Below are 72,089 nucleotides of genomic sequence, written 5' to 3'. Positions count from 1 at the left end.
CTCAGAACCTCTGAGCCATCTCTCCAGCCCGGATTTTTAAATCTTGACTTGACAGGACATATGGACATCTTTTCCAACTATTTGTCAAGACAGAAAAGGTATTCTCACCACTCCCTAAGGAAGCTCGAACACCTGTGACGATACGGGACTCAAACCCGTGCAGTGCTTACCTATTCAGCTTGAATCACAGCGTTTCTAACTTATGTTTTAGGGTGAACTACCCCCTAATTTATAACAACATCTAAGATTATTAGTCAGGTATCTACAAAACACATCTCGCTAACATAATATTTACTTGGAAAATAAGTAACACGTTGTCTTCATCGCGTGTTATTATCTCTTTTCTGATTCAAGTGAGCTGAAGATGGGTGTTGCACATTTTCTTCTCAGCTTCTCTGCTGCATGACCAACCTCTTAGGCGCCTCATGTTCCACAGCTTCAATTATCTCTCTTGCTCCCACACTACGTGATTATCATGAAAACATGCAATTTTATTCAACTTCATTTTTTTTAAGGTTGGGAGCTTCGCAACCATTATTTTAGGATCTCTAAGGATAAAGAACCTCCTTATTTATGGATATACTTGTAGGATCTAGCACACACATGCTAAGTGAGTTTTTGCCTTACACCTTACTGTATTCTCAGTCTGGTCACGGCATTTGGAATATGATACTTAGTAAATGTTGATAAAACAGATTTATGGATAATGACTTAATCCCCATGGTAGAAGTAAACTTTTATAACTTCATATTATATTAATTAGCTGGAGAACAGTTTTGGTTGTAAGACTTAACAATGATTTCTCATAATATTACACATTTAATTCAGACACTGTTCACTTTGCTTTAACTTATTTGACATGGAATACTTATTAAAATCTAAGTAGCATCATTACAAACATTTGAAAAAGAACTTGCTAAGATAAAAGCATTGTTATTTCCCACAAATCACTTAGTAATAACAAAAGGAAAAGCTAATAAGCATGCAGGGGGAAGGGCTGAACGATCCCTTAGGATAGCATTTCTCAACCTGTGGGTCATGACCCCCAGAGGGGTCACATGTTAGATATCCTGCACATCAGATATTTACATTACCATTCATAATAGCAGCAAAACTACAGCAGTAAAGTAGTAACTAAATAATTTTTTGGTTCCAGGTTACACCACGAGGAACTGTATTAAAGGATCACAGCATTAGGAAGGTTGAGACCCATTGCCTTAGAGACTGTGATCAAGATTTACTATCAAATAGATATTATATCACATCCTCATGTGACAACCTGATCAATCTTCTACTTTATTAAAAGTGCATAAGCTCTAGTCATGAAGAAAATCAGATGAATCCAAAGTTGTAGCAGGAATAGCAGGGCCGCCTCTGTGTAAATGCCAGGGGCCATGCAGAGGCAGAAACACCTCTGGTAGTAGGACCTAACTGAGGGCTACCAGAGAGACCAGGGATTACTGTAAACAATGCCAGCCAACCAGGAACTGCTGTTTAGAAGAGATGCTTTCTTGGGACCAATGGGGCGTGGGTGGAGGGTATAAGGAGCTTGCAGCAGTGTTCAGAGAGCTTGATCCGGTGTTTCTCACCTGCTCACCGACTGGTCCTTGACCGCACCACCTCACATCCAAACCTCCAAGGGCCGGTAGGGTCGTGGGGCGAGTAGTCCAGGGCACAGGCAACACAAAGTGACTCATTCTATAAGACAACTAGTTTGCTTCACGTCTTTCAAATGTCAGGAAGACCAAGAAAGGGCAAAGAACGGCTGTAGGCAAAAGGGGAGCAGAGCAGCATGCTCTAGATGGGTGCCACGTTCCATCACAAGCACAACAGCAAAGGACAGCAAACCCGGAGAAATGACGAGAGACAGCATGCAGGTTAAATAACATCTCTACATCAACGTCGTTTCTCATATTTGATGCTGATAACATCTGATATGAGCAAACGACATCCCTCCTTTCAGTAAAGACTCATGGAGATAAAGGATGGGAATACAATCTAGTTTTCCGAGGATGGGCAGAGAGTTGTTGTGTTTGATGTCCCGGTGGTGTGTGGTGAAGGGTCTATTGTCACTGTGGGTCTAGAGTCTAAAATCTCCAGGGATTCTGGCCCTATACTGAGGCAGAACACCAGCAATGAGAACTTGTGGCGGAGAGTATTTTCCGCAAGGCAGAGAGAAAGGAACAGGTTATGCTTCCAGCCACCACTGTCCTCCAACTAGACCCCACCTTTTTAAAATTTCTATTTTTCTTTTATCAAAAAATATTTTTTTATAAATTTTTTTCTGATTATGATTTCCCTTCCCCCAACTCTCCCAAATTCTCTCCACCTTCCCTCCCATCTGAATTCACACCTGTTCTTCCTCTTGTTAGGAAAAACAAACAAACAAACAAAAAAAACCCTAAAGAAACAGGTTATCTAAAAAAAAAAAAATAATAAAAGAAAAGGAAAAAAGCCAGAATAGGGCCAACAGACAAACAAATAAACAAAACCCTCCAAAACACAAAAAGCAAGAAAATCATGAGAAACACAGATGCAGAGACACACATGTTCACAGGAATTCCATAAAAACACATGGCTGGAAGTCATAATACATATGCAAAGAATCTGAAATGTAGAAGAAAGAAAGAAACCCTGACAAGAACTTATGAGATAAAGCAACTCCACAGATGCTGTTGCGCTGCTTCATCTACTTCTGGACATGGGGCCTGGCCTTAAAAGTCGTCTGAATACAATAAGACTAATTTTTCATTGCAAGCCATCATCAGTGGGAGATAGCTTCTGAGCTAGGGATGTAGGCTTGTTGCCACTTCCCCTATTAGAGCTGGGACCCATCTGGCACAGACCTGTGCAAGTCATGTGCTCGAGTGAGTCTGTGTAAGCTCCTATGTGCATTGATCCTGTTGATTTAGAGGGCCTTGTTTTCTTAGTGCCCTCCATCTCCTCTGGCTCCTAGAGTTTTCCCACCTCTTCTTTGGTAGGGTTGAGATCTGAGGGTAGGGAATCTGTTGGAAACATTTCATGTGGGACTGAGTGCTCCATCCCACACTCTGAACATTGTCTGGCCATGGGTCTCTGCATTTGTTCCTGTATACTGCAGGAGGATGCTTTTTTAAAAAATGAAAGCTTACTTAGACACTGGTCTACAAATATAGTAGAATGTCATTAGGACTTATTTCATGGCAGTGTTCCTTTAGCAGAACAGTAGTATTTGGTTTTCCCCTAGATCCCTGGTCTATCTGGCTTCAGATTCTTGGCCATCTCAGAAGTGTTAAGGATGGAATGGGCCTCATGGAATGGGCCTTAAATCTAAACAGATGGGCGTGGTTACTCCCATAAACCTTGTGCCACTATTGTGGTAGCATATCTTGAAGGCATGTTATCACTGTAGGCTGGATAGTTTGTAGCTGAGCTTGTGGTTGCCTTTGGTAGCACATAGAGTACCTTCCAATAGCATGAACACTAGTTTATAGGGATCAAGGCTCTATATAGTCACCAGCTTGACTTCTCTGAGTTCAGTGAGTTGTGTAAGTGTTGTATTCAGCAATAAGACCTTACTGTCAGTTTGTCATGCACAACTAATAGCCTTGGCAACACCTTCGGTTGTTTGGAGGTTCCCAAGGGACCCCCTTTGGCCAACAACCTTAGTTTTAACCCATCCCTAGCACTCAAGGTTTTATTTGGTGGTGAGACATTTCCAGTTAGGGCTTTATCTTTCCTGATATTTGGTAATGTCATCTAGATTCTTTTCATACATGTATATATTATAGGAATAATCTATAGTATTGTGTTTTTATATAACCCTTCAAATAGCCTTTAGTTTTAGCTGTTCCTTCCTGTATTACCATTCTCGCACCCTCTCCCTCTCCTCCCTGTCTGATACTCCTGTTCCTCTCCCAGTCTATCTATTACTATTTGATTTTCCCCTCCTAGGGAGATACACACCTCCTTCACATTCCCCTACCATACCTATCCTATGTGGTTATACAGATTGTAGCTTGTTTATGGAAGACTTAGCAGCTAATATCTACATATAAGCAAATACCATATTTGCCATTTTTACGTCTTGGTTATCCTCACGCAGGATAGACTAATATTTCATTTGCTCTATCCATATCTGTGAATTTCATTTTTAAACAGCTGAGTTATATTCCATAGTGTAAGCATACTGACCTTTCTTGGTCTATTCACCTGTTGATGGATATCTAGGTTGTTTTCAATTTCTGGCTATTATGAAGAGAGCAGCCATGATCACGGTTGAGCAAGTGTCTCTTGCTCTTTGGGTATTTGTCCAACAGTGGTTTAGATGAATCTTTGGGTAGATCTATTCCTAGAATCAGGTGGAACTGTGGATTCCCGCAGTGGCTATACCAGTTTGCACTCCCAACAGCAATGGATGAATGTCTTACTCCACTTCCTTGCCAGCATGGGTTCATTTGCTTTATTGATTTTGGCTATTCTGTCTGGCATAATATGAAATCTCAAAGTAGTTTTGATTTGTATTTCCCTGATGACTAAGGTTTCTTAGGTGCTTCTTATCCATTTTTCTTTTCTCTATTGAGAATTCTATTTATTTCTGTACCACATTTTCTAATTGAGTTGTTTTCTTAATGTCCATGTTTTTTTTAAAATTCTTTATATATTTTGGATATTAGCACTCTATCAGATATGTAATCAGTGAAACATCTTTTCTCCATTCCATGGCCTGCCACTTTGTTTGAATGATGGTGTTCTTTGCCATGCAGATTTTCAATGTCATGAAGTCCCATTAATTTATTGTTTAAATGTGCACATTAATTGAAAATTAATAGTACAATCTGGGCAGATGCACTCACATAATTAATACCTCTATCAATTATTTTGTCCTTTAAAATTCCCTACAACCCACTTTCTTTTCCTACCCACTTTAGCTTTTACCCTGAGTTCTTCAAAGGATAAGAAAGCTAGTGCATCAGGAGGCTGGAGCAGATGAAGCTGAGGGAGAACATGGTGAACCATCATTTAGACACTATACTGTAGTATGTCCTATGCTCTAGCTCTTTTGGGGCTTTTCTTTATTAACTGATTTCACATAACCTTAAAATTAGTGGGGGTTACTGGGGCTTACGAAAAGTTCTCACCTGCTTAGAATAATAAACAAACAAACAAACTCCACAATCATCTCAAAAACTTGTGGAGATGGAACGTCCAAGTTTTACTGCCTTTAAAACAATTACTGTTTTAAACTAATGCTTCCTTTCAAAATCCACCTTAAATATGTATGCTATTGGCAGTCAAAATGGATTTTGAAGCCAGGCGAAATTACAGCACTTGGGAGCCCAAGGCAAGAGGATTGTGAATTGGAATCTGCCCTGGGATACATTCTGAGATCCTGTCTTTAAGAACAAAACAAAACAAAACAAACAAACAAACACTGGGCAGTAACATAAGACTCCTTTTGGACTGTGGTTGTGTGTGTTACATGGTGAAGTATTACAGTGACTGGTGGTTACCAGACCAAAGATGTGATTATTTCAATGGCCTAGAAAGGAAGTTTGGGTAGAAAGAAATGATGGTGCATATTTGAACAGGAAACATACTGTTATAACCAAAAGCTTATGATTCTTTCTAGGTTAGATGTCAGGAGTTAGTAGAAGAGAGATCCTGTATCAGCAATATTGATTGCTTTGAAGCCTTTCAATGCTCCCTGGAGTCTAGATTCTGCCTTGAGTGTCTGACTGGATAATGGCACCGCTGTTAAAATATGGAAGGGGAAGAACAGGTTTGACAAGAAGATAAATTCAATTTTGGTTGTATTTATTTTGAGATGCTTGGGGAAGTCCACATAGTCTGTTTCATGGGCAGTTAGGAACACTCCTTATTGGCTCCAGGGGCAAGTCTGAGCTGTAGCTAAAATTTTAGGAACTGACAGATTACAGGAAACTTGATGCACATCCTCTGGACTTGGGATTTAATGCTAACTCTGACATGGTGTTTATTTGTCAAATGGATAACATCTAACTCAGTATCTTTGAGGGGTTCAGGAGGAAAAATGTAAAGTGCTTTGCATATTGTCTGAATTTGGTGATGGTTTTACATTACATATTATGAGTTAGATCTAATGGTAGATATACTCGTTTAAAATGCCATTGTAACAATTTTCAATTTTTAAAAAAAGTTTGTGAATTCCTTACATACATCTGATGGATTTTGATTAAGTCTATTCCCCGTTCGTCCTCTCCATCTCTCTTATAACCCACAACTAGAATTTCCTTTCCTAACTTTATGTATATATTTTTAGACCTCCCCTAAGTACACTTACTGTTATCAGTATGTCCACAGGTGCAGGAACACCTGCTGGACCAGGGATCGTGTTGACTTAGAGGGTCTTGTATTCTTGCTCTCCTCCATCCACTATGACTCTTGCACTCTTTCTGTCTCCTCTTCCACTGTGTTCCCTGACCCCTGAAGGAAGGGATTTAAAGGAGACATCTATCTCATTTAGGACTGAGTATTCCAAGATCTCTTCCTTTCCACATAATTTCTGGCTGAGAGCTTTGGTACTTGACTCATTTTCTGCAGGAGAAAGATTCTTTAATGATGGCTGAGCAGGAGCTGAGAACAAAGCTCCCCCCACCCCCACAGGCTAGATCTAGCCTGGGCAACCATGGCTGCGAGAGCACAGAGAGGGCTTCTACTAGAGATTAAATGGTGGAGGCTCTGTAAGTGAAGACCTTCTCCATGGCTCCCCACAGTGGATAAAAAGAGGCAGGCCATGGTTTTAAGACATTTATCATCATGGCAGAAAGTGGAGGAGTAAAACTGTACCCCACTTCTCAGGGTGGCCTGAGATTAAATACCCTTTGTAGGGAGGAATGTCTGGGAAAGAAAACTTATTGGCTAAGCCTCCAGACCTTTAGGTACTTCATTAAAATGAAGATCTGTCTTGAGCCTATGTGACCTGTGGTCCTGTCCTCTACATGTGGAGGGGCTTGGGGTGTTGCTCTCATGTGACTGATGGCCACAAATCTATGGAAGGCTGTGGCTAGTGATGCTCCCGCTTTCCCCGGAGTCAGGAGAAACACCCATTGTTCCTTGAGGGTCACTGGGGCTTTTTAGCTTTAGCTCAATCAGGAACCAGGCTTCTTGTCACGGTTCCACATATAGTGGCATCTGAGGCCCCTTGTTCTGGCCTTTGCTCTGCCTCCTCTAGGCCAGTGTGCAGGTGGTGTGTAGACACCCCTGGCAAAAAGGCAGAACAGTGACATGACACTTTCCCCAACACTAGATAGGACAGAGAGACTGACAGAGGAAAGAGAAAAACAAAAAAGATCCCTGAATCCAGCCTCCCTTACTTTGCTTCCTCCCTGACCAAGACAATTAAAAACTTGTGACCAACCAACCCCTTAAAGGACAATCATTTACCACCCACATATTGACTAAAACCCACCCACCCCATCTCGTGGGAATGGGGCGTTACTCTCTAAAATTTCTTCCTACTGTCTATGGCTGATGTCTTTTGGGGGAGTCTTAAGAAAATCTGGTCATTGGCCAGCCTTAAGAAAGCCAGCTGCAACACTTGCTGTCCAGTCTCTGTGCACTATGAAAACCCAAGGCACAAGTGAAAGCCTGACTGTAACAGTCTGAGGCTAGAATAAATGTGGTCAGCCATTTTGAAGCTGTCCTAGAAAGAAGTTTTAATGACACAGCCATTGAGGCAGCCTGAGGTTGGATCAGGCAAGATGATGGAATAAACATATCTCATCATCTCAGCATCCTCCTTAGCATCCTTGAGGGTGAGTCTTGTTGGGGTGCTTTAACTTATTGCTGTCTGGTTGTATTTCTCTGTGAACATATAAGCTTTCAAAGGTAATTTATGTCTCTGCATTAACACCTGTGTGGATGTGTGATGTTCACAGCTCAGCTAAAGATAATTCTCTGTTCTTTGAACAGGTAAGGCATTTGTCTTTCTTTGTAAGTTAGTTTGGACAACATAATCAAACTCTAATATAAATTTTAATCCACACCATATGAGGGGATGGCAGGATAAGTCTTTTTTTCCTTTTATTATATTTTGTAATTTTTTAAAGATATTTTCTTTATTTACATTTCAAATGTTATCCCCTTTCCCGGTTTCCTCTCTGTAATCTCCTCTATTCCCCACTACCCCAGGCCTCTATGAGAGTGTTCCCCTACCCATCCACCCACTCCCTCCCTGCCATGGCATTCCCCTACACTGGGGCATTGAGCTTTCACAGGGCCAAGGACCTCTTCTCTCACTGATGCCTGATAAGGCCAATCTCTGCTATACACGTGACTGGAGCCATGGGTCCATCCATGTGCATTTTTTGGTTGGTGGTTTAGTCCCTGGGAACTCCAGGGGAATCTGATTGGTCGATATTATTGTTCTTCCTATGGGGTTGAAAACCACTTCAGCTCCTTCAGTCCTTTCTGTAACTCCTCCATTGGGGACCCTATTCTCAGTCCAATGGTTGGTTGGGAGCATTAGACTCTATTTCTCTGGCTCTGGAAGAACCTCTCAAGAGACAGCTATTTTAGGTACCTGTCAGCATGCTCTTCTTGGCATCCACAATATTGTCTAGGTTGGGTGACTGTATATGAGATGGATCCCTAAGTGGGGAAGCCTCCGGATGGCCTTTCCTTCAATCTCTGCTCCACACATTGTATCTGTATAACTTCCTGTGAATATTTTGTTCCCAATTTTAAGAAGGACTGAAGCATCCATTCTTCAGTCTTCTGTCTTCATGAGCTTCATGTGGTCTGTTGATTGTAACCCGAGTATTCTGAGCTTTTGTACTAATATCCACTTATCAGTGGTTGCATACAATGTGTGTTCGTTTGTGATTGGGTTACCTCACTCAGGATGATATTTTCTACTTCCATCCAATTGCCTAAAACTTTCATAAAGCCATTGTTTTTAATAGCTGAGTAGTACTCCATTGTATAAATGTACCACAGTTTCTGTATCCATTCTTCTGTTGAAGGACATCTGTGTTCTTTCCAGCTTCTGGCTATTATAAATAAGGCTGCTATGAACACAGTGGAACGTGTGTCCTTGTTATATGTTGGAGCATCTTTTGGGTATATGCCCAGAAGTGTTATGGTTGGATCTTCATGTAGTATCTATGTCCAATTTTCTGAGGAACTACCAGACTGATTTCTAGAGTGGTTGTACCAGCTTGCAATCCCACCAACAATGGAGGAGTGTTCCACTTTCTCCACATCCTTACCAGCATGTGCTGTCACCTGAGTTTTTAAGTTATCCTGACTGGTGTGAGGTGGAATCTCAGGGCTGTTTTGATTTGCATTTCCCTGATGACTAATATGTTGAGCATTTCTTTAGGTGCTTCTCAGCCATTCAATATTCTTTAGTTGAGAATTCTCTTTGTTTAGCTTTGACCTCTTTTTAAAATCGGGTTATTTGACCCTCTGGAGTCTAGCTTCTAGAGTTCTTTGTATATATTGGATATTAGCCCTCTATCAGAAAAGTAGAATGGTTACCATTTTGTCCTCTTGATGTCCTTTTCCTTACAGAAGCTTTGTAATTTTATGAGGTCCCATATGTCAATTCTTGATCTTAGAGCATAAGCTATTGGTGTTCTATTCAGGAAAATTTTTACTGTGCCTAAGTGTTTTAAGCTCTTCCCCACTTTCTCTTCTATAACTTTCAGTGCATTGGATTTTATGTGGAGGTCCTTGATCCTTTGAACTTGAGCTTTGTACAAGGAGATAAGAATGGATTGATTTACATTCTTCTGCATGCTGACTGCCAGTTGAACCAGCACCATTTGTTGAAAATGCTGTCTTTTTTTCTACTGAATAGTTTTGGCTCTTTTGTCAAAGATCACGTGACCATAGGTGTGTGGGTTCATTTCTGGATCTTCAGTTCTATTTCATTAATCTGCCTGGCTCTCTGTACCAATACCATATAGTTTTTATGACAATTGATCTGTAATACAGGTTGAGGTCAGGGATTGTGATTCCCACAGCAGTTCTTTTATTGTTGAGAATAGTTTTTGCTATTTTGTTTTTTATATATTCCAAATGCATTTGCAAATTGCTCTTTCCAACTCTATAAAGAATTGAGTTGGAATTTTGATGGGGATTGCATTGAATCTGTAGATTGCTTTTGGCAAGATGGCCATTTTTACTATATTTTTCCTGCCATTCCATGAGCATGGGAGATCTTTCCATCTTCTGAGATCTTCTTGGATTTATTTCTTCAGAGACTTGAAGTTCTTGTCATACATATCTTTCACTTCCTTGGTTAGAGTCACATCAAGGTATTTTATATTGTTTGTGACTATTGTGAAGGGTATTGTTTCCTTAATTTCTTTCTCAGCCTGTTTATCCTTTGAGTAGAGGAAGGCTACTGATTTATTTGAGTTAATTTTATATCCAGCCACTTTGCTGAAGTTGTTTATCAGGTTTAGGAGTTCTATGGTGGAATTTTTGGGGTCACTTGATATTATCACATTGTCTGAAAATAGTGATATTTTGCCTTTTCCCTTTTCAATTTGTATCCATTTGACCTCATTTTGTTGTTCTAAATACTCTAGCTAGGAGCAAATAAAGTTCAAGTACTACTGTATTGAATAGGTAGGGGAAGAGTGAGCAGCTTTATCTAGTCCATGATTTTAGTAGGATTGCTTCAAGTTTCTCACCATTTAATTTAATGTTGGCTACTGGTTTGCTGTGTATTGCTTTTAATATGCTTAGGTATGAACACTGAATTTCTGATCTTTTAGCATGAAGGGTGTTGAATTTTGTTAAATGCTTTCTCAGCATCTAAAGAGATGATCATGTGTTTTTTTTCTCTGAGTTTGTTTATATAGTGGATTATATTGATAGATATTTGTATATTGAACCATCCCTGCATCCCTGAAATGAAGCCTACTTGATTGTGATGGATGATGGTTTTGATGTACTCTTGGATTCTGTCACTTGATCTTTGACAAAGGAGCTAAAACCATCCAGTGGAAAACAGACAGCATTTTCAACAAATGATGCTGGTTCAATTGGAGGTGAGTATGTAGAAGAATGCAAATTGATCCATTCTTATCACCCGAGCAAAGCTCAAGTCCAAGTGGATCAAGTACCGCCATATAAAACCTGATACACTGAAACTAAATAAAGAGAAAGTGGGGAAGTGCTTAGAACACATAGGCATAGGGCAAAATTTTCTGATCAGAACACCAATGGCTTATGCTCTGAGATCAAGAATTGACAAATGCATACTTTAGTATAAAACTGATGAGAACTTTGGTAGTATTTCTTATATCCTTTAGTATAAAACTGAGGGAAAACCTGGAAAGGTGATAACATTTGAAATGGAAGTAAAGAAAATATTCAATTAAACAAAGGTACTATAATGAATAGGTATAGGAAGTGAATAGCTTTTGTCTCATTCCTGATTTTAGTCGAATTTCTTTGGGTTTCTCTCTATTTAATTTGGTGTTGGTTATAGGCCTACTGTAAATTGGGGAAAATTTACAGGAAAATTGTTCTGTAATCCTCCTTGTTGGATCTTTATATAGCGTCGGTGTCAGGGTAACCATGGCCTCATAAAACAAGTTTGGTAATATTCCTACTGTTTCTGTTTTATGGAATAATTTGAGGAGCATTGTAATTAACTATACTTTGAAAGTCTTAGAATCTTGTGCTAAAGCCACATGGCCCTGTGCTTTTTAATTTGGAAGAATTTTAATGACTGCTTCTAATTTCATTAAGTGTTATAGGTTTCTTTAAATTACTTATCTGATCTTGATGCAACTTTGCTAAATGTTATATATTAAGTTATACTTCTTTTAGATTTTCCATCTAGTGTAGTGCAGATTTTAAACTACATCCTTACGATTCTGTAGATTTCCTCACTGTTGTTATGGCCCCTTTTTACTCCTAATTTTGTTAATTTGGGTATTCTCACTCTGCCTTTTATTTGGTAAGGGTTTGCCAATATTATTTTCTTAAAGAATCAACTCCATTTATTTTTTGTATTCTTGTTTGTTTCTATCTTATTGATTTCAGCTCTGAGTTTATCTCTTGCCATCAACTTATTTTGGGTGTGATTTCTTTCTCTATAGCTTTCAGATGTGTTATTGTTAGTATAAGATCTCTCCATTTTTTAAAGTATAGGAACTTGGTACTATAAACTTGACTCTTAGAATTGTTTTCACTGTATCCTGTAAGTTTGAGTATGTTGGATATTCATTTTCATTTACTTCTAGGGAGTCATTCTTAATTTCTGTCTTGATTCATTTTTTTATTCAATAGAGAGTTGTTCAGTTTTCTCAAGTTTGTACGCTTTTTGTTGTTTATATTTATCTTTAATCCTATGTGTTGGCATTAGGATAGCCCCCTCCCCCAGCAATGGCTCCACCCACAGGTGACAGGAACCTAGCACATCAATTGCCATGGAAACAGCCAAAGCATTCCCAGAAGACATCAGTTCTAAATCCCATCTCCACCTGGGAGCAAGTGACGTCACTACCCCTACAAAAGACCGAAACCCTCTCTCCTCTCTCTCTTTCCTCTTCCTCTCTTCGCCCGGCCTTGACCCCTGCCCTATCCCGTTCTATTAAACCTCTCCACGTGGAACCGTGTTTGGTGTGGTCTGTCTGGGCCTAGGCGAGAAATCTAATTTACAACACTAGGAGGATGAGGAGATGGTAGAAGATGGTCTGCTACACAGTTATGGATGAGGCTGGGGAATTGTATTTGGAGGAGAGAAGGGACAGGTGCTGATCTACAGTTAGCATACCTGCTTTCTTGGCAGAACTGTAAAAGTGGCTTCAATTTTTATTTTCTGATATGTGAGGATTTTGAATATTCAAAGATACTTCAATCATTTGGTTTTCTCCAGTTAGTATGGTGTTGGTTGTGCGCTTGTTATATATTGCCTTTTTTATGTTGATATGTATCCCTCTATTCTGGATCCTCTAGAATCTTTACCATGAAAGGATGATGGGTTTCATTCTAGACTTTTCTTTTTTATTTGTTTGTTTGTTTTGTCTTTTTTTTTTTTGCTTTTTTAAAATTGGATATTTCATTTACTTACATTTCAAATGTTATCCCTGTTCCTGGTTTCTCCTCTACAAATCCCCATTCTACACCCCCCCCCCATGCTGCTTTTATGAGAATGCTCCCCTACCACCTACTCCATCCTCACTGCCCTAGCTTTCCTCTACATTGGGGCATCAAGCCTTCACAGCACCAAGGACCTCCCTTCTCATTGATGACAGATAAGGCCCCTTCAGCTCCTTCAGTCCTTCTCCTAACTCCTCCATTGGGGTTTATGTAACCAGTCCAAAGGTTGGCTTTGAGCATTCACATCTGTATTGGTCAGGATCTGACAGAGCTTCTCAGGAGATAGCTGTATCAGGCTCCTGTCAGCAAGCCCTTCTTGCATCAGCAACAGTGTCTAGGTTTGGTGTCTGTGTGTGGGATGGATCCCTAGGTGGGGCAGTCTACGGATGGCCTTTCCTTCAGTCTCTGCTTCACTTTTTGCCCCTGTATTTCCTTTAGACAGGAACAATACTGGGTTTAAATTTTGGGGATGGGTGGGTGGCCATGCCTAAACCTTTGGATAAGGTCTTGACAGGTTCTCCTTCCCCTTTGTAGGGTATTTCAGCTAATGTCATCTCCATGGGGTTCTGGGAGGCTCTTGCTTTCCTGGCATGTTGCAGTAAATATTAAAAAATAAAAAATGGTTTATCTCTTTACTGGCCCTCAGGTCTCACTCCTCAGGCCCAATCCTGATACAGAGCTGCATGCACCTCTGGTGCCCGTTCTGAGCTGCCACCATGGCCCAACTCATCCACACAACTCCCTGCCCTGGTGGTTTTCCACTACCTGTTCTCTGCCTCTGTCCCAGGGTGTTTTTCTACCCCAAAATCCCACATAAATAAAAACTCTACAGCTGGATAGCTTTTCATAAAGGTTTACATGTTCAACTCTCAATCCACAAACCCTCTACACAACAAGATTGCATCAAATAGAAAAAGATACAAACTACCCTCCTATATGAGATACTAGACCTACAAAATCCTTAATGTTCATAGCTATTTAACGCCAATTAATATCATCTGGGTCTAGCTGGTCCTTGGGAACCTCCATCTTGCCATGACTTTTACTGGCCTCTTCAGATCTCTTCTCAGCCCTCTCTACCTTCTTCACCCCACCCAGTCACTGGCTTTCCTTTATTTTACTAATTAAAATGGGAAGGTTCAGTTGGAGTAACTAGGTAGCCCTTCTTGGGGAAGTAGAATTAACATTAAAATACAAACAACTTCAGGACAATCTACACTAGCACCGGGGACTTTCAGGTTGTTACTCTCAATTCCCCACTCCCTATTGCTACACACCTCTGTTTAATTTCCTGACCATCTCCTCCCATACCTGATTCTGCCCCCCTTTTGCTCTTTCTCTTCTCTTCCTCTCAAGTTCCCTCTATCCTCTACTTCCCTTGATGATTTTGTTTCCCCTTCTAAGTAGAAATTGAAGCATCCACTTTTTGGTCTTCTTTCCTCTTGAGCTTCATATAATCCATGAGTTGTACTGTGGGTATTCCAAGCTCTTTGCCTAATATCCATTTACCAGTGAGTACATACCATGTGCGTTCTTTTGTGACTGAGTTACCTCACTCAGGATGATATTTTCTAGATCCATCCACTTGCCTAAGAATTTCATGAAGTCATTGTTTTCAATAGCTGAGTAGCACTCCATTGTGTGTAGGTACCACACTTTCTGTATCATTCCTCTGTTGAAGGACATCTGGGTTCTTTCCAGCTTCTGGCTATTATAAAAAGGCTGCTATGAACATAGTGGAGCATGTGTCTTGTTATATGTTGGAGTATCTTTTGGGTATATGACCAGGTGTGGTATAGCTGGGTCCTCAGGTAGTACTATGACCAGTTTTCTGAAGAACCTCCAGACTGATTTTCAGAGTGGATGTACCCACTTGCAATCCCACCAACATTAGAGGAGTGCTCCTCTTTCTCCACATTCTTTTGAGTATGTGCTGTCACTTAAGTTTTTGATCAGCCATTCTGACCAGTATGAGGTGGAATCTCAGGGTCATTTTGATTTACATTTCCCTGATGACTAAGGATGTTAAACATTTCTTTAGGTGTAGGCTTTTCTGTATCTAACGAGATGTGGTTTGTGTCCATGAATACTTTTATGTGATTTGCTGCATTACATATGTTGAACCAACATTGCATTTCTGTGATGAAGCTTGATTGTGGTAGATGATTTTTTTGATGTATTTTATGGAGATATTTCGTTACTATGGTCGTAAAAGAGGTTTGACCTATTTGAGGGAGTCATTATCTAGTGTGGCTATCAGAGTAATACTTGCTTAATAAAATGAAGTTAGAATTGTTTCTTTTTATTGTATGGAGCAACAGGGGGAGGATTACTGGTATAAATTCATCTCAAAAATCTGGTAGAATCCTGTGCTGACTTCATCTGGTCTTCGTCTTTTTCTTTTCTGAGAACTTATTCTTTTTGTTTTCCCATACATCCTGACTGCATCCTCCCCTAACTCCAATCTTCTTCCTCCCTTCCCTAGATCCACTCCTCCTCCATTTCCATTCAGAACAGAGCAGGGCTCTCAAGGATATCAACCAAACATGGGATAACAAGACATAGTAAAGCATAACCCTCGTTTCAGGCCTGGATGAGGCAACCCGGCAGGAGATACAGTGAATACTGTTTCTATTGTTGGTTGTGTCTGTCCAAATTATTTCTTAATCTTTATTTAACTTGGTAGGGCATATACATCTATTTTTCTATCCCTTTTAGATTTTTCAGTTCAATGAAAGTTTTTTTTTATGTATATTCTTTTTACTCTCTGTATTTTCTCAGTGTCTATTTTAATGAGTTCCGTTTATGTGAAATTCTCATAGCTCAAGAGTTTGAGAACTGGTTTTGTAGTCTCTTCCTTTTCTTTCAAAATTTTGTCAATTTAGATATTTTAATTTGGCTAAAGTTTAGTTAACTTTTTAAAAATCAAAGATACAATTTGTTCCATTGGTTCCTTGCATTGCTTTCTTAAGTTTTTAACAACTTCAGCCCTACTTTGATTTCTTCCCATCAAAACTTTTTGGTACTTGTTTTTATTTTTAACAAGGTCTTTACATGTGCATCATCATTAATTTGAGATATAGGCAGTTATCCCTACAGAGTTTCTTCTTAGGACTGCCTTTTTGTATCTCACGGATTTGGTATGTTGTACTTTCATTTTAATTCAAGTCGAGAAATTATAAAATTTCCTTCTAATAACACAGATCTCATTGAACACAGAGAAACTGAACTGGTGCCTAACTAGAGGCTTCACCCTACTGACTTGTGTTAACAATGCCAGGATTTACTTTGCATACTACAAAAGAAGAAAGGTAACCATCAACCAAGGTATAAACCCTATATCTATAATGTTGACTTGCCTACAAGATATGCTAGTGCAACAGTGACACAAATGTGTTGAGGTAACCAACCACTCTGAATTTAAGGCCCACTCTATGAGATGGACCCCCATGCCTGACACTGCTTGTGTGGCTGGGAACCTGAGACTGGAGAGGCCTGGGGCCTAGGGAAAACCTAATACTATTGTTCTGCTAAAGGCACATAGCAATAAAATGATATTCTGCTATACTCATAGATCAGTGCCCAACTCAGCTACCCTCATTAAAGGAAGCATCCTCTTGCATAGATGGAATTGGACATAGAGACCCACAGCTGGACAATGTGCAGAGAGTAAGGGTCTTTGGAATACTTAGTCCTGAATGTCTGCATCAAATCCTTTTCCTCAGGGAGCAGGGAGCTATTCAGAAGAGGAGGAAAAATAAGAGCTGGAGGAGGTGGGTAACTCCACGGAAATGGTGTTTTCCAGATACAACAGGAATGATACACATCAAGTAACAGAACCTGCCAGCATGTACAGAGACGGCCTGCACAGGTTCAAGCCAGATGAGGTCCAGCTATGGGAGGGGGGAGTGGACATGAGCTGCCATCCATAACCAAGAGGCTATCTTCAACTGATATCTGCTTACAAAAGCAAAACAAAACAGAACAAAACAATTTAATTTTCTCAAATGGAGTCTTACTGGATATATTAACCACACTTAAGGTTAGGTCCTAGGCCCAGAAGAGATTCATTCAAAACAAAATTAATTCAATGATAATTTTTGTGACCAGTTTTTTTGTCTCTTATTGCTTTGTTTAGGCATTATAAACAAAGGTTCTAGTGGTCTATTGCTTGTATATTATAAAGTCCAATTTATGTTTTCTTATGTGTTTTGTCTTTGTGTGCGAGTGTGCTCATTTTTTTAATGTTATTTTTTTTTCTGAGGAAGGAGAGGAGTGCAGTTGTGTGTTAGGTGGGGATAGTGTAGGAGGAGTTGGTGGGTGGGAAACTGTGATCAAATGTATTATATATTATTTTGTTCAATGAAAAATTCTTTTCCTTGATCCAATTTTCATTCAGTATGGTTTAGTCTCCATGCTTTTTATTACTGTTGTTACCTAGCTTTATTCTTTTGTGATCAGACAGAAAGCAAGTTATTTAAACTTTCCTGTATTTGTTGAGACTTGTTTTGAATCCTAACATTTTGTCAATTTTTTTGAGAAAGTTCCATGGCTGATGAGAATATATTAGCATTTAGGTGGAATATTCTGTTAATGTCAGATCCATTTCATTTATGATGAAATAACTTCAATATGGCTTACTAGTGAGGATGAGTTACAAAAATCACCTACCATCACTGGTTTTGGTATAATAATTTTAGATCTAATAGATTTTTTTTTAAAAAAAAAAATTCGGTACTTGTGTTTGGCTCATCTATGTTAAATTTAATATCCTCAGTTTTTTCTTCATTTTTTATTTTATTGGATATTTTCTGTATTTACATTTCAAATGTTTTCCTCTTCCCCCTTTCCAGTACCCTTTCCCCTTCCACTTGCTTCTATGAAGGCACTTCCTCTCCCAATCACCCTCTCCACCTCAGTGTGTGGCATTCCCCTACATTGGGAAAACAAGCCTTCACTGGACCAAAGGCCTCTTTTCCCATTGATGCCAGACAATGCTATTCTCTGCTACATATGCAACTGGAGCCATGAGTCTATGTGTGCTCAATGGCTGTTTTAGTCCATGGAAGTTATAGGTTTGGTTGGTTGATAATGTTCTTCCCATGAGGTTTACAGAACCTTCCAGCTCCTTCAGTCCTTTCTCTTTCACTGGGTCCCTGTGTTCAGTCTGATGGTTAGATGCAAGCATCCCCAGCTGTATCTGCATTTTATTTTCATATCATTGTGTTCACTCCAGCACTTATCATATCCTTTTTTTGATTTTCTTGAATATATTTATAATTGCCACTTTGAAACCACTGACTAATGAATCTTCTAATTTGCTTTTCTTTGGGTCATTACTATGGGAGTACTATTTTTTTTTTAAGAGGATACATTGTTTTATTCATGTTTTTATGATGAGAGTTAGGCTTCTGGAGTTAGGTCACTAGCTCATCTGTCCTATCTTTGTTGAGTGGCTCTTTTTCCTGTTATGAAATGTCAGATTATGGACAAGCTGAATGGTGTTTAGGATTCAGTTTTGGGGCCACTCAGTGTTGATGTGCTCATATGGTATGAGAAGTGGTCCAAACTCAGCTAGAGCTAGTTGCAGTATGTGAGCCCAAGAGCCAACATTCTGTAGAGTTCGATTCTTGCTGGGATCCTCAGAAGTCTGTAGAAGCTCACAGTGATTTTGTAGGTGGTGTTTAGGTCAGTGCCTGGAGTCTAAGGGGGAGGGAGCACTGTTACCAGGGGGACATATGCAGGGATGGAACTGCCGCAGAGGTGAGGGTTTCTATTTGGAGAACTAGAGAGGATGCACAACACTCAGGCACAGGGGTGGGAGTGACTACCTGGGGTTGATGCTCAGGATCAGTGGTCCTCAGGTGGCAGGTAAGGATGGCAGTAGTTCGAGAGTGGAGAATGTGCATTCATTCTTCTGTAGACTGTTATATGGAAGCTGTGTGTCTCACTATGGTATTTTCAAACATGTATTTAAGTTTATTTTTGTTTGTCTCTATTGCAAGCTATTTGCATAAATCTGGCTTATTTCATGTAATGACCTCCAGTTCCACTCTCATCTTCAAATGTATTTCATTGTTTAAAGGTAAATAACATTTCCATTGTTTAAATGCACACATTTTCTTCATCCATCTGCTGATAGACATCTAGGTTGATTTCATAACTTAGCTGTCATGAACCATATCATGAGAAACATGAACTGGTGTCTCTCTTATATGCTGGGTTATGATTCCTTTCTATATTATTTCCAGGAATGTTATAGTTGGATCACATGATAGTTACATTTTTAGTTTTTGTGGTGTTTACATAGTGATTTTAATAGAGTATCCCAGAAAAACTGGATACAATGTGTAGAGGAATGGAAATAATCCTTATTTCTTACTATGTACAAAAATAAACTCAAATGTAGGAAAGACCCTTAGATGAAAGATTTGAAATTATCAAACTGCCAGAGGAAAACACGTCCAGATGCAGGCACAGACAAAACCTTTCTGAGAAGGGACCCAAAAGCTGAGGAAAAAATTCTAATAGGAATACATAAAAAACAAAACAAAACAAAACAAAACAAAAAGACACCAAACCAAACCAGCTCTGTTCAACAAAGGAAACAATGAACAGCGTAGAGATAGCTGTCGTATTGAAGAAAAAAATCATTTACAGCGATATATCTGATGGGGGGCTAGTGTTTACAATGCACAACCACCCCAAAGTCCAAACCCAAATAATTTTCTAGTTAATTAATAGAAAAACAGAATGAATATACTTGGAAAACCAGAAGATGGCTAATCCATACATAAAGAACATCCACAGTCACCATGGTAACACAAATAAAAACTACTGAGGTTTCATCTCACCAATCACAATGAGTCATTAAAGAAACAGCAAATGCTGTTGAAGATGTTAGAAACAGGAAGGCTTCCACATTGTGGGAATTTAACATAGCATGCTGGACTTTTGACCTGTTTTGATAAAGGCGTGTGGTGGATATGATGTAACTTGGAAGTTCTACAGCTCTCAGTAGACTGGCTTGGCATGCCACTACTGCACGAAGAACTCCAAGCTACTCACCTCCAGGATGAAAGCTACATGGAGTGGATTCCAGTCATCAGACAGCACCAGCAGCCAGCTATGTGATGCATTCAGTCAAGCTTCCAGATGAACAGCATCTTGGTGACTCAGACAGGACTAACCCAAATTACTGATCTACAAATTGAGGGCATCTGCAATGGCTTGATGCTCCAGTAGTGGCTTGGTATGCAGTAATTATATGTGTGAATGTATGTTAGTCTTTAACACGGACAATAAGAAAGAGTAACTTTAAATCATAAAATAGAAATTGGGCTATTCAATAGGATGTACTTTTAGACTTTTAAGAAAGAATACCAGTTTTGAGATAGTGAAATTCTATCTCAGAAATGGTAAGACTGTCACAATTAGCCAGACTATTCATTGCTGTGATCAAATATCTGATATAACTTAAAACAGCAGGAGGCTGGTGGCTCTTGTTTTCAGAGGTCCTAGTTCATGTATCTTGGCTTTGTTGGCTCTGGGACCCAAGAAGAACCAGAATAACACAGTAGCAAAATCTCATGTCAGAACTGTTCATCTCATGGTAGCCAGGAAGAACAAAAAGAGAAAGGGACCTGAGACCAGATGTCTTCAGTGTCTTGTCCCCAGTGACCTTCTTCCAGATGGGCCTTGAATGTCAAAATTTCCACACCTCCCAAAATGGTGTTGCTAGCTTGGGGAAAAAAACAAGAGCTCAACATATGGACCTGTGGGGTATATTTCACATTCAAACCTTAACAAGCATTTACCTGTTGCCTAGGTTGCCTGGAATGGTTTGTTGAACGATGTTTATAAACATAGGGCGATGATTCCGGATATCCAAACGCCAAGATCTGGAGCACCATGATACTTCAGTTCTTGTGATTTAGCAACTTCATTTTGACTTCATATATGAACACGCTAGTTTTGTTTTGTTGAGACGGCGCCTCATGTGGCTCAGGCTGGCATCAGATGCTACAGGGACAAGAATGGCCTTGAACTCCTACTTCTACCTTTGCCTCCTGACATCACCATGCTTACTATCTTGTCAACATAACATTCACAGCTGGCAGGATTTACTGGTTCATCTTCATGTCCCAGCTCATTGTTCCTGGGCAGCTGTGGGGTGGTGAGGGCCAACTCACAAGAGTCAATACAGCATTGACCACTAAATTCATGAGCTTTAGTTAAAATGTTTCAGACATTGGCTCAACTGTCTGCCAGTTAGTTGCTTTGCATTTTTTTTTTTTTTTTACTTCAGTTTTACCTCCTACAGAATGGAAGAGAGAAACATCATTGGGTAGCTGATGGAACTGAAGCTGAAACACTTTTTTAAGGACTAAAGGCATTTTTAGATACTAGTACTGTCATTATAGTAGGAAGCTACCTAGGTCTGGAAAGTAGTTGTTAATAGTCACTTGATGTTTCTGTGTCTCTGTTTCTCAGGCATAAAGTAAGGTTTACTAGGTAATTTCCACAGTTTATTTTTTATCTCTAAAACTCTTAAGACTCAATGTTTAGTATCTGTTCTACTCATCTCAATTTTTGTCTGTGCTTTTCAGATTGTTTACAATTTAATGTTTGCAACTCCGACCCTCTGGTAATGATCTGTTATTTGTAACACTGTTCTTACAAAGCAATTTATATTTCCTTAAAAACATTTATATGCATGAGTGTTTTGCTCACATGTTTGTATGTACACTACTTGTACCTGGTACCTCTGGAAATCAGAAGGGGGTTGGAGTCTCATGAATTGGAGTTGCAGCTGTGAGTCACCATATGGATTCTGGGAACCAAACCCAACTCCTCTGCAAGAGCCACAAGTGCTCTTAACTGTCTCTCCATCCTCCATAAAAAATGTTTTAAAACATGTACCTGGTAAGCAAACATTTAAATTTTCACAAATAATACTTTCCTGGCTTATCCATTTTTAGTATTTATTTTTATACATGTAATACACTTACTGTGTCAAATTGAGGAAAATATCCCTTGAAACAAAAACGTTTTACTAAAAAATTTACCACTCGGCTATCACCAACATTGGTATATTTTTCACTGCAGTTTTGAGTGGCTTGTATTTTTGTATGTATCAGTTTTTGTGCTTCATTATTTTATACCATTTCATATAATATAGTCATTTTAAAGAATGGAATTTTAATTTTATAGGACACTGAAATATAAATAATAGACTGTTAACTCTATTAAAATCCCATATGCTTCATTCAGACAAAAGCATCTATAAGTTCAATTATAGCATCTCTTACATTTCAAAATTTTTTAAAAGCATATTCCATACAGCCAATATTATACAAGATAAGTTTTTGTGTGTGGATAGGTTAAAGGTCCATGCTGTATGTCTTCTTAAATTGTTCTTCAATTTATTTTTTGAGACAGGGTCTCTCACTGAGCCTGGACCTCATCTATTTGGTTGTGCCAGCCCAGGCAAGCCTCGGAGATCCTTCTGTTTTGGTGGCTCTAGCACTGTAAATAGCAGGTGCATTACCACGTCCAACTCTTTTGTAACATGCATTCTAGGTTCAAACTCAGGTCTTCTCGATCTGAATTTTTTGACAATACCATCTCCTTAACTCCCAAATAAGATTTCTAGTGGTTGTATAATACCACCACATAGAAGTAGCAATTTATAGCATATTGACCTATAATGAGCATTTGCTTCATGTGGGTAGTGATGTTTAACAATGGGAGGGGAAACAAGATAATACAATATCTCATGTGGCTGTAGATCATTTGTTCTATTCTGCTCCAACTATACCAGACCTATGCAAGTATTCCATTGAACAGTCCTATGGTAGCAACTCCATTTACTTACAAACTCTTTTTGGAATTTTTAAAATTGGTTTTGGCGATTTTCTCTTCACAAACAGCTGAGTGTGGTGTCCAGTCTGCAACTTGGCTTTGAGAAGGAAAGTGCACAGAGGCAGGGGAATCCTGATTTCAAGGTCAAACTGGGATACTCTGCTAGTTCCAGGCAAGCCCGAGTTATGAAGCAAGAGCATCTCAAAAACCAAAATACCAAAGTGCCTACCTTCCTAAAACTTTACTTTTTCCAGAGGCTCCAAAACTGGAAGCTCAAGTTAGATAATTATGGTTTTCATTAATCTTGAGAAGATTAAAAAGGTCAAATGGGCTCTCTTAAAATAAATATTGAACACCTATTCAATGAAGTTAGCAAGGGCAAGAATTCCTTCTTAGAGTTGGGAAGAAGGTGGAGGCAGCAGCTCCAGGTAGGCAGATTGGACAGAAAATGGCCATCTTCGATCTTCGGGGTTTTTCCAAGCAGGATGCTGGTGCCAAAGAGAAAAAAGTGCATGCTAGCTAGCCATGTGACCCAACTTCACTTCCAGGTTTTGCACCACCAGAACTTTGCAATCGCTTTCCTCCCCAGAGTCTGATGAAGACTCTCTTTCCAAGTTCCAGGAGGTACAATTGGACAACTGCTGGAGAGCCAGCACCTGACAGCTTTCCCTCTATCCAGTCCACTTCGGGCTCGCACTGCTTCTCTCCCTCGCCTCCCCAACCCACCCTGGTTCGGGTCCGCCGAAGCGCAGCAGCGCGAGCAACAGTTTGGTGCCCGAGCAAGCGGCGCATGCCCGAGGGAGGACGCGCCCGCGGTTCTCACACCTCCTGGCGCACGCAGCCTCCACCAGGCGCTCCGCAGCCGCGGGCGGGAGGACGCGCGGGCGCGCGCCGGCGAGGCCCGCCAGCTACCCAGCCACCCTCAGCGCCGCCAGCCCCGCAGTCTCCCCCCGCTCCGAGGCCGGCCCCGCGCGTCGCCTCCCCACCGGGGCTGCCCGCCCAGCGCATGCGCGCCGCGCTGCCGGGCGTGCCGGCCACACTCCCCCCACCCACTCCGTGAGCTTGTCACTTCCTGCCCTCGCCCCATCTCCGTCCGGGGTCAGTCAGTCGCTCCCTGTCGCAGCCGGAGACTTCTCTGCTTCCCCCTTCCTACCCTCTCCGCGGCGGTCGCCCGGGCTGTCCGGGGAAGGGGCGGAAGAGAGAGAACGGGACTGACTTCCATAAAGTTTCCCGAAGCATCTGCTACTCGAAAGGCCCCAGGTGGGGGACCCGCGCAGCTCCCCGCCCCTCTCCAAAGCCCGGGGGACCGTTGCAGGTGGAGCGGCGCTGAGGGGAGCCGGGTTCGGCGCGGCCGTTGCCCTGGCGAGGGGCGCCTCAGTCCTGCCCGCTCCGGTTCCAGCTCCTTCAGCTGCTGCGCCCGGCGGTTCCTCCTGTCAACTGCCTGCGCCCGCGCGCCGCCAGCTCGCCGGCCTGGAGCGCGGAGGGCTGCCGTGAGCCGCCGCCGCCGCCGCGGCCCGAGGACGTGGTGAGCTGTGGCGCTTCCGCGTCGGCGCCGCCGGGGACTCTTTGGGAGCGCGCCGGGCCGCAGCCCGCCCGGCTTCACGCGGTGCGCCTGGGCTGCGCCAGGTGGGGCCCTCCGCCGCGTCGTGCGCCCGGCTGGTGCCGCGGCCCGCCGGCCGCTCCGGGAGTTGAGTAAGTTGGGCGCACTTGGCGGCGCGGACCGGACCTGCTCCGGGAGAGCCCCCGACGCACGTGCGTGACGGGAGGGCGCGAAGCCGCTCCTCGGCCGCGCAGGGGGCCCCCGTCGCACCCCGCGTCCCGCGCCAGGCTCTCCGCGCGCCCGCCCGCCCAGCACGGCGAGGCCGCAGCCGCCTGCGCAGCCCGCCAGGCCTTCGCCGTGCGCTGCGCTGCGCTGCGCGCCGGACGCTGCGTTTCCGGGTAGGGCGGTGAACCTGTGCGGGGACGTGGGGCTGGAGGCCCGGGCGAAGTGTGGGTTTCTCTTCCGAGCGGAAGGTGCGGGCCCCGGGGGTGAGAGAGCAGAGAGCGCATGGTGGGATGGTCTGTGGAGGTTTGCAGCCACAGCCTCCCCAGAAGTTCAGGGACAGTGATGGGTTTATGCTTCTGTCCACAGCCAAGCCGCAATGAAGAGCTTCTCACAGTGAAAGGAAAATAGGTCGCACCCATTAAAAATGCCTTTGAGGGACAAATACTGTCAAACTGACCACCATCATCACGGATGCTGCGAACCAGGTAAGTCCGTTTTTCCCCCCAGTGTCTTTGCTCTTCTCCACCAGAGCTACTGTGCCTCCTCTGTTGTCTCTAAGAAGTCTTTGCTGAGTAACTCGGTTTCCCCAGCGTAAAAATACTCAAGTAATGCCAAAAGCCTATACAAACTAGAGATCTCTCTTGCTTGATCCCCCCAGAGAAAGTGCCGCAAGTGTCAGTGTCAATGATTTCCACAAGATTGGTCAGCTCCTTTCCCTTCTTTTTCAAGGCAGCTTTGTTAGTGGTTTACTCCCTGCTCTGAATGTTTAAAGTGGAAGAAAATGGCAAAAATAGGTGGTGGAATACCATTCATCCTCATGACAATTGCTTATCACTAAAATAAGTTTCCCAGGAAGTGTTTAAAAACCATACGGTAATGTTTACTACTCCCCACAAACAAACAAACAAAGCCCAAAGTTTAATTTGGGTCAAGAAGAATATGTAGGGAAAATTGGGCTTTTTGAATTTAAAAATCATCTTAAATGTTTTGGATAAGATTTCTTATTGCAGATTGCTTGGAATACCTAGAATGTTTAAGGTATTTTATTATGTTGAACACATTCAGTAAAATTTATGATATTAAAAATTTTTTAAGTCTCATGGAGAATTTATTAGTGAATTTTAATTTGATAGACATTGTACTTGTAAACTATTGAGGGTTCTTAGAACTTTGGCTGTATCTTAGAAAGGGAATCATTGAAAACAAACTGTCATCTACAAATAAGGGCTTTTCTGTTTTAGTTCAAAGACAAGTGCTTATCAGTCTTAACTTTAAAGTTCCCAGGGCTGGTAACTTTTCTCCCTACTTTGGCCTGCTTTTAACTGAAATATTTAATTATACTCAATGTATTTAGATTTTTAACTGTATTTGAAATGACTTCTTTGAGCAAGAGAAATTGGTGATAGTAAAGGGGAAGAAGCTCCTTTGCTATAATGACAGTAACCATTTGACTCCAGTCTTATGTCTGTTGGGTTTGGTTGGATCAATTTTAACCTAATAAAACTGGTACCTCTAGGACGGGACCTCATTTCATTCATCTCCTGACCCATCTAACTTCAGCATCTTATACTGCACCTTTTTGTATATTTGAGGTGAAGATGTATTTCTCACATATTATGGAGTTGAATGGTCTTAACTAGTTTGCTTATTCATTTTTTAAAACAAATCGATATTGATTTATATCCCCAAGGCAATAGGGATATAAATGGTGAAAACGACAGCTTTCTTTATATAGTTTTTGAGTGGGAAGAGATAGATTTAAACAAGAAATGTAATTTGTGAACATGATTTACAGTACATGTTGCAAATTAAGTACTTAAGAGACTTAATGCCTTTATAGATGCTTTCTGGATTTTAATCTTTAAATGTGGATTGAATTTTTCATTCCCCATTATAAATAAATCTTTAAATACTATTAATTAAAAATTAAAGGTTACTTCTTATTAATATATGTTTCCTTAGAACTAAATGCTTTGGAATGCTTATTTCAGTGGAAAGTTAAACCCTTGATGACCTTTAGGTTAGTTCCCTGTCATCACTGTGGGGAAGGCATGTGCTAAGTGAGAGAGCACCTCCAGACCTGGAAGAAGTATGGTGTGATGTCAGTAAGCTGTCCTCAGATGGACAGATGAGGATGCAATGTCTGAGAAATTCCTTAATTGGCTTTCATGAGGGGTCTGTCATCATTTGGATTGTGGACAGAGGGTGAGGCCAGAGATGAGAATGTTCCGGAAGAGACCATTATGTCCCGATGGAATTGGTCAATTTATAATAAGGAATGTTATTAAAAGTCTTATCCATATATGCAAATTATTGTTTTAACAACTTTCTTTAAATAGAAGTTTTCAGAAGTTTCAAAAAACAAGGATCTGATGTAACTGTCATGCGGATCCATCATTTATCATTCCATAAGATTTTCTATTATCTTCTCCTTTTCCCAACAGTTCCCTTTGCTGTTCTCCAACTTTTCCAACTTCTATTTTTTAGTAAACAAATCCTAGACATTGTGGTTAGAAAAATCTTTAAGGAACTTGTATTAAAGAACAAGAGACTTTTAAAAAAAAATAGACATGTGCTCTTGGAAGAGAGTAAAGGGTGTTTTCTGTTGGGGGAGATAATTTGTTTAAAACATTTGTAACCTGATCATTTATTTGATCTTGGAGCGGATGGCATGCTGTGTAAGAGGACAGTATAGAAAATTAGAAAATTACAGATATGTGTGTATGTATAAGTGTGTGTATATACAAGTACATTTCGAATGAAAAAGTATATTTTAATAATGGGAGCTACATAGGTATGTTCACTAAATAAATGTGTCCAGGTAAAGCTATCTCAGGGTGTGTATGCACTCTAGTGGAAGTATCTGAGGATGGTAGGGAAGAAACCTTGCTCTAGCTCTGAAGTTGGGTATTCTCATGTGGAAGTGGAAGTTGGTATAGTACAGAAAGTTTTGTGGAGCATACTCCTGAAGGAGGAACTCTTGGACAAAGTCAGTTTCTCCCCATAACTCTCTGTCTTGTTTGTATTTTTCTTGCTTTTCATTCTCTAGTTCTCTTTCTTGCCCCCTATAAAACCAGTCCTTATTTCTTTACAGTTAATAGGTTTTTTCAGTCTTTGTAGCCAATTATATTTATAGTTATCAATTGTTATCATCTACAGCTACTGAAAAGAGACCTTTATGTCTCACCACAACAGACTGCTAATAAACTTCTGCTGCTGCTTCTCTTACAGGTTGAACTTGACTTACATTTTTGTAAAATGTCAGGACAGCAGTCGTTTGTCCATGATGATGACGATACTGCCAGGGTTTACTGAGCACCTGCTGTATCCCAGGCTGTGTTTGATTAGTTCTTATCATCTCTTACTTAATAATTAAAAAGTTTTTGTTTTTGTTTTTCTGGAAACTGTTGGCTCCATGATAAGAGAAGAGGGTGAGATCTGAGCATTTGATTGTCTCAGTTGTGCTTCAGCCACACAGTTGACATGCAGGAGCGTGCATCCAGAGCCTTGTGTTCTTTATTACTAAAGTTTTCCTCAAATCTCAGACTGAGTCAGTTGCCTGTGTATTCTGTTTATGTACCTAGAGTGTCTCTTAAGCTTTTGTTTGATGAGTTGGTAAGGTTTTGAGATGTGGTTTGTCCTATGTGTATGCACTGAGCACTTGCTGGGATGGAGACTCAAGGGTGCATTGGTATGCACAGTGCAGGAGCCTCAGGTGTTCTGTCCGAAATGGACTTGCTACCCAGGTCTGAGTTGCAGTGCAGCAGTGGCACATCCAGTTGAAGGACACCTGCCCTCCAAACCCCACACCAGAGAATTGACCCTGGCTTATGATAGCATTAATTAGGTAGTTTTTCTTTACTACAACTAGCTATTTGAGAGAGATCTCATAGAAAACAGTTGTCCTTTTCAGCTGCCTTGTATCACGTGATCCAGTTATTTTTCCACTCATCTGAGAATTTTGCAAAGGGGAAGAGGTGATGATGACTACTGGATATGAAAGTAAAAATTTTTATATTTAAAACTTGATAATCTACTCTGACAGGATCTTTCAATTCTGTTGGTATCCTGCCAAGATAATTTTCTCTTATCGTCTATACACATGGCAATATCAACTAAATTTATGTATTTCTGTGTCTGCATAATGTATATTAATGTAAGTAGGTCATGGTTTATACCCTGTTTGGTCCCTATAAAGAAATTTTAAAATTTGAAAATTTTCTCAGTTGAATATAGTACTACAGAGAACTTCAATGAAAGTTTTATATTCCTTGTATACTTGTCTTTTTCTTTCTTCAGAAGTTGAGTCTCAGTTTTATTTTCATGACTGGCCAGGGTGCTTGATTAGATTATTTTAAGGCTTTATTGGGTGTAGCTAAGAGTTTTTGTTACATATAGTTCTTAGCTAAGAGAAACAAAGAGGCAAGCAGTATATAATGAACTATGCCAGCTCAGTAAGTATTTGCTGTTAGACTAACCAGCCTTGACTGAGTCTTTAATATGGGAATGATTGAGGTTTTCCCTCCATTGCTTCATTTATCTTATAAAGATGGTGAATTTTACATATATAAGTATATATGGAGGTATTCGCACTATTAATATTGGAGCAACTATTGTTTGATTCAGTAGTAAGTGACTTAAATAACTTACTGTTTTTTGTATGTGGGTTGGGGTGTGTGTTTGTCTTCCATGTAGTTTATATCCTGGAGCCTGGAGATCCTCCTTTGTTACAGCAACCAGTACAGACATCCAAATCTGGTATTCAGCAAATAATTGAGTGCTTTCGATCAGGTATGAACATTTTAGTTATATTTTTCAGATATTACAGTAATTAAAAACATTCTAGAAGGCTTGTATATTGGTTTTCTTTATAGAATACTTTGAGTTGTCATATTTTTAAGACAAATGAATAAACATTAACTTGGTCTAGAAATTCTTTTTCAATACTATCTACTAAGTTAATTAAAATTTTTTGTAGTTTAGAGAACTCTGGACTATTTAAAATGCTGCTACTTCTTAAGGGTCAGTTATTGTAGTTCTTCATAAATTTTGCTGTAAGTTATATTACAGTTTGTGAGATCTTATTCTGTGTTAATTTAATTATCATTTCTGATTTGGAGGCTCACCTTCTGCCACATTCTGGAGATTTCAATATCTTCAGTAGAGTACAGGGTAGAAAAAGGAGACATGTCTAACCCTGATATCTTCAGATACGTTTATTAAACTTTTGTTCCTTTTTTAAAAATTATCTTTATTTTATTTTACATGTATGAACATTTTGACTGCCTGTTTGTCCGTGCACCACATGCATGTCTGGTGCTCAAAGAAGCTGGAAGAGGGCATTGGATACCTTGGGGTGCAGTTATAAACAGTTATGGCTCTCTCTCCATGTCAGAGTTTCAGATTTTAACCCGGGTCCTCTGGAAGAGCAGCCAGTGCTCTTAATCTCTGAGCCACTTGTCCAAACCCAAGCTTCTGTTTCTTTTAGATTATTTTAGGAATTGACTATATATTATATCTGTGCGGTTACAGTTCAGTGCTTTGAAATAGGTGTTAATCATTCCATGTAAGCAACGAGAAGTTAGGGCTCCTGTTTTAACAGTGAGATCATAGATGGCTGTGACTCTTACACTCCTCTCTCCATGTTTAATGGATTTATGTTCTGATGTTACTGTTCAGCCAAAAACCAATAGGTAAATGTGTACAATTCATGGCGCCTGATTGCTGGTGGAAGGGTCTGGTCGGTATTGTCTTAATGAAAGATTTCTGAGGTATAAAGGAAAGCAGGGTTATATAAAACTGTGGATGGAACTTTTTGAAGCCTTTGTTTTAAAATTTACAGAGGAGGGATTGGAGAGTTGGTTCAGTGGTTAAGAATGCCTATTACTCTTGCAGAAGACGCAAGTTTAGTTTAGTTCTCTTTATTCACATAGTAGCTCACAGTTGTCTGTGACTCCAGTTCCAGGGGATCCAACACCCTTTTCTCATGACCTCAGTGACCTCATGCATGCAATATGAATGTATGTATGTATATATGCACACACACACACACACATACACACACACACATATATATACATATATATATACACACACATACACACTCAATCACACATATAAAATACATAAATTGTTTTTAAAGAAAAAATTGAGGAGGGGAAATTAGACTTTGCTTTATAATTCAAAGAAATAGGGTATCCTCAGATTCAATTTTTTCTCTGTCCTCCAAGAACCATTTTGTAGACTTAGACATGGCTTTTATGTCTGTGTCTTTATTACAATAAGTGTTTCAGTGCCAGTCAGATGTTTATCTTTATACTAGTTGTCTACATAACTTTCAGTATTTGTTTTTACTTTTGATACTCAACCTTGATGAACAGAATAATTTACAAGTTAAACTTTCCTATGATGCCTATATAACTTTCACTTGTTATAAGCAGTTTATATTCTTTTTTTTTTCTCAAGTTTTATTTATTCATTTAATGTATATGAGTACATTACTGCAGCTGTTTTCAGACACACCAGAAGAGGGCATCGGATCCCATTACAGATGGTTGTGAACCACCATGTGGTTGCTGGGAATTGAACTCAGGACCTCTGGAAGAACAGTCAGTGCTCTTAACCACTGACCCATCTCTCCAGCCCCCGAGCAATTTATATTCTTGTATATGAGAATAGTAGTTTATTTCAGTTTGTTTTAGCAACTTTAAAATGGATAATTTTTTTTTCATTCTTTGGAACCAAAATGAAAATCAAAATTTTTCTCATTTAGCAGTTTAACTTGGTTTCTTTTAAGAAATTCATAATTTAGAGTTAAGGTTATTTTAAAGTGTTTTAATTTTTAAAAGTATGATTCTGTTAAGTTAGACTCAATTACTTCATAAATGATTTATCTTATAAAATGCTTTTCAGAATGTTATGTATACAAAGTTTGTGTTTTTTAAATTTTGGAAGGTGTTTTCTTGGTGTGAAGAGACACCACAACTTAGAAAATAAGATTTTATTGGGGTTGCTTGCAGTTTCAGAGGTCTAGTCCATTGCCATCATGGTGAGGAGTGCTGATGTAACACTGGAGCACTCAATGAGCTTCATGCTGGTGCACAGGCAGAAAGAGAGAGGGGTTGGGAAGGGATTGATGGATAGTCAGAAAAAGAAACAAAGGGAGACACAGACAACTGGGCCTGGGCTGTGCTTTTTAAACCTCAGAGCCCTACCTCCAGCTACAATTTTTTCCCAAGGACAAAGCTCTTCCAACAAGGCTATACCTCCTAATCTTTCTAATCCTTAAAAATAGTGCCACTCCATGGTGATTAAGTGTCCAAATATATGAGCCTATAGGGGACATTCTCATTCAGAGCACTACAGAAAAAAATATTTAAAGGTGCATTCTCATTCAGACCACTACAGAAAAAAATATTTAAAGATGAATTCTCATTCAGACCACTAGAGAAAAAAATATTTAAAGATGAATTCTCATTCAGACCACTAGAGAAAAAAATATTTAAAGATGAATTCTCATTCAGACCACTACAGAAAAAAATATTTAAAGATAAATTCTCATTCAGACCACTACAGAAAAAAATACTTAAAGATGAATTCTCTTGTGCATTATAGTCATTGGTGCTCTGGGTTTGGCAGATGTAACTGTGTAAGTTAAAGAGTGGGGCAGTGAGATAGGCAATCTGAATTGGGGTCATTCCATAGCTGTTTATCTTTTGAAATGTGGTTGTTTTAGTTAGGGATTTTATTGTTGTGATAAAACACTATAATCAAAAGTGACTTGGTCAGGAAAGAGTTTATTTCATCTTATGTCTTCATATTATAGTCCATCATTTAAGGAAGAGGGCAGGAACTTGGAGGCAGGAACATGAAGGGGTACTGCTTACTGGCTTGTTCCTCATGACTTAGTTATAGCCTGCTTTCTTATAGCATCCAGGAGCAGTTGCCTAGAGGTGGCCCCATCCACAGTAGGCTTGGCCCTTTCACATCACTCATCAATCAAAACAATGCCCACAGAAATGCCTATAGATCAGTGTAGTGGGGGCAGTTTCTCAGTTGAAGTTCTTTTCTTCTCAAGTGACTAATTTGTGTCAAGTTGATATAAAACTAGCCAGAAGTGTTCTTTAAAAAATTCTCCCCAGCACATTATCCTTGAGATAGGGATGTGTGTGTGTGTATTTGTTTGTTCTGAAAGTATTATAAATTAAAGGTAATATAGAAATGTGCAAAGTTGTTCAGAGAAATGAATTTTGGATTAAAAGAGAATCACTTCATTATTGTGTCCAATAAATCAGAAACTTTAACTTCAAGACACTAATGTCTCACATATCACAAATCTAAAAGTCTACTGAAGTATCTCTTTGTAGTACAAAGGTATTTCAGACTAAGTTAAACCTTAGGAGAATGGATCACATGACTTAGGGATTTAATGTCCATTTTAACCCAGGACTCGGGTCCTCCCTGACCCAGTGTTCTATAAGCACACCCTCAGTGACTCATCTTTTTCCACTGTAACTAGGTCACACACTTTGCATTGAAAAACCTATCCTGGTAGTACTGTGTATCTGATAGATACTTGGCAATACCCTGGTGAAGTTCATGAGTCTGCTTAACAAGAGACAGAAGTGAAGTGAGGTTGGATAGTGGTGCTTGCTTAGGATCTGCTTTTATCTTCAAGCTCAGACACTTGTCTTTGAGATCACTGGATGGTCTGTGAGCTGACTGCAATTCCTACCCAAGATGAGTACTCATAAAGGCCTCAGTGTCTGAGGAAGGAGTTGACTCATTTTCACCAGCTCATGTGTGACTGCTTGACAGTTTTAACCCATTCTTACTGTCTTAAATTTCAGTGTTTGTTAGCTTTTCACTATTTTCTTGGCTTTAAATTAAAAGTTCTTTCTTTAAGACTTTTTGGTGGGAGGAGGAAATGATATTATGGATACAGTTTACAGAGCAAAAACGTAAGCTTCCTACTACTCCTTTACACAAGTGACCACTGCTGCACAGTGTGTCCTTTTTATGGGGACCGTCTGTCCATGGGTAGATAGATGCATCCTTGGTTTCCTCCCGGTAGAAATTGTAGCAGACTGACATTTTTCTGCACCATTACTTTGTGGATAAACTTGGTTGTTGAATTTACTGTAGAATTAGATGAGGCTATAGATTTTTCTATCCTGAACCCTGATGGTTGGATGACTTGAAACCTGCTGCTTGCTACAAATACCAGCTTCTGGTACTACCAACACTATGCCCTTTGAGATTGTTAATTATGGTATGCAAAAATAAATATTTTGTGTAGTGGTTCTTTATCTTCCTAGATTTTTATCATCTCAAACTTACTTATTTCTGAAGTAGTTCTAATTGAAGTTAATGTAAGCCATGACTGAATTCTGATGCTGTATTCTTATACTACTTAAGCTTAACATGGAAGTAAGGCCTGTGAGGGATGTATAACAGAGAGTGCTCAAGTCTGTAATTTTCCTTCTGTCTGTCTACTTGCCTGCCCTCTCTTCCCTTTCTTTCCCTCCCCTCCCCCTTTCCTCCCCTTCCCCTCTCCCTCCCCTTTTCCCCTCCCCTTTCCCTTCCCTCCCCTTCCCATCCTTCCCCTCTTTTCCCCCTCCCCTTTCCCTTTCCTCCCCTCCCCTTCCCTCCCCCTTCCCCTTCCTTCTTTTTCCCCTTATCCCCTCCCCTTCCCATCCCCCCCTTCCTTTTCCCCTAAGGTGACTCTTCTCTTAGATATCATAGCATAGTGGGTACACAGAACAGTGACTAAATGCAGGATAGTGGGACAGCAGGGGAGATGAGGAGGTGCATTGAGAGTACAGGTGATAGATTCTTAGTAGGAATCTCAGAGAAGGCTTCCTAGTAGAAGTGACATTTGACCTGGGATCTGAAGGTATTATGAGTCAGAGCAGGGAAGGAGATGTTATAGTACAAGTCTCAAGGGTGATGGCACACAAAGAACAGGAGCAAAGGAATGTCCGCTATATTAGTGTGTGTTTGTGTGTGTGTGTATTTTGAGAAAAGTGTTTATAGCTGATAGGATAGAGAAGATACTTTTAAAAATGCCTATAATAAGTAATGTGCTCACTACAAAATAGAACTAATTAGGAATAAGAAATTGATGTTTTTTTTTTTTTTAAGATCAAGAAATCCTAGTGAACAAAATGACCTAATTTAAGGAGATAGTTTTTTTACTTTAATATCTTACTATTTATTAATTATAACCTCATGTTTATATAAAATTGGTAATGCTTTAAATATGGTGCCATTTGCCTAAAAGTTAATTTTTAAATTATTTCTAATTATGTGTATGTGTGTGTGTGTAATGTGAGTATAATGTACTCTGTAGTTACTTGAAGAGGCCAGAGATGCAGCATCCTGGACTTGGAGTTGGAGGCAGTCATGAGCTTTTAGATGAGAATGCAGAAAACCAAACTAGCAACTTCTGTAGGAGCAGAATATCTTTTTTCCCACACAGCCATCTTTCTAACCCCTTTAGTTGCACTTCTTAGCTAATTTTTTTATTTTCATCAGTTTTTCTTCAGTGTCAGTTTTTTAAGAGATTTATTTTTATTTTATGTGTGCAAGTCTTTTGTGTACATGAACATTTGTGCACTGTATACATGCTTGGCACCTGTTGAAGCCAGAGAGGTTGTTGGATCCCCTGGAACTGGATTTTATGGATGTAAGCCTTTATGTGGGTGATGGGAACTGAATCCAGGTCTTCTGCAAGTGCAGTAAGTGATTTTAACTACAAAACCAAAGGCTGGTCTCACTCATGATCTCTTGCCTCTGTGTCTTGCTATATCCAGCAGATATTCGTCACAATAGGCTCTGGCCACTAATTTTTTATAAATATTTTAAAAGGTTTATTTATTTTAGTTATATGAGTACACTGTTGCTATCTTCAGACACCAGAAGAGGGCATCAGATCCCATTACAGATGGTTGTGAGCCACCATGAGTTTGCTTGGGTTGAATTCAGGACCTCTGGAAGAGCAGTCAGTGCTCCTAACCACTGAGCAATCTCTCCAGCCCCCCGTTCATCATTTTTTTAAAGGCAAGATTCAGTTTCTATTTTGGGTATAGTGGTTCTAATTTAAAGCCAGTACATAAAAAATTTTCTCCTTCCTATATTTAGGTACACTTTATGAAACTAAATGCTTATCTGTTAAGAGGCTTAGCTGAAGTATTTCAGTCCTTGGTTTACCTCACATAGTTTGGTAATCACTTTGGGGCTAGATATAAACCAGATATATTAGCTGACTATCATGAAGTTTTGGTTTGTTTTGTTCTGTGATACAAGATGGATAAGCTAAAAACAAAAAACCCACAGATATTACATAGCTTGTTAAGGTAATATAACTAGGCAGGTGGTGGTGGCACATGCCTTTAATCCCAGCACTTGGGAAGCAAAGACAGGAAGATCTCTGTGATTTTGAGGCCATCCTAGTCTACAGAGTTAGTTTCAGGACAGCCTGGGTGGGCTACACAAAGAAACTATCAGAAAAACAAAACAACAGAAACAGAAAAAAAGAAAAAGAAAAAAATACAACTAGAGAAGATCAGATTAACAAATCTTATTATCTGTAGTGAGCATTCTGGGAATTGGGTTTCTTTAAAAAACACAGAAATATTACAAGAATATGGTTTAATCCAGGTGTGGGGACATGGAGCTGCTTAGAAGCAACTTTATATAGTTTGTCTCGTGCTCTGGCAGTGGCATGGTTTTGCCAGCTGCTGAGTTTTTTCAGTTGTGTGATGTTTGGAAACCTGGGGACTTTTCAGCGGGTATATAGATGCTAGGGTCCTGAGAGGCTGGTCATTAGAGGGTTTGGTTGTAGTTTGTTAGTAGTTGTACTCAAAGAAGACATTAGATTCAAGGATCTTTCTCTCCCTCCTCTCCTCTCCCCTTCCCTTCTCCTCTCTTCTCCCCACCCCTTCCTCCCCTCCCCTCCACCTCTCCTCCCCCTCCCTCTCCCCTCTTCTCTCTCCTCCTTTCTCTCCTATCTAGTGACCTAGTAAAAGGGGGTAAAGCTAAGTGTAGAATTATGGGATAAAGAGTAGGAAAAAGAACTCACACGATAGCAAAGACTGGCTGTACTCATCAAATTGTATTATCTTTTCACAACAGAATTTTGAGGTCTTGGCCTATTTTTACCATGATGATAAAATATACTCTTAAAAGTTAAATGTAAATGTAAATTGCTAAGGATTGGGTTAGAAACAGTGAACTTGTATAGACACTTCATTTTTCTTTTTATTTATTCTTCTCTCATATAGTACATTCTAGTTGTAGCCTCCTCTCTTACCACTCCCAGTCTCCCCACCACCACTCACTTCTCTCCCCCAGATCCACTGCTCTGGTTTCTCTTCATAAAAGAGCAGGCTTTCAAGTAGTACCAACCGAACATAGCACAAGATGCAGTAAGACTGGGCACAAACCTTTATCAAGTAGGAGGAAAAGGGTCCCAAGAGCAGGCAAAAGAGAGACACCCCCACTCCCACTGCTAGGAGTTCTCCAAGCTAAACAACCATAGCATGTATACAGAAAACCTAGCACAGACCCATACAGGGTTGTAATTGACATTTCAGTCTCTGTGATCCCCTATGAGCCCCACTTAGTTGATTCTGTGGGTTGTATTTTGATGTCCTTGACCCCTCTGGCTCCCACAATCCTTTGCCTTTTCTGCAGTCTTTCATGAGCTCCAACTAATGTCTGGGTGTGTAGACCCTATAATTTTAATTACACTATGATAAGATAGTATTTTTCAGGAGTACCAGAACTTTATAGACAGGCAAAAATGCTTGTTAGGTGACAGAACATTCAGTACCTAAGTGATCTTAAGGGCATTGTTCAGGTTACCTTGTCAATGAAAGTAACAAAATGAAGGTATTTATATTAATTAGTAAGTTACTATAGCAAAGACCTGTAGGAACTAAAAACAAAAAGTCTTATTTGTGCTTTATTCCTTGTGGTTGTTTTAAAGTTTTGATAATATTTTAAAAAAAAATTTTTATTCTGTGTCTTTTGATTGTCCACCACAATACTTAGATTCCTTAGATCATTAGCATTTCTCTATTATTGGAACTGAACACTTGTGGTTATAAACATTAGGCTTGGTCTTGCCTGCTTTGAGGGTTTATAATCTAATGGATAAGCCATATTATACCACAGTAATTATATTGATAAGTAATTGGAATTGGGGAAAGAGTTCTCATGGATAAAGGCTTGAGATATATAAATTGATAGTGCTATCAAGAAGCCTGAGCAAAATTCAAAATTCTCCCTTAGTAGGGAAAAAGATTCTCTGCTTTATCACCTTATAGTACAACTCCATGTTGGTCCAGAGCCTGAAGTAATATAAACTGAATTTTAAAAGGACAGTCATATATAATCATGTGGTAAAAGCTGGACCTTTAATGAATTGAGAAATGTGTTTTTAAAAAAAAACCCCAAAACCCCAAACCCTCTTATTCCATGTTTAGATAGAGCTGGCAGAACCAGCAGAAATGTAAAGAAATGATGAGGAACATTCTTGTGCTTCCAGACCTACCAAACCATAATCTCTAGGGAAGGCTCATGTATCTCTTTATTTTCAGTGCTCAATCAGACGTCAAAAGCACTGCCTTGGCATAGCCAGTGATTTGGTGATGTAGAAGGGCATCACAGTTGGGCTGTCTAAATTGCCAGGTTATATAATATTTGCTTGGAGTTTATCACTTAGTTAATAAATATTCTGCGGTAGAAAATAGCATTATCTGTATTTTTGAGAGTAAATATGCCTTTGGATTATCAAGTTAATATCTTCTTAAAAAGTGCAGGTCAAAATTAATTTTTATATATTTCTTTTCCCTCCAGGAACCAAACAACTTAAACATATTCTATTAAAAGATGTGGACACTATTTTTGAATGTAAATTATGCCGTAGTCTTTTTAGAGGATTACCAAATTTAATTACCCATAAAAAATTTTACTGCCCACCAAGTCTCCAAATGGATGACAGTAAGTTTTATTCATATATTTATTTATATATTTTAGAGGTAAGCTGATGTATTTTTCATTAAAATGGAATTGATACCTGGTTAATGATAATTTAGTGATGAATATGAAACACTTGACATTGTTATATTCATTTTATATCTGTTTCATTTGTCCTTTTTCTAATCTATGAGTTTAAATCTGATTATATTTATTTGTCTTGAAATATTGAGGATTGTTTTTGAATGCCTATATGGGTCATATATAGTTTAGTTAATGGCTGAAAGTTAGAATATTAATGCTGTCTTTAAGGGAGCAATTTAATGGTAAATTATTTTAACAACTTGTTGCTAACTATGATTGATTACATACTCAGATGCTCCTTAAGTAAATGAGAATGCTTCCAATATGTAGCAAAGAATAAGTAAATTACTTGATATTTTGAGAATGTCAGAGAACATTAAAAATATTTATTAACCTTAAGTGTTTTCTAGATTTCAATATGAAGATTATAGTGTTCTTAGTGAAATTTATTTAGATATAACATACCCAGTATTAGATTGAATCTAGACAAACAAGATTGTTACTTTTGTGGCTAAAGGCAAGTACCATATTAATAGTCTTCGTGGAACCAAAATTTTTTTAATGTAATGTACGTGTATGAGCAAATAATATGTATAGTGTTATTTTTTCTTATTTTAATGTAAATTCTTTAAAACATAGTAATACTAGGTAACTTGATTATTTCTTGTTCAGGGATTTAATTTAAACTTTGCAGATTTACAAAATGAGTTATTTATTTTAGTAGCCTGATACCATAGAAACATTGTGGATCTTTTGCATTTTTCAACTTAAACTCACATCTTTTCAAGTTTTTGGTAGGAAGATATAATGTAAAAATTGAATAATAAGGCATTTCTTTAATTATTGCTAAATTATGGTAAAGTGTATTACAGGATAGATAATAAATAAAATAAATATCTCATACTTGTCTAGAAATTTTTACATAAGGAATATGGTTGTATTTTATGGGAACTTAAGAAAATGTTCACCTTATATTATGGTGCTTTATTCTTTTCTGGTTATGGAACCTTTGAGTTAGTTTTGCTGGTTGAAAACTTTGAGACTAAAAGTAATAACATTTTTAGTGTTTAAGATATTCCATGTGTTTATATTTGATCGTATTAAACTTTTTATTACTGAGCTGTAAATTAAAAGGCAGTCTAGAGAAAATAGTATAAAATCTAACATTTCAATTGAAGTAATATTTGATTTCTTGGTGTTCTTCACTATATTAAGTTATAGAGGTAATTTATATAGTGCAGTTGATAACTGGAGTTGCCAGAGTTTTTGCATTCTTTTTGATGGTTCTACATATACTTCGATGAAAGTGTTACCACACTGCATTACTATTTATAAAAAGAAATAAGGGATGGGAAGATGGCTTGTTACAAAAGCTCCAGGATCGGAGTTTGTGTCTCTAGAACCTACATACATGCAGAGTGGGTTGGTGGCCTGTCTGTGACTTCAACCTCAGAAAGTGGAGACGGGAATCTCTGAAGCAAGCTGACTAGCAAGACACATTAGTGAGTTCAAGTTTTGAACCTGCCACAATGAATAAGATGAAAGTGATGGAGGATGATTCTCAACATCAACCTTGAGTTTCTATATGCATACACACATATAACATATGCCCATACATAAATACCCACATATGTAACATACATATACCAAGCACACACATGAGAAATGAGGAAAAGGAGAAAGGCTGAGAAGAATTACAATGATTTCTAAGAAGTTACTAGATTTACTATTCTGTGAGAAACTAGAATTTAGAATTGTATGTGGAACCATAACTGATGACAGCCAGCCTTGCTGCCTATTGAATGGGTTGCATTGCATAAATAAGCAGAACCAGACTAATGGATAGTTTTAACCAGTTGCTTTATTAAAATATTGACATGTTGAGAAAATTGTGTAAGACTGGGTTTTTATACCTCATGCCATTTATGTTGACTTGCAAATATTTTATTTCTGTGAGATGTTCAACTGCCCCAGTGGAAGTAATCTGCATTGTTTACTAAGGTTTACATTAACTAGAACACTACTATATTTTATTAAAAATCATATGCATAGTAACATCCTTTCTGATACTTTATCCATTCTGGGTTATAACAATTTGCGTTGGCTTTTGTACTCTAAAAATTTCAGAAAAATGAGTGCTAGTATTTTTATTGTTTAGGGTGATCCATGTGCTTGTGTATTTTATAATAAAGGAACTTAGAAACAGAAGTAGCTCTTCAGATTATATCTTTCTCATTTGATAAAGCAAAGTTTTAATTTAGTTAATAACTAGGTTTTATGTTCACAAAATACTGAAAAGTAGATAATGCAATAAAAGATACATGCACTACTAATGTCTCATATATTTTAAAATATTAGAGGGTTAGAACAAGTTAATTCTTTCAGATTAAATGCAATTATTATTTTTTCCTTAACAGATCTTCCTGATGTAAATGATAAACAAAGTCAAGCCATAAGTGATCTCCTAGAAGCCATATATCCAAGAGTGGACAAGAGAGAATATATTATTAAGCTAGAACCTATAGAAACCAATCAAAATGCAGTGTTTCAATATATTTCAAGGACTGATAATCCTGCTGAAGTGACAGAATCAAGCAGTACCCCTGAACAAACTGAAGTTCAAATACAGGAGACAAGCTCAGAACAGCCGAAAGCAGTCCCTGATACAGATACAGAGGTGGTGGAGGCCATAGAGCCTCCTCCTGTAGAGACTGTTGTAGATGAAGCCACAGCTCCCACTGAGGAGCAACCTCAGGAATCACAGGCTGACTTGGAGACATCTGACAGTTCTGACCTTGGTCACCAATTGATATGTTGTCTTTGTAGAAAAGAATTCAATTCTAGACGAGGAGTCCGTCGTCACATTCGAAAAGTACACAAGAAAAAGATGGAAGAATTAAAAAAATACATTGAAACACGGAAGACTCCAAATCAGTCTTCAAAAGGGCGCAGTAAGAGTGTTCTAGTTTCATTAAGTAGGAGCTGTCCAGTTTGTTGTAAATCATTTGCTACAAAAGCGAATGTAAGGAGGCATTTTGATGAAGTTCACAGAGGACTAAGGAGGGATTCAATTACTCCTGATATAGCGACAAAGCCTGGGCAACCTTTGTTCCTGGATTCTGCTTCTCCTAAAAAATCTTTTAAGACTCGAAAACAAAAGTCTTCAAAGGCTGAATACAATTTAACTGCATGCAAATGCCTCCTTTGCAAGAGGAAATACAGTTCACAAATAATGCTTAAGAGACATATGCAAATTGTCCACAAGATAACCCTTTCTGGAGCAAACTCTAAAAGAGAGAAAGGCCCTAATAATACTGCCAACAGTTCAGAAGTAAAAGTTAAAGTTGAGCCAGGAGATTCTGTAGAGTCTTCACCCCCTTCCATTACCCACTCTCCACAGAATGAACTAAAGGGAACAAATCATTCAAATGAAAAAAAGAGCACATCAGCAACACAGAAGAATAAAGTTAAACAGGACTCTGAAAGCCCTAAATCAGCTAGTCCTTCAGCTGCAGGTGGCCAGCAAAAAACCAGGAAACCAAAACTTTCAGCTGGCTTTGACTTTAAGCAACTTTACTGTAAACTCTGTAAACGCCAGTTTACTTCCAAGCAGAACTTGACTAAACACATTGAGTTGCACACAGATGGAAATAACATTTATGTTAAGTTTTACAAGTGTCCTCTCTGCACTTACGAAACTCGTCGGAAACGTGATGTGATAAGACATATAACCGTGGTTCATAAGAAGTCATCTCGTTACCTTGGGAAAATAACAGCCAGTTTAGAGATCAGAGCTATAAAAAAGCCTATTGATTTTGTTCTAAACAAAGTGGCAAAAAGAGGCCCTTCAAGGGATGAAGCAAAACATAATGATTCAAAACATGATGGCGCTTCCAATTCTCCTAGTAAAAAGTATGAAGTAGCCGACGTCGGTATTGAAGTGAAAGTCACAAAAAACTTTTCTCTTCACAGATGCAATAAATGTGGAAAGGCATTTGCCAAAAAGACTTACCTTGAGCATCATAAGAAAACTCATAAGGCAAATGCTACCAATTCACCTGAAGGAAACAAAACCAAAGGCCGAAGTACAAGATCTAAGGCTCTTGTCTGGTGAGGAACAGTTACAGAGTTTTGTTTCCCTCCCCCTCATCGAACTAAACAAAATCATTTGGCCATAATATATAGCTGGTTCCATTTTAACATATTTTTCTTCCATAAATCTTACCACAGTAGGAACTGCAAGGGGGATGGTTATTGCCTTAATCTTTCAGTGACCTTTATTCCAGTATCTTGGGAACAGTTGATTTTAGAACTTTCCTTCCACAGGACAATGCAGTGTAGCTGTAGGTAGATGACACAGGGTCAGAACTTTTGTTTCTGTTTTAGCATTGGAAAATATATACATTTATTTCAGTCTATGTTTATATAGAAATTTTGTGCTTAACTAACTTGCACAGGTTTAATTTGACTTAGTCTACTAATTTTATTTAGTCTACTAATCCTAGTGCATTGTAGGAAAATTAAATATATTAGAATGAATTTATGAAGGAGATGATTATAGGAAAAACATTTTAAGGCATTGTAATTATTGTAAAAAGTTTTAATGGTTAAATAAGGTATAGTACTTAGAAAAAAAATCCCCAGATGAAATTTAGGAAATTTAACATTTATTATTTACTTTTAGCACATTACCTCCAGGGGAAGGTGGAAAGTTAGTAAACACACATTTGATTTTTTTTTGGGGGGGGGGGAGAGTATGTTAGTGAGTTTTAAAGTTTTGATCTATAGGGAAAGATTTTTTTAGGTACATATATATTCTTGTTTCCCTTTCTGTTTAATAAACGTTTAAGTGTTCATTTCAATGTAGTTAGTATTATTCAGTAGTGGTGTTTGTGTGTGTGTATGTGTGTGTGTGTGTGAGTGAGGGTGGAGGGGAGAGGGGGGGGGAGAGAGAGAGAGAGAGAGAGAGAGAGAGAGAGAGAGAGAGAGAGAGAGAGAGAGAGAGAGAGAGATTGTGAACAAAAGGAAAGCAAAAAACAAAACCCCTCTTTGGAAGAAAGAACAATTCTACTTTTTAAAAGAAAAATTGGAACGAATTAAATAATATCAAGTATGATATAAAATAGGGAGTACTCTATACTTGGTTTTGTAAGTCTATATACTTTAAGGTTTGTTGGCAGCACCTGTGCCCCTTGCAATTTTAGACATTTAATGTCCCTAGTATTATATAAGTTTGAGATACAACCTCTGAAGTAAAGTTCTTAGTTTGAGTGCTTAGTATGTTAATGTGGTTTGATTATCACACTGTTTTTACTTGTGTGGAAAACTTAAGATGAAACTATCCTTTAGAAGTGATTTCTGTTGTGTAATTTTAAGACAAGGTTTTATTGGTAAACTCAAAAGTGTTCATTTATTCCTATTTCTCCTCAGATAACTTCAAGTGATGTACGAAAAGGTTTGGAGTTCATTTTTGTGGAAAGACTTTAAATTGTTAGAACCACTAAACGTCTTCACATGGTACTATGAGGAAAAAAGAACATTTTCATAAAATTTCAACTGTAACTGCTGATTTCTGACTAAACCATAACCACCTAACCAGTCTCTAAGGCAGTGCCCATTGCAGCCTTCCGAGTAGCTGTGGTGTCTGTGTTGTCTCCATAGACCTTGAGTATTGGTCTGCAATCTCTACAAAAATGTTGATTAAAATGATCAACAACCTGAAGGAAATAATAGTTTTCAATTGATATAATCTTTGTATTTTTAGTGGTTTAAGTTTATTTCGCTTTTATCTAATTTTATCTAATGCAAAATTTTATCTAGATTGTATAGAAAAATATAATTTTTGTAGAAAGTATGTTAATAGGACCAAAAGACAAATTAGTATCAATACATTATGAATATTTAGTAGCCTACTGAATATTTATAATTATTTTGAATCCATTTAAATTGAGTTTCTCTTTAGCACTTAAATGTTTAAAAGTTTTGTTCTAACGTATATACTACAAAAAGTTCCACTTTATTTTATGCATAGATCACCATTACATTTATCATTTGTAAACTTCAGACATTTTTATAAAAATTAAACATTCCCCTATTTTTCTTTAAATTTTATATAAAGCACTTTAATGATAGATGCAATCTTACTTCTCAGTTCCTATTTTTTTAAAGAACACACATTTACTACTGTTTATATGAAGGTAATAAATAGCTTACTGATATTTTATAGATGCAGACAATCTATGTGCAACCACTTCTTATGTTTCTATTTTATTTCTTTAAATGTTGCTGGAAAAGGAAGATAGGGGTGTCCATCTTAATTTTTTTCTCCCAAACAAAAATTCTAAATGACCACTTTAGATATTAGATTCCTACTGTAAAATTGAAAATAATGAATTCTTGTCCATCTTTTGTAATCAAGATTTTAGGAAAAAAAGAAATACATCTATCTTTATGAAATTTTGGGCAGGTTTTTGTGTATCAATATTTTGTACTTTAGGGAATATTTTATTTTTTAGCAATTTGTGTCAAATTATTTTAGAAGGTACTGCAGAAAATATACCATGTTTTTATACAGGTTCACAGCTGTACTTAGAATGGACCCTGTCCATCTGTATTCTTTTTGTATAAATTTTTAAATGTCAAAGATCTAGAAGGTCATAATAAAATGCTTCTATAGGTAGAAAAACATTTATCCTTCTCAGTGCTTTGCACTAAAATATACTGTGAAAGGAATTTAGAAAGACTGTAATTGTTGCTGGAAATGTTCTATATTGAATGTACATGTTTATGTTGGAAAAATGTACTATATATGATGAAATAAACCAGACTAAAAGTTATTTCATCTAAATGTGCTTTAACACAGGTACATTGGTTGAAACCTAAATGTTTTATTATCATACTTACTCAGTGACTATGAGCACCTACACTTGAATTATATCCTGATAGTTTTATTTTTAAGAAGTAATGATTTCTCTTTAATTTAAAAACAGATTACTTTTCCACAGATGGAAAATTTGTACTTATAGGTCTAACGTTAATGACTAATAGCATAATATATTTAGGGACCAAATGTGTAGTAGGTGGCATTTAATTTATAAACCATCTTCATTGGTTGCACATTATTAAACCTGTATTTTTGACATTTTCAAGGTGTTATCTTTTTGTGCACTCCTACACACAATACATCCTCTTTTGACCTTTTTCAGTCTGTTTTGCTTGTTAATTATTGTAGTAAAGTAAGAAAAATAGCTTGATGTTGGAGGAGGGAAGAAAATTTCAGAAGACCTTTTCTCCACATAGGAGCTTTACAGGATTGTTCACAGTATGTTTCCTCCTTAATTCTTGTGCCACAGAACAGGACCTTATAAGAAGAAAACACATGTTCCTGTGTCCTCAAAAGAGTTTTTTCCTAGGCCACTATAGAAAAGTGAGTGCTGTGTCATAACTTGCCTGAATTAGAAGCACCTGGGTTGTGGCATTTTGTTATAGTGGACAGAACAGAGGCTAAATTGGGACCAGCTTAGAACAAACAAGGGTATTTGTAAGTATTTGTTTTTCTTACTCATTTTTGACCCATGTCCCTACTTTTTGGATTTATTGTACCAAAACTTTTCTGCACACAGTCTATGTGAACAAATGTTCATAGAAATTTTTATTATTGTAGTGTAAAGTGAGGTAATAGAAACTTTGTCCATTTTAGATACTATATGATCAAGAGTTTTTGTTCTTTTCTAAGCCAGATATAATAGCACATGTCTATAACCCAGCACTCAGGAAGCAAAGGCAGGAAAATTTTAGATGACAACTTTAGATAATATTTGATTCCTAGTGTAAAACTGGAAGGAATGAGTTCCTGTCCCTCTTTTGTAGTCAAGATTTTAGAATAAATAAATATATCTTTATGAAATTTTAAAATAAAATTTCTTAATAATTTATCTTCCTACCTAAAGACACCTTCTCTTCCTAAGTGTGGTGCAAGAACAGAAACAGTAGCAGATAGAGTTTATCCCTCAGTTTGTTTGGATTGGGTAGTACAGGTGAGAACGGGATGAGTTCTGGCTGAGAGTAGACCAGTGTTCATCAGAATGCACAGGTGGATTTGCTGTTCATCTTTTTTTTTAAGAACCTCTTGGGAAACATAGTTATTAAATTTTAACAGTTTTGTTTGTATGAAACTGGGTTTTTGGTTTGTGCAGGCTGCTTTACTGTTGAAAAGTACCTTCACATTAAAAAAAAATTATATTGATTTATAAGCAATAAATTCTTCTACTATGCTTTAAAAGTATGGATGCAGCAGTGGAAAACTGTGGTTTGCTATGACTTTATATTGTGAAAGCAGAGATTTGCTGTATAGGTATATGACTACACATACACAATCATTACCTGTTGTGACATGACAAAATCTTCAAATAACATGATGTAGAAATGTCCCTATGGGTTAGGAATTAGTTTACTAGGTTTCCTGCAGTGGCCCACAGGAATATTTTAGATCCCTATTTTGGAGTTGTAAAAGTTAGTTTTCTAATGGAATTCATAGTTCATTATGAGGATTATGATTTAGCCATAGTTACTAGAGTTGATCCGAAGCCAGCTCTACATAGTATGCATCGGCTACAAAGAATAATGTTGGTTTTGCTCTTAGACAAAAATACTCCTGTGCTCTGTGCTTTTTCCTTCCTGGTTTTATGAGCTAAAATGTGAAGATTGGCAATTTTAGAAGCAGCCCATTGATTGGTTCTGAAGCATTAGGCACATGGTAAACTGCAGAATAAGGCATGCTTTCCTTAAACATACTAACCAGTAATTTCCCTTTCTAATTATCCATCCTGTCTAATTTGTGTCTGGATCATTTTTTTCCCTAGCTTCTAGCTCTCACCTCATCTTTTCTCTTCCGTTTGATTAAAAGAGATCATTAGTTTGAGATACTTAAAACATTTGGGGAGATAAAGAGCATTCAGCCCATTTTCCTCTGAATCTTTATTGTTTTCACACTGGATTTGGGAGGAAAAATGTTTTCCAGCTTCTTTGGTTATTTTTGGTATCATCCATTCAGAAGCAAAGGAAAATGTAAAAACCATACTTGTATCTAGTTAGAAATAAAGCCCAAAGATAGAGGTTTTGGTGTTTGTTTATTCTGCAATCATTTGTTTGGATTTTGTATTTTTGATGTCAGGGGACTGATTGTGTCTTGAGAATGTAACTAATTCTCCTGTACATCTAAGCCCCTAAGGGTTTGCCATGCTGGCCTCACATTCACAAGCCTCCTAACTTAGCCTCCCTAGTGTTGGGATACAGGTGTGTGTTAGCATTTCAGCTTCTCTCAATATTGGTGACTTTTGCTTACTGCCTCTAAGAAGAGTTTATGAAAATAAAGATAAGTCTTAGTGAGAGCCAGTAGTATTTATACAGTCATGCATGTCAGGCACTCTGCCAACACTTTACAGGCATAATGCTTCTAACACTACTGACAGACTTATGAAGGAAGACCCTTCATTATCACTATTGTACAGAAAGAAAACTGAAGCTCGAAGTTCAGTAACATATTCAAACAGCATAACTACTAAGAAAGTGTATACCTTTAGTCAACCCAACCTTCGTGTTTACACATTTCATCAAGTGCAGGACAGTGCACCACATAGCTATCTTACTGGTAGCTCATGATGAGTTGTAGCTAGACTAGCTGTTAAAATTTTGGATCCACAAATTATTTCCCACGTGATCTCTGCAAATTACTCTTAACTCTTTCTGCTTTAGTTATTTTACCTATGTAATTGAACCAGTGTATTTTACTTCATGGGATTCCCTCCCCCTCCAGAAGATGAAAACTACATGCAAGACTCCTAGAAGAGTGCCTGGCATGTTATTATAAATGTTAGATGTTATTGGTATTAGAGAAGACTTGAATGGCACAGACAGATGGGAACTTTATCATTACTACTAAATTTAGATGGAAACTTCTGCATTGGAAGACAACTTTGTTACATTACCAGTTCTGTTGCTTTTGTACTTAATTGGAATAAAATCCAACATATTTGCTATAAAGTATTGTTTAATTAGATGTTAGTAGCTTATCTTTCTTAAAGCTAATTTTTCATTGCTCTTAAAAAGATACTAGGGAGTTTCAAGAAGAATGTTCATTGTAAACTGAGCTTTGTTTTTATGGCCCTCCCCCATAACCATCTGTTTTAAAAATCTTGTTGGCATCTGTTCTGACACACAAATATTTTTGGTCATGTGCAAAATACTGACATGGAACAAATACTAATAGAAAAACTACAACAAGCCTTATAGATAAGTAGTACTATTTGAAGGAATTCTCTTCAAATAGATTTTTCAGGCAGAATAGATTTTTCAGGAGCACTCTACCTGAATTGGGGAATGTCTGATAGATGTGTTACAAAGATATAAAGAAATTGCTTCCATTAGAAGCCAGTCCAGTGGTAGTCAGTAATGGCAGCAACCCAAATTTCAGCCAAGGTCCTGCTGCTAAAATTACCTGCTGGGAGAATTTGCTCACAAACCTGACCATTCTTAATCTTGTTAGGGCCTGGGCTAATCATTGAAATCTTAAATAAATGTGGCTGCTTTGTGGTGGTGCTGAGAATTGCTAGGAAGGTGCTTTACCACTGAATGGCATTTTTAGCCCCTTCTACTTTTGATAGGGTCTCACTGTGTACCTTAGAGTGGCCTGAAACTTGCTATATACATAGTCCAGAATGAACTTGGAATCAAGATCATCCCATCCCTCAGCCTTCTGGGTGCTGAGATTATAGGCTTATGTTGCTCATGATGATCTGGTACTCAAAAGCTTGTGTCTAGCATCTGAGACATATTTCTGGCAAGTGAAATAATGTTTAAATGATAGAATGATACGTTTAAATTATCTACCTCTCAAAAAAACCAAAAAAACCTGTTTGGATGCTTGAGCAATAATAACTAGTCTTCTGCCTTTACTATCTATTCCTTATAGTCTGGCAACACTTTTAGAGTATCTAATAATGTTATGTTCAGATGAGATAGTGCCATGTAAGAAATAACTTTAAGAGAATATGGTTTTCCTTATAATTAGGGTTTTGAATATGGAAATTTGATCCCTTTTATTTGAGAATATACTGAGAATAATAAATTAGCTGTGAGAGAATCATATATTTCAGTTGAACATTCTCAGCTCTGCAAATGTTTTTAAGAAATAATTGAGATTCTTGTTGGATAGTAAGGTGCTGTGGCAACCCTGAACTCAAAAGTATGTGCAATTTTGACTGGTAGCTTTGATTTTGAATGGGACTAAAGAAGGAAGGAATACCGCTAAGAGAAAAAGGAATAAAGCACTAGAGTAAAAAAAATGAAGCAGTAGGCAAGTTGGATAAAAATTGAATTTAAAGGGAGGGTTAAGGGTTGGAGGTTTAGGGAAAGAAGCTTCCTGGGATTTTTTACATAGAGATATTTAGAGAAATAGGAGTTTCTGTAGGAGAGTTGTTTTCATGTTTTTTGCTTATTAAATATATGGAGTTCTGTGGTGTGCTGCCCACCAGGCATCTGTGGATTTCATGTTGAGGATATCTGATCATTATCTTTTGTGTGGGCAGGGTTCAGGGTGTGAGATAGGCCAGTGGGTCTCCATTTTTCCATTAGACAGATTCATATTTTCCAATTGTCACTTCTGTGCTTGACCATCTTGACTAGTCAACATTTGATGTGATGCTAAGAAAATAAGTCCATTTACCACAAAAATCCTCACACAAACATTTATGTACACATAGAATAAGGAACTTTAAAACGAGATAGTTTTGTTTCTTATAACTACTCTGGAGCTCGTTAATAAAGTATAGAATTTATAATGAGGAATTTGTGTGTATGCACGTGTGCATGCAGATAAATGTGTTTGTACTGGTTTGTGTACATACATATGCAGGCCAGAGGTCAACATTGGGTGTCTTGCATGATTGCTTTCTACTTTTATGTTTTGGACAGGTATTTCACTGATGGATTATTGCTGGGTTAGACTAAAGCTAGCTTGGAGGACTCTACCTGTTTCCCCAAATTCCCATCCCTGTACTAGAGCTGCATACACAGGCTTCCATGCTGAACTTTTTATGTAGATACAGGGGATCTGAATCCAGGTCCTCATGCTTGCACAATAGGCACTTTACTCCTTTCCTCAGAGCTAAGTTGCTAATTTTTAAGGTTTATCATTCTTTTTGAGTTCCTCTTTCTAGACTAGGTAACTGGGGTTCATTAACATAGTATCTAAACCACAGAAACTGTAAAATAGATGTGAGAATCAGAAGGCTTGTGTTGCCAGCTACCACTCAGCTTGTCTAGCATCTAAAAGCTGGCATGTGGAAGGGAAAAGGCATAGGAGGTATAGGCACATTTGGATGCCAGCACATATTTTTGTTTGGCTTGTATCTGGTAGGGGAGGAGGTTTTTCTGAAAGTTTTGTGTGAGGAACGTAAGAGACAGAAGTGACCAGGCCTTGTGGAAATCTAGTCAAGTTGACTTCACTAGATTTTCACTAGGTTGGTGATATGAAATCTGGGGGGCTGGGGGGGGGGCGGGAATCCAGGCAACTATAGTGATAGGGCATCGCTGTCTTGGCAGCAAGAAGTATTGTTTCTCTTCTAGCTCTTCTAAGACTACTTTAAAAAGATATCCCACTCTATGTTTTTTCAGTATAGTTGTAGGTACTTAATTCTGTTTCCTGCCTTTCCTGCACCTTTTATCTGCTTTCTTTCCTCATGTAGTGTGGGTTCAGGCTCTAAAGGGAAAATATAATTAGTTGAATTACGTATATTTGGGCAAATTTCTTTATCATGCTAGGCTTGTACTGGTCTTTGGGCATGTTTTCTCTGCTGGTCCTGCCATGTGATCACTACAGGAAAGTAAGGAGCATAAAACATGGTCCTGAGCCCAGCAGAAGGAATCTTGATAGTGCTACAATGTAAGAAGGGTTCGAATATACATGAAAACATTAGAATTAAAGGCAGCCCATGTTTGTGTTACATTAATGCAGCATTAATGATCCTTTTCATACTAAGAACATGTGAGAGACAGTCTTTTGATCAGTGTTTGCTTTCTTTTTGAACTTTCTGGTGCATTTCCACCTCTGGCTTTGTAGAGTCATAGGAATCCTTTTATTTTCACAGAGAAAGAGTTCTTGTGGTCCCTATGGCTGCATTTAGGTAATTCTGTAACAAGTTGTTACTATTTGCCAGACACCCTGTTATACTATATAGTTTGAGCTAGCAATTTAGTCAATCCTAAAATTTTAAGGAATTCTTGCTTTTCTGTTTATGATTTTTGGAATTTGACTTACTGTCATAGCTGATTTCTGTTCTGTTTGGTCTTGATGTCCCTTACAGCATTCTGCATTTCGGAGAAAAGAGAATAATGTTAAAGCACGGAGTTTGCAAACTCAGGTTCATGTCTTGGCTCATTTACTTGCAGCTTTAACATTTTGGCAAGTTACTTATCAACTTCAAATGTTTTGTCTATAAAACAATAAAATAATATTAGAAACTATCTTCTATGTAGGTTTGTTGTGGGAATTTTATATATTAACTATACAGTATATATAAAGACTACATTATTATACTTGGCCTTTTTCCCCTCATTTAAGAGTCAAAAACCACCAGTGACTCTTGCAGTTATTAGTGAGGTTGCTATCAATTACTGCTGAAAGACTTTCTTGCACCTAGTTTCTGGTTATCTTGCTTGGCCATATGTTTTTCGTTACCTTTTGAGGGGGCATTACTCTAACTGTTTAGTGTAAAGTCAGATGTAACATCTACGATAAAGCCAGGATACACAGCAGTTTATTAAATTAGCACAACGGTTATTTTATGGTCCTTTAATTTGTACTGGAGTTTGATGCCATTTTTGGCAGAACCACTTTAATAGTTTGCTTCTCAACTGTTATTATCTTATTCAACAATGTACAGTTCTAAGTCATGAAATTCAGGGAAGTGCTCCCTCTCTCCATTCTTCTCTCTTTTCCCTCTTCCTCTCTTTCTCTACCCATCTTCCCCACTCCTTTTTCCTGGCAAACATTAGGCTGTGGGTTTAAGAACATATTTACAGGCAAGTGTTGCCAGTGCTTTGTGCCATACCTGGCACATAACATATATTAAGAGAATGTTAAAAGAAGGGAAGAAAAGAACAGGACATCAGTTTCAGGTTTACCAGTAGTCCACAGTCTATCTTGGCTTTGGGTTCATCACCTAATAAGTATAGCCTTTAACCATGAGTTGCTGTTTAGATATGTTACTGTGGCTTATACTTACATTCTTTGCATGAGTCTCACAGTTGTGGCATTGTTATTAGTAGTGCTTGCATGTTCAAATTTACAGAAGTGCTATATTGACTATTGCTCTGTAATTAACTGAATATTGTATGAGTATACTTTGAATGATTTTTGATACATTTTATTTTACCTTTAATGCATACCCACTGAATTTTATAAAATGCAACTTACCTTTGTAATATATTCTCGCCCTTTCCAACACATCCCTCTTTTATGTGTTACCTGTTGAATAGTTTTCACATCTTCCCCTCTAGTTACCTGGCTAATCAGAATCCTGGAAAGTATCTTGATATTTTTCTCTACCCTCTTGCTGCCATCACTGATCAGTGTATCCTACTCCTGAAAGATTCGTGTTTGACTCCTGCTATCGCTCCCATCAGTAGTTTAGTATAGATCTTGTCTCTAACATACTCTTTCCTAATAGTCTTTTAACCAGCCTCATTTCCTACCTTTCCTCTATGCTGTTGCCAGAGCTGATTTCCTAAACATAGGTGTGTGCTGCATGTTCATTACTTGACTAATTTACTCATCCTTCAAGTATCAGCTTAAATGTTGCTTCTCAATAAATCTGTTTCTCCCTGAATTTCAATATCCTCTCCTTTCTGTAGTGTCCTCTAGTGGTGTTTGCAATCATGCTTATATTGTAAATTGATTTGCTTAATGTGTGTCTTCCCACTGAAAGGATTTATGTGAGGGAGATGTTGACTTCCATGTTTCACACATAGTTGGGACATGGTAGTAGTTAAAAACTGTTGAAAAAGTAGGTGGATGAGAACTTAAAGAGTATTACAGGACCCGAAACTCTTTTTTTTCCCTTACAACTTTATTTAAAGAAGCGAGATACATGTACAGATTTTGAAAAGCATTTTGGCAATTCTTTTAGAGGTTTGATAGCATGCATTGAAATCCCACTAGTTACCATAAGCATAAAGTACATGTAGAATAGAATGTAACATGGAAACAGTCAGAGTTTTTTTGGTGTGTATAGATGAAACATAATGCTCTTTGAATACCAAAAATTGCCACAAGGCTATATTCCTAGCTCTTGGATTATTGGTGATTTAAGGTCCAGGTGTACCACACTCTGAGAGGGTGCTATACACTTATTTTTTTTTTTCCTAAGAGGACTGAGGCTTTCACCATTTGGCCTTTGTTATTCTTGAGTTTCTTATGGCCTGCGAGTTGTTTCTGGGGTATTCAGAGCTTTCTGGGGTTAGTATCCAATTATCAGTGACTGCATATTATGTCTGCTTTTCTGTGACTGGGTTACCTCACTCAGGATGATATTCTCTAGATACATCTATTTTCCTAGGAATTTCATAAAGTCATTGTTTCTGATAGCTGAGTAGTACTCCATTGTATAAATATACCACAATTTTTGTATCCATTCATCTACTGAAGGACATTTGGGTTCTTTCCAGCTTCTGGCTATTATAAATTGGGCTGCTATGAACATTGTGGTGCATGTATCCTTATTGTATGTTGGAACATCGCTGGGTATATGCTCAGAAGTGGAATAACTGGGTCTTCAGGTAGTACTATGTCCAGTTTTCTGAGGAATTGCTAGACTGATTTCTAGAGTGGTTGTACCAGTTTACAACCCCACCAACAGTGGAGGAGTGTTCCTCTTTCTCTGCATCCTTGCCAGTGTCTGCTGTCATCTGAGTTTTTGATCTTAGCCATTCTGACTGGTGTGAAATGGAATCTCAGGGCTGTTTTGATTTGCATTTCTCTGATGACTAGGGATGTTGAGTACTTCCTTAAATGCTTCTCAGCCATTTGACATTCCTCAGTTGAGAATTTTTTATTTAGCTCTGTACCCCATTTTTTAATAGGATTGTTTGATTCTCTGGAGTCTAACTTCTTGAGTTCTTTGTATACCTTGGATATTAGACCTCTATCAGATGTGGGATTGGTAAGATCTTTTCCTAATCTGTTGGCTGCCATTTTGTTGACCTGAAACTCTTTATACCCTCTTTGACATTGGTTTTTAGTGCTAGCCTTTCTGATATAATAATGAGCCTCTTTTTATTTATTTATTTATTTATTTAATTAATTTATTTATTTATTCATTCATTCATTCATTCATTCATTCATTTATTTTTTCTTTTACACTTATTCTGCAAAGACGGCAACAAGCAATTACATTAACCCACACTATACTACAGTGAAAGAAATGTGGACCCTTTTCTACCCTCAGGATCTTGATTCAGTTAAAAGAGTTATAGAGTCAATCTTGTCTCATTCAGGTAATCTAATTTCTGAGGAAACTCTGTCAGGTAACAGTCTGCAGATATTTTTCCTGTGCATTTTCTTCAGGAATCTTTTTGGGATAGATGGCTTTTAAGGTGGAGCTTGGGATAGTTGTGTCTGTATAGCAATTCTGCACCCCTTGAGGTCAAATACCTTGCAGAGACTTTGAGTGTGTGTGTACTTTCTATTTATTTAGCATCTTAGGAGATAATCCATTTAGATTGTTATTTCTGGTGACAGCAGCTTTCCCTCAAGTTCTAAGCCTTAAAAACAAAATGACTGAATGGTGACCTTTTCAAAAGTTGCACCTCCTTTACAAGCCATGTTTGTTCCTCCAGGATCATGGAGTAAGTGAAACTTGGAACATACAGAAAGCATCGGTGTGAACGAATGAATGCATGAATTCCCTTGATTGGCTAAATCAAATGGCCTTTTACCTATTTACAAATTCTTCTTTTTAGAGTTGTTTATTTTTATAAAATGTATATGGATGTTTTCTCTGCAGGTATGTCTGTATATCATATGTGTGCCTGCCATCTTCAGAGGCCAGAAGAGGTGGTTGGCTCCCCAGAATCTGGAGTTACAGATTGTTTTTAAGTACCATGTGGGTGCTGGGAATCAAACCTGGTCCTCTGGAAGAGCAAAAAGTGCTCCTAACCACTGAGCCTTCTCTTCAGCTCCTCCTTTATTATTTTAAGTATGCTTGAGTCACTACTTTGTGTCAAGAGGACAGTGCCAGGCATTTTAGGAGTTGAAGAACATAGTATCACTTTCAAGGAGTTTAAATGTTGACTTTTTTCATGTCTTTCATTTGAGCTGTGCATTCTCATATCATGTTTCTTAATTATTACAGAAGTTTGGAATTATCTTCCCTTTAAAACATTATTTGTTTTTATATTTTTCTTACAAAGATATTCTTCCTGATTATTCACCTTAGAAATGAGAGTTGCCTGTTGTCTTCCTGTCTGTAAATGAGCATCTCATTCTTCTCTTGGCCTCCCGCTTCTCTCAGCCCCTACCATCTCATTTCTGCCCTTCCTTTCCTGAGCGCTGTCCTCTCTTGACTTAGACCACTTGTGTCATATCTGCAGCAGCATAGTGAAGGTGATAACTGTCCTAACCAACCATTTTGTGCTTACATGGTGGCCACCTCGGATGGAACCTTAGCTACACTCCTACATGGAACTATAGACTCATGTGAAGTTTCCCTTGTATTGTCCACTCATCTCTTCTCTGAAGACTTGCTTTCCCTGTCTTCAAGGCAGTCGCTGATTTCCCTCCAGTAAATCAGTCCCACTTTACACTTTTTCCTTTTTAGCAGTTACAGCAGATTTTTTTTTATGGTGGGGTCACCATAACTAGGAAAACCATTTAAGGGGGGGCATATCCATTTGTCCTGTGTCTTCAGTGCCCAGTACAGCATCTGCTACACAATATGTAACCAGTAAATAGTATTTGTGCAGGAAATAAGTTTTGAGCAGGGTCTGTCAGTTTAGTGTTCTTTAAAACTCTCTAGAAATATTTCATAGCATTTCTTTATTATCGAGAGAAGCACTGTTAATCTTTATTTATGACTTAATTTAGACTCTAAATACATTTGCATACTTGGATTACATGGCTCTTATGACAATCTGTGAAATTATTTTTTCATACTTTGATTGAGTAGTATGAATACTGTTTTCCTCTTGGATGGTTATTACCATGTTGCTTTTTAAAGTTTCCAGATCTGTGCTAGTGATAACTTGTTATTTAGAAAGTATTTTGCTCCATCAAAGAGCCACTATGGATGGATCTCTTTAGAACAGAGGTTCTCAATCTTCTTATTGCTGTGACCCTGTAATAGTGATCCTCAACCATAAAATTGTCTTCACTGCTCTTTTTTTAGCTGCAACTTTGCTACAGCCATGAACTGTAATGTAAATATCTCCTTTCCAGTGGTCTTAGCTGACCTCTGTAAAGGGTCCACCCTACTCTCCACCCAGCAGGGGTCACAACCCACATGCTGAGAATTACTTTAGAGACAGGCATCCTTCTTTCTTGGTTGACATCAAGAAAGTTTAGAGAGTTTTTCATCCAGTGTAAAAGAGTTTACATAAAGACACAATTCACCATTTCTCATATGTTACTGTGAATACATAAATTTTTACTTTCAAAGTACAAGAGGAGTTTTTTTTTTTTTTTTTTTTTTTTTTTTTTTTTTTTTTAAGAAACTATGTAAGGCCAGATTCTTGGGTTATGTTTGTAAGTGGTTGTTTAGCCAGGATATGAATTTGAATTGCCTATGAATAACAAGATAACCAGTGCCTGGGCTTTCCCCTTGTCTATGCTGTAGTTTCTGGTGGTGGCAGCTAACCCTATGGACAAGTTATGTCTTGTCTGAAATACTTGAGACCTGAATTATCTCAGATTTGGGATGGTTTTGGATTTTGGATGTTTACATATAAACTAATAGGATACCCAATGGGATCTAACATCAAAACTGAAGTTCATTTTTGTTTTGTAGACACTCTCCATACAGCCTGAAGTAATTTACTTAGTATCTTTAATGTGGTTGCCTTTGATTATGAGCCACCATACAAGGTCAGGTTTGGGATTTTCTATTTGTGTTGTCATTGGTATTCAGAAAGTTTCAGACTTTGGATTTTTGGACCAGTATACCTGTTACATGTTTTAAAATGTTGTGAACTTCCTTCCTGTCATGTGTCATAGCCTTAGATCCTTTAGCTTCCTGTCATCAACTCTAGTGAAACAGTTCTTTTAAATCTTATCAGCACAGATAAATTAGTTATTTAAAGACAGTAAAACTGTCTTACTTCTATACTGAATATATCAAAAGGACCTGGAAGCAAACCCCAAACCTAGTTTTGGGCTGTGATGCATGAGAGGAAGTTTACCATTATGACTGCAGTAACGTGGGGGTTGAAGGGCCTTGCAAAGAGTTGTTTACCTGCTGCTGGTACATGGGTGGTGTCATAGGCATGTAGTCAAGCAGGTGTTTGCTGGGTCCAATTAGCCCAGATTCCTGACTGAATCACACTGTTGCATCATGTGTTAATGAAAGAAAGAGTTTATTACTTGGGAGACAAGTTGTGTCTGAAGTTTGGTATTTATGTCCCTTTTAGAGATTAAGACTTTGTTTAAACTTTAATGAGTAGAAGGTGAAAGAAAGGTTACAATGACAGTGGAGAAGTTACTATTTCAGTAATAAATGAATTAAACGCCTTTTATGTTGATTTTTAGACAAGGTCTTGTTATATAGCTCAGACCAGTGTGGAACTTAACTATGTAGCTTAGGCAGGACTTGAACACACATCCACCTGCCTCCATCTTTCACATGCTGGTATTATAGTTATATGTCTTGATTAAATGTTCCCCAACCTCCCACATAGCACTTGTTCAGCTGTCAAAAGCCAAATATTTTCATGGCATCCGTATTCTACAGCGTTTGCTGTTGTGTGCCACTCATCCATATACATTCTGTATCATTCATTCTATAGACATTTGAGCTGTGTGTGTGCGAGGCTCAGGTGCTGGGAAACAGGTTTGCTGTAGCTCCTTTCCTCTGTTGTGAGAGGAGTGCACAGTAAGGACACAGAGGTGTGATCATAAGGCACACTAGGGTTGGGCAAGCCACTTCTAATTCCCAAGTTTATCCTTGAGTTTTGAAAGAGTTAGGCACAAAAAACAACCAGATAGATTCAGAGACTAGAAACATTAGATTAAGGGAAGGAATCTGAGATTAGACAATGGCCAAATTTAAGACATTATGGACCCAGTAAGTACTTTGAATTATATTTTCAAGATTAGGAGTAATCACTGAAGAATTTTAAATGGGGTTTTCTCATAGCTCTGAGGAGACATATATGGAGTGAAAAGATGTGTATGGTGGGAAATGAATTAGGCACCACAACAGCCTGTAAGAGTGACAGAGCTGAAATTCATGTAAATGGCAGGATTTACATACTATCAATAAGACTAGAGAGAAGGCTGCCACTAGAGTTTCAGGAGTGGAATTTTCTGGATAGTGGAGATAAGAAATGAACCAGGATGATACCCAGTTTCAGGCATTCTAGTTGGACAGAATCCTCTAAGGTAGGGAATTGAGGAGAGTGAATGAATTAACTTTTAGATGTGTTGAGTTTGAGGTGCTCACTCCACATCTAAGTAGAAATACTCAATAGGAGAAGAATATTCATGTTTAGAGGTCAGGACGATTGCCCATGGTATACACATAAAAACTATTAGCATTGATGCAGATGTGGAAGCCACAGGTTTTGAAGAAATCACCAGATAGAATGAGAGGGTCAGTGTATCAGTACTTCTTGCATTCATTTGGTGTATTTGGTAGTTTAGGGTAATACCTAGGTTTTATGTTTCTATTTCAGTGGTGCATTGAGAAATGGTGTCTGGCTTGTACAGGTTATCTGTGGCTTTGTCTCTCCTTAATATAACAGTGCATTTGTTATTACCTCAGAAGGGGTACATGAATTGTAATAGCATAAGGAAATGTGAGTTAATCGATGTGTTTTACTTTCTAAGAGGGCCTTTAAGATAAATCTGTGATACTTAATTTAAAAGACCAAGCATTTCTTTCTGTCTTTTTGGGTTTTTGTTTTGTTTTAAGAATTATTTCTTTGTTTTATGTATATGAGTACATGATAGCTATCCTCAGACACACCAGAAGAGGGCATCAGATCCCGTTACAGATGGCTGTGTGCCAACATGTTGCTGGGAATTGAACTCGGAACTTTAGAAGAACAATCAGTGCTCTTAATCACAGAGCCATTGCTCTAGCCCCAAAAGACTTATCTTTTATAGATAAATTTTTATTTATTTTTGGACAAAACAATTTGTTAGTGTTCTCAGAGTGAACAAGAATTTCTTTTGTTGAATCCCATAGCTGTGAAGTGTAGGTATTCTTCTTGAACAGTTGCTATGCCTCTGACCAGACAGGAATGACCTGTGTTTCAAGTCAGGCAGAATAAAGTAGGGGCAGGGCATAGAGACCTAAATTTGATTCTTAAGCACCCATGCAGAAAAAGCTAGGAGTAGCTGGATGTACCTATAACCCTGTATCGTGGAGATAGCTAGACTGATTCCAGAAGCTGCCAGCCAGTCTAGCTGAAATAGAAACCGAGGGAGAAGACTGATGTCGTCTTCTATAGAAAGATGCTATAAAAGGCCAAACAAATGATTAAAGTATGTTAGTTTTATTTTTCAGAGCTGTGTCTTTTGGGCTAATGAATTCTTACATGTAGAACATTGGAATATACATTCTTCTGAACTTCACTGTTATTTCATAGTTTTACCTGTCTGAAGGAAGAACCTAGAAATAGAACTTGCTCTGATTTTGGATCTGAATAATCACCAGAGTTCAGATGCATGTTTATGTCCTGAGATATGGAGACACTTGTTTATTGTATACCACGGTGTGCTTAGGAAGGTTCACTGGGCGGCTTTTCAAAGTCAGCACTCCTTATCACTGAGCCCACAATCCAATACAGAAAGTGTAAGTCTACTTTGGGGGACAGTCTTTAAAAATCTGATTTTTAAAGGGAATAATTCCCAGGAGACCATGTGTCATTTCAGTAAAGTTCTGTGGACAAGGCATGAACCTGAAAGTTAACAATAGAATGCTGACAGACATGAATTAGAAGAAGATTCTTTTGTTCTTACAGGATCTATAGATGAATGGAGTGGGGCTTTTAATTTTTTGTTCAAATTCCTTGAAAATAGTTTCCCTTTATATTTTAACTTTGAATAATCCACCAAATATTAGAATAAAGGCCTGATATTATCATCAAATAACACAAAGCAGACTGTTGTATCACAGAACAGTATTATAACTATTAGCTTTTACTAGTGATTTAAACATCTATTTTAAGTTTTGTAAACACTGATCCTGTCCTGCCATGCAGTTTTCCAGTGAAGAACTCGGAGATGATTGTGCAATAGCACACTTAAGTGTGTGACTAACAGAAAACAGTAGAGTCGGGTTTTAGGATGTATTCTGACTTGAAGACTTCACTTGTTCAATGGAATTCTTGTCCCTCTGACAGTGAGCACCATCACCTTGTATTGTGGATTTTGTCTGTACTTGTTTATACATTGCTCCTTTACCTTTTTAAGTTGATTACAAAGATTAATCAGTAGATTACAAAGATAGAAGATTTTCTCTTATTTTAATTTAGATGGCTTTCTCTTTTCATGTAGTTAAAAACTCAAGACTGTATTTCATTCAGCAATCCCAGTGCATAATTTTAATGGAAGACTGGCACCTTGAGTTCCTGTTTTTATGATTTTTGGGTGAAGCTGATTTCTGAGTATGAAGGTTGTGACAGAAAATAATATGAGGTACCTGCAAGAACACACTGGAGATGGTTGCCAAATGTTCTGTGTAACTATAATTTTTCTCATTCCCAGGACCCTGGCTACAAAAAGGTTGCATCTAGGTGCGTGCTGATCTTGTAGTTGGGCCCACTCACCCAGCCCCTTTGAAAAAATAGTTTATTTGTATTTAGGTGTATGTGCTTATATGCACACATGCATGCACCTAGCCTCAGAGGTTAGATGGTGCTGAATCTTCTGGAGTTGGGGTTGCAGGTGGCTGTGAGCTGCTCTCTGGAAGAGCAGCGAGTGCCCTTAGCCACTGAGCACCTCTTCAGCCAGTTGGTTTGGATGTATTACCAGCATGACATCATTCCTATAGGCATCATTCTCTAAAGAAAGTTTGGTTGAACGTTTATAATGAACTTACTACGTAGAAGCAAGCCATAAGCTGAACTCACCATCTAACTACCTTCTTCCATCGCCACCCTCCAATCCAGAGATTCCTGTAATTGATCTCATCACTTTGTCTTTGGTGTCACAGCCTTTTGCTGGCACACAGACTTCAGAGGCTGTCCTCTGTAAATCTGTTCCTAGTGGTTCTAGCCTACAGAGACACCTTCCTCCAACATCTGCCTTTCTACTCATTTTCACTTTTATTCTTTGTGATATTGCATTCATTTTTCTGTTCTTGTGAATCAAATCTTGAAGACCAAGGCTATTAATCAGATTAACACAATGGCATATACGGTTATCAGTGTCACTAAGCCTGTTCCCATTTACCTTGCCCTGCAAGGAACCGGCTGAGCTTTGGTTTCTTTATATACTATTCCCCCAAGCACTATCTGTGCATTTTTCTCCTTTCGCTGTTTTCTCTGTTACTACTATCTTCCGTTTAAAGAAGATTATAAATGGCTTTAGGAAATTCTTGGGCTATGAAAATCAAAGGGCTCATTTCAGCATTTTCTTATTTTAGGATTTACTTTTAAACTGTTATAGAAGCCTGCCTTCTTTGTATGTCCATCTGACATCTGTTCATTTATTGGGATGTGCACTGGAAGCAATAGTTTGGATGTGCACTTAACCAGAATTGTGCTTGATACAGAATAGAAAGAAGAGAAACACTGTCAAGCTTGGAAACCTGAATTTCCTTCCCAATTCTTAATTACTCTGCTGTTCTAGCAGCCTTCATGGAACTGCAGGCAGAAGTGTAAATAATTACATGGTGTTAGCTGCTGTGCTTACTTTGGTAAGGCTCATGGTTTTCTTCTGCCAGCTGGCATTTTATACACACCTGTTGAGCCATAATTGTGTTGAAATGGAGATGGAGATGCAGAGACTTAGTGTAACTTCATTATAAAATGGAAAAAAATGGATTGCCCAGGTCACTGAAGAACAGAACAAAGCTGTCTCCTAAGGATCGCTTTGTTGGGTAACATGTATACCTGAAAAAGAAGACTGAAGAAAGTGCTGTTGTGGATGATAGTTTTCTCTCCCCTACATCCCTTCTTCTTTTTGGACTTCCCTGGAGGTAGGCAGTTAGCAGTGGCTTCCGCTGTTTTATGTATATGCAGTCATATACATTTATACATTACCCTAATGCAAATTGTATCACATCATTCACAGTTTTGATATCTTTTAAAAGCTTCTACAATAATATATAAGAAAATTATTATAGAGTCCAGGTATTTTTGTGTTTTTATCCGGGAACTTCCTATCTATGCATCATTTAGGCAATTGGTTTTTGTTAACCCAAATGAACAGATTTTAAAATAATCCCATATTCTCAGTATATCATATGGAATAATCTGTGTAATATAGTTTACCACTCACATATTTTTTTAGAGAGAAACAAGCCGTGTTCATTGATTTATTTTATAATGAATCATGCTGATGTTAAAATATTTAGAGAAATTTATACAGCAGCAATTACTGCTAGTTACCAAAAATAGAAATATTTGCTTTTCTATTTAAAAAAAGAAAAAAAAAAAAGGCAGAAGGCTGGGGAACGTGTCTTAGTGGTACAGCGCTTGCTTAACATAAGTCATGCCCCGTTCAGTCCCCAGTACAGAACAAAAAACTAAGAAGGAAATGACAGGAATTTTCAGGAATTGATTTTCTTTTAGATTTTTATAAAAGTATAAGTGGTAATGTGCAGATGGTCAATCTAGGGCCAGCGAGAAGCAACCGTACTATAAATACTAAGCTGTGTGTGTGGATGGCATTTGCAGGTGGATATGTTTATGTGGATGTGCCTATGCAGAGGATGGAGGTTGACACTGCCTGTTTGTCCAAATGGCTGTCCACTTTGTCTTTTAGTGGGTTTCTCCCTCAGTTTGGAGTTCATCACTGGCTGGGCTGGCTGGTGAGCTCCAGGGATCTCTTGTTTCCAGTCTTCCATGGCTGCTGGGGATCCTAACTCAGACTTCACAAGTTTGGGCTCTTCTAGCCTCACAAGTAGGTGTGTGAATGCCACACTGCCACTGGGAAGTAGCTGGTACAATGGCTTCTCATATTCAGTCTGTACATTTCCCCATTAGGCAAGTTTGGGAGAGCAAATTACAATCAGTTTCTTTTCTTTTTCCCTTAAAAATATTTTGGTTTTTATTGAAATTAGATTTTTTTGTTCATATAATATATTCTGATTATGGTTTCTCCTCTGTACTTCTCACAGTTCCTTCCCAATTCCTCTTCTATCCAGATCGCCACCCCCTTTCTGTCTCTAATTGAAAAATAAAAAGGCTTACTAGGGATAATAATAAAACAAGATATAAGATAAAAACAGATACACTGAAATCTGACAGAAGAAATAAACAAGGAAAAGAACCCAAGATAAGGCACAAAAAAAGTAGATACAGATGCAGAGATCCACTCATCTGCACACTCAAGAGTCCCATAAAACACAAAACTGGAAGCCATCATATGTGTGCAAAAGACCTGTAGGGTAAAAAAGGAGAAAAAAAAAAAGTAAACCAAAAAAAAAAAAAAAAAAAAAAAAAGAAAAAGAAAAAAAAAGAAAAAAGAAAAAGAAAAGCCCTGACATAATACTGAGAAAAGGAATCTTCAAGGATGCCTCTGAGTTTGTTTTCTGTTGGGCATGCAGCCTACCCTTAAAAAAAGTTTTCCTAGTGAGACTACCTTGGCAAAAACCTAAATTTTAATTTGCAAATGATTATCAGTTGGAGGTTTTCTGAACTAGGCATGTGCCTACTTCTTTCAGCTCTAGGACCCCCATCTGATACAGACCCATGTAGGTCCTGTGCATGTTGCCTTAAGTCTGTGAGCTTGCATGTGCTTGGATCCTGTTGACTTAGGCCTATTCCCCTTGGTGTCCTCCATCCCCACCAGCTCTTACACACTCAGTTCTCCACCCCACATAGTGCCCTGAGCCCTGAGGAGGATTTGAAAGTCATCTCATGTGGGGAGTGTTCCAAGGCCTCATTCTCTGTGGGTCTCTGCACTTGCTTCCACCTCTTGCAGGAAGAAACATTTCTGTGATGGCTGAGCAAGCCACCGATCTGAGTATAGCAGAGTGTCATTGGGAGTCACTTTATTGCTACATGGTTTTGTTTTGTTTTAATTTTACCCTAGGTTTCTGGGCTATGCAGTCTTGGGTTTGGGGTTACACAAGCAGTTGGTATGGATTCCATCTCATGGAGTGGGCCTCAGTTAACTAATACATTGGTTACTCTAGTAAGCTTTGCAGCACCATTGCACTTGGCACATCTTGTCAGCAGGACGTCATTATAGGTGGAAACGTTTGTGTTATGTTTGGCAGTGTAAGCAGTCTAGAGCTACATCTTTCTCACAGGAACATGACTAGTAGTTGGGCATCCCTTCCATTAGACCAGGCCATGCACATTGAATACTTTTGTTTTCCTGATTGCTTTTGTGGGTACAGACTATCTAGCTGGGCACAGTGCTTTAAAAACCAGAGTTTTACAAACCTTACTTTAATTAAAAAACTTGAGGTAATGTATATCAGAACACTTAGCTTGGTGCCTGTGACCATGCAAATGAATGGTGACCACTAATGTCCCAAGCACCATTGGGTCTACCTCCTGTTACCTGCAGGATCGAAGAGTGCCTTTTGGGCCTCTTTTATAGATAACTGTTCTATTTTGTCACACACACACACATACACACATGTTGAATAATTTTCATTCTTCTCTTTTCACTTGCTTCCTTAATTTATCCTTAATGCTGACTATCTGAATTAGGGCAATATCATTTTTATTCTCCGTTACTTTACAACATTTTGTATTTAAGATACTTGTTATTTTAAAATTTTAATTTCTTGTATCCAAATACTATACTCCCTGGCTTCTCCCATCTGTAATATTTATTTTTTTGGGATGCATGATCTTCACGTTATGCTTGGCTTCATCATGTGTTTGGTTTTGGGTTGTACTTGAGTAGATTGTAGTGGTGACTTTTCCCAGCTGTCTCATTTTCATTTCAAGCCTTGCTTGAATCCTCTCTTATATGGTAGAAGGTTATTTTTAAAATGGTATCAGTGTGTTCTTGTAGTGAGTTGGCCATAGTGCTGGGAGATTATGATTGAACATTAAGAGTAGAAGGCAGAATGTTGCTCAGTTCAGCAGGCAGCAGGGGCATTGCTGATGTGACATACACAATGGGCAAACCAGAACTTTCTGTATGGATGTGAACACAGAGAAGATGATTCAGGACTCAGCCAGTCAGTCACCCTGTTAGTAACAAATGCTGTAGTGTTCTCCCCACCCTTCTGGAGGATGGGCTTGTTAGAGTAGGAAGTGGTGGCGAAGTCACTATAGACTGCCCCAATGCTTGCAAAACTACAGGTCAGTGATAACCGTGTCAGAGGGAGACTTAAGAAGCAGAGAGCAGAAGAGGAGTAGGTCATTTCAGACTCCAACAATCAAAGTGTGTGTGTGTGTGTGTGTGTGTGTGTGTGTGTGTGTGTGTGTGTGTGTAGAATAAGAACTGGAATGGGAAAGTTATTTTTGTTTGTTTTCTTTTGAAAAGGAATTTAGAGTTAAATATTTTGGCTCAACCTTCTAAAATATGGTCCATGAAAGAAAACTAATGTAGGTTTTTCAAATGCCTCGGGAAAAAAAAAAGGCAGTGGTGCTGTTTTTGTTTAGCAACTTCTACCTGTTTCCATGCTGTTTAGTGTCAGCAAATAAATCCTCTTCAGACCTGCGCAGGGTGGGCAGACTGTCGGGCATTTGCAGACACTCTTCCCTCTGCTCCAGCTTCCCCGCCCACTTACATAATGTTCCAACAGCAGGGGAAGGCGGATGGTGCACCTGTGATATCGGGCACATAGCGTGGGGCTCCGGTTTACAAAGAACTGCGCACATTATTGGATCTTAGTACTTTGCATATCAGCCTCTGTTTCTCCCAGAGGAGTTGCCAAAAACCAGGAGAGAATATGTTTTTTTTGTACCACTCAGAAAAAATTTGACTTAGCAGCATGCTTATTTGAACTTGATGGGAGAGGATATAATGTGCATATATTTTGGTATGAGTCTTGGAGGAATTTGGTGTCCCATTATACAGGCTAACTTAACCTGACAAAAGCATTGTATGGACTTGTTGCCTCAGGGAGACTGGCCCAATGAACTGTAAATCAAATCTCATCAAGAGTTACTACTGAGTAGTTAAAACTTTCTAAATTCTAGGTTACCCCCTGCCCCCGCCCCAGGAAGCATCAGTTTTCCACTCATGAAAAGTAGCAATGCAGGGGAGTGACAGTTTGTCCTTCCGTGCTTACATTCAGGAAGCTTCCAGTGTGGTCTGTACAAGCTTCTGGAAGGTGACCACGTCTTTAGGCAGAGTCTCAGACTAGTCTTTGGCTCTCCTCAAAGGTTAACAACTATTTATTCATCTAGTGTGCAGACAGTGGGATGCTTTTATGTATCTGAGCAGAGGAATGGCAGGAAATGAGAAGGTTCTTTTGAAGACTGAGAAGCAAAGCCATGTGCAGTGACAGAGATTTGGGTTAGCCTTGGGCTCTGACTCATCCTAATAATGGGAAACTAATTTTCTAGATGGTCCTTCTCAGAGATAGGAACCTTATGTTTTTTATTTGTTTGCTGTTACTGTCTGAGAAAGGCCCCTAAGACATAATGTGCATTCCAAAATATAAAATTGAAACCAGGCTTGGCAAGATGGCTCAGTGGATAAAGATGCTTGCCACCAAGCCTGACAACCTGAGTTCAATCTTTGGAACCCAATGGTGGCAGGAGAGAAGCAACTCCCATAAGTTGTTATTCAGCCTTCACATGCCCTGGAATACATACTTAAAGTAAATACTCCTTAAAAATTAAAGAATAAGTAACTCGAAATCACTTGGTGATGGTTAGACTTTTTAAGAGATAATTAATGCTTTTAACAAAAGCTTCTGCACCCTCCATTTTGCTCAAGAAGTAAATTAACAAACATTTGGTTTCTTAGAATCTGGTCTCTTTGTAAATTTTAGTATTTTTTTAAAGTTGTACCTCTGGGTATGATGATTCTATCCAGAACCTTCAGAAGGCAGGAAACTTTCAGGGTGGTATGATTACTTATGTTATCAGCTTAAGCAACAAAGCACATTCCCACAAACACCTAATCTTTGATTTGCTTCTTACTGAATAAAATCTGACAACTGAGGTTTAAAATATTTTTGAACTTATATTACATGGATTTTCTCTCTAATAACAAAGCCCTGGCACTTGTCTATGTTATTATCTCATGTGCAGATTTCTGGAATAATTTAGCAAAATAGGTTCCCTGAGTATTAACTTAAAGTTTAACTGAAAGACCAATGTTTAGTCAGTAGTTGACACACTATTTTATTTTTTCTCAGTTTGAATGCTTTCAGATACAGGGAACATTACAGAAACTGAAACACTGGCATTCACTAAATGCTTGTTCCAGAAACATGGCACCATGTTCTGGAAGTCTGAAAATTACAAATTGAAATTAGCTTTTGTAAAAGCCCAGAAACCTTTTTTTTTTTCTTCAAGTAGAAGTGAATAAAATAAAATAAAGTATAATTTTACAAAAGACAGTGGTTTTGAGTCACTGTTAAAAGCTTAAGGGTTAAAATACTCTGTAATACTGTGATTTATACAGAGCTTAGAGTAAATATAAAGCCGTCTCAGAGGACCCATTCCTTAAAATCTCTTTATGCCTACCACTTTGTTTTTATAAATTCATTAAATGGGATAAAATTTAAAATCATTAACTTTTTATTCTAATAGTGAGATACATTTATTTATAAATTTGAGAGTTATAAATAAAATGAAAATAAAGACTATCTGCAGTGCCCAAAGGTAACAACACACTGTTGTGATTTTTTTCCCCCATCGTTTTATAAATTTGTGTTGTCCGAATACGGAAGTACATATCCTACACCGTACAAATGCCAGTGAAATGGAATTTTTCCTTGACTACTTTTTCATAGTGTTAGACTATATCTTACAACATTTATTAGCAAGTTAGTTTGCAGTATAAGATAAATACTTTCTGGTTGGAGATGAACATTTTCCAATTTTTCTTTCTCCTTCCCCATTTTCTATTTTGTTGCACTGAACACTCTTCGAAATTTTATTTGCATTCATAGTTACGCTTTAAGGGAACATTTTAAACCAGACTTTATGGGTCAGGGGTTATCAGCTAGCTGGGTTTGATACCCGCAGCTCTGCCTGCTGCGGAGTGCGCGGGGTACCAGGGCTCCAGGGCGCAGCTTTACCTGGTGGGTGCGGGGGGGGGGGGCGCCTCGGCCCCGGGCTGCACGGTTCCCGCCCGTTGCTAACCGGCGTGTCTTTGTCTTTCCTCCCTGGGGTCCGCTGCGCCCGTGCGGGCCGAAGCCTGGCGAAGCCGTCGCCCCGCAGCGCCGTCACCACGCGCCAGGCCGCCTCCAGCTGCCGCGCCAAGCTCCGCGCCGCCGCCAGGGAGCGCCAGCACGCGGCGCGCGCCCTCGGCAGGTCGGCCGCCCCGTGACGCCTTCGCGCGCTCCCGCGGCCGCGCGCACCGCCGTACCTCCGGCGCCCAGGTCGTCTGCAGACCCGCATCCACGGCCGCCTCGGCGTCGCCCCCCACCCCGGTCGGAGCTCCTCAGCCAGACCCCGCGGCCGCTGCCGCAGCCTGTCCTGCCCCTCGGGACGCCGGGCCACTCCTTGCTCCGTGCACCGCCTGCAAAATCCTGGCTTTGAAAACCTCACCGCACAAGATCTCCTTGTTTCTTGTAACGACTCTGTGTTCCCACTCAGATTCTTTCCGTTATTCTTCAAAGCCAGCTTCTTTTTCTTAAGTTCTGTCAAGCTCCACCTCACACCCCCATCTGCCAGAAGATTCTAATTGTCCAGATTTTCTGAGGTGGTTAACAAACCCAGAGTTGTATCATGCACATCTGTAATTAAACTCAAGCGTTAGACTTTCCCGTTCTGTAACTTCAGCCCCAATAGCCCTTCCTCCCTGTGGAATCAGTCCTTGTTTCCAAGGACCTTAGCTTATCATCCTTAGAAACTGGATCCTCTCCAGAATGTCCTCGCTGGTGGTCACAGGGACTTGCCTTTCCATATCTGTTTGAGCCCCTCTTGTTTTCCCAGGCTCTCTGCTCCTGGCTTTACATCGAGGTCTGACTTCTCTTGGGTTAGTTATTCCCAGTGACTGGACACAGCCAAAGTAGCCGTGATGGCCCATTCAGGTGACATACATTGTCCCTCAATGAACTATTCTGCAGTGGGGACCCTTCGACTCTTCGCTGAAGTTTTCTTAGGACTGCTGGCTTCAGTCTGTAGCCCCTCTTGCATTTCACAGGTATGTCAGACCTGCATTATGGCAAGGAGGCTCTTTCCTCCCCCTCTTGCTTTCTTTTGTCTTTCTCAGGTGTCCCCTCAACACAACTGCTGCACAGTGACCTTTGTCTTGCTGTCTACTGCCAGGACCGGAAATAACACAGCAGACATCCCACTCTGACCACCACCTTCCCATCCTGAGTTTTTTGTTCGTTGACCTCATTTTCCTACTGTTGAGCAGGTCTTGTCTTGGATATATTTCCTTGACAAGCCCGGACTCCACACCTTATCATGCCTCGAAATGCAATTCTCTGAGCACTCTCAAACCTCAGTTTCCTCTAAGTTATTTTCCTGGCAGAAAATCCATCCCTGGGTGCAGTAACCTCTGTCTTGCTATAGCTTGACTGGAACACGGACCATTCCCTTTAAGAAAAATCACGAAACCAACCTACCTGTTCTACTTCCAACACATTATTGCAAATCCTAAATTGGTGGTTTTCCTATGGTTGTCTAAGTCCTCCACTTCTAGACCTAGTGTTTCTATGCATGTATCTCTCCAGAATGTCCCGTCTGTTTTTATATTTCCCTGAGAAATCAGAGTTATAGACAGCTCCTCAGCTTTCTGCTACAATGCATGGAACTGATCTACTTTGTGACTGTGAAAGAAGCCCCCTCTCTAGTGCAGTGGGTCTCACCCTCTCTTGCTTTTTGAATAACTTCAGGTTTCCCTCTTTCTCTCTTTTGTACCACCATTCTCCCCTGCCTCTTACTTAATCAGTTGCAGTAAAGGGCATCACCATTTAGCCAATTTCTATAGTTAGAAATCAGGGGGGCATCACTGATTCTTTTATGACTAGTTCCTTATGAAGCAGACCCTCTTAATCAGTTTTATTACTCAAATATGCCCTTTTGTTTTTGAGAAAGGATCTCTCTACATAGTTCTGATTGGCCTGGAACTCACCATGTAGAACAGGTTAGCTGTGGATTTGTAGCGGTCTCCCTGCTTCTGCCTCCTAAGCCCTGGAATTACAGGTGTGCACAATCATGCCTTAGAATTGTCTTTAGTTTGCCTTCTTCCAAACTCAACGCCACAACCAACATTTTTTTTTTCTTACATGACTTCCATTAGCTAGTCACGCCTGGTCTCTCAGGAACCACTTGACCTACTTTAGTACCTTTTGTGATAACCTGGTAATAGTGACCTTTCCCATCCGTTAAAGGAAACAAATTATTGCTTGTAGAATAAAGTTGAAACCCCTTACCATGGCTCACAAAGCCCTGCACCGTCTGACCCTTTTCCATTTCTCTAACAGCCTCTGTACCTTTCTTTTATTGTTTACCATGCATGTCCAAGCAACATGCTAAGCAAGATCTTTTCCATACCTCAGGGGGTTGCTAAATGCTACTGCTATAATGCTGCTTTTCACGGCCACCCTCTCTCTTCTCCATCACAACATATCCTCTAGATGGGTGTAGAGTTTCCAGAGGCCTGCCTGGAGCACCATGTTGAAGTAGTCATGGCCTCCCCAGCCACTTCCTCGCCCAGTTCTTATTCTAATCTTATTTATTGGTTGACTCTGTCTTATCCCCATTTCCCCACACCAGAATGTATGAAGGAAGAAACTGTGTGTGGATGTCTGGATTCTTGAACACT

The 72,089-nt window shown here is 38.7% G+C and overlaps 1 protein-coding gene across 2 annotated transcripts; it reads left to right on the top strand.

Annotated features, from left to right (window-relative positions):
* Positions 1 to 24,104: 24,104 nt before the first annotated feature.
* ZNF800 (zinc finger protein 800) lies at positions 24,105 to 69,638 on the top strand (the record flags this gene model as incomplete). 2 transcript variants are annotated; one of them, XM_080936542.1, is made up of 6 exons in its annotated part: positions 24,105 to 24,210; positions 25,082 to 25,200; positions 29,411 to 29,506; positions 38,579 to 38,722; positions 41,200 to 42,892; positions 69,506 to 69,638. In XM_080936542.1, the coding sequence occupies exons 2-6, from the start codon at positions 25,140 to 25,142 to the stop codon at positions 69,636 to 69,638; spliced, it is 2,127 nt and encodes a 708-aa protein (XP_080792668.1). In that variant the 5' UTR covers positions 24,105 to 24,210; positions 25,082 to 25,139. The 2 variants fall into 2 exon arrangements, with proteins under 2 accessions (XP_080792668.1, XP_080792669.1); XM_080936543.1 differs by lacking the exon at positions 69,506 to 69,638 and adding an exon at positions 44,213 to 44,339.
* Between the last annotated feature and the right edge of the window lie 2,451 nt (positions 69,639 to 72,089).

Source organism: Micromys minutus (assembly GCF_963924665.1).
Source record: "Micromys minutus genome assembly, chromosome: 23".
Lineage (NCBI taxonomy): Eukaryota > Metazoa > Chordata > Mammalia > Rodentia > Muridae > Micromys > Micromys minutus.
The sequence above is the reverse complement of the archived record's forward strand: the minus strand, read 5'-3'. Positions and strand labels throughout refer to the sequence as shown.